Genomic DNA, 72,089 nt, shown 5'->3' with positions numbered 1-72,089 from the left:
GGCCGCAGAGCATGAGGTTGCAGTAGTCAAGGCGAGAGATGATGAGGGCATGGACTAGGGTTTTTGCAGATTCTTGGGTGAGGAATGAACGGATGCGTGAAATATTTTTGAGTTGAAGTCGGCAGGAAGTGGAAAGGGTTTGAATATGTGGTTTGAAGGAGAGATCAGCATCAAGGATTACTCCGAGGCAGCGAGCTTGTGGGACTGGGGAGAGTGGGCAGTCATTTACTGTAATTGATAGGTTCGTAGGGGGGGTCACGTGAGATGGGGGAAAGATGATGAATTCTGTTTTGTCCATGTTGAGTTTCAGATATCTAGTGGAGAAGAAGGATGAAATAGTGGACAGACATTGAGGGATTCTGGTTAGTAGGGAGGTGATATCTGGTCCGGAGATGTAGATCTGTGTGTCATCAGCATAAAGATGATACTGAAAGCCATGAGATTCTATGAGCTGTCCCAGGCCAAAGGTGTAAATAGAGAACAGCAGGGGCCCTAGGACTGAACCTTGTGGGACTCCGACAGATAGGGGGCGAGGTGAGGAGGTGGCGTGTGAGTGGGAGACGCTGAATGTCCGGTCTGTTAGGTATGATGAGATCCAGGAGAGGGCCAAGTCTGTGATGCCGAGGGATGAGAGGGTCTGTAATAATAGGGAATGGTCCACTGTGTCAAAGGCAGCCGACAGGTCCAGGAGGAGGAGGACAGAGTAGTGTCGCTTGCTCTTGGCAGTTAAGAGGTCATTGGTGACCTTAGTAAGGGCAGTTTCAGTGGAGTGGTGTGACCGGAAGCCAGATTGTAAGCGGTCGAAGAGGGAGCAAGAAGAGAGATGGGAGGACAGTTCAAGGTAGACGTGTTGTTCCAGTAGCTTGGAGGCGTATGGGAGAAGTGATATAGGGCGATAGCTAGATACAGAGGATGGGTCAAGAGAGGGCTTTTTGAGGATAGGTGTGATGGAGGCATGTTTAAAGCTTGAGGGGAAAACACCAGTTGTTAGTGATAGGTTGAAGAGATGGGTTAGGGTTGGGATGAAGACTGTGGTGAGGTTATTAGGCTGCCTTACAAGGCTCCCTGATATCTGCATTGCTGTGTGCACACTGGTGTTCAAACTGCTTTTTTCAAAGCAATCCAAATTTTATTGTTTTGTCCTGGTGAGTTACTGAGCGTTCATTTTTTCACACACCGTACAGCGGTGTACGCTCCTCACACAGTACCGTGTACCGGCTGGTATCACGGCCAAATTGAAGCCATCTGTGTGTGACTATGTAAGAAAAAGCCGAGGAGTTTGTCCGTTCTTACAGACCTACACCTTTGAGTTTTGTCCGTTTTTCAAACAGTTTCTTATATCTGCTGTTTGATTACATTGAAAACTAGACAGAGACAGCGTGTGTCAGTCCGTATACAAAAACACGGAGCTTGACAATTTTACATACACACACCGTACAGCGGTGTACGTGTACGTCCCTCACACACTACCGTGTACCAGCTGGTATCACGGCCAAATTGAAGCTGTGTGTGACTCTGTAAGAAAAAGCCGAGGAGTTTGTTCGTTCTTACAGACCTACACTCTAGGGAGATTCCAATTCTGCCCAATTCTATATACACCTTGTAGTTTGTCATACACTAGCCAATTTCTGTCTGTCACATTGCGGTGTAATCTCTCCTGGGCCAGAGACAATAGTTCAGTGTCCTCCAATCTACAGTGAGAGTCAAATTCTCATCAATACTCTATACACCGTCCACCTTGTCATACAGCATCCAATTTCAGCCTGTCACATTGCGGTGTAATCTCTCCTGGGCCTGAGACAATAGTTCAGCGTCCTCCAATCTACAGTGAGAGTCAAATTCTCAGCAATACTCTATACAGTGTCCACCTTGCCATACAGCATCCAATTTCAGCCTGTCACATTGCGGTGTGATCTCTCCTGAGCCTGAGACAAAAGTTCAGCATCCTCCAATCTAGAGTGAGAGTCAAATTCTCAGCAATACTCTATACACCGTCCACCTTGTCATACAGCATCCAATTTCAGCCTGTTACATTGTGGTGTAATCTCTCCTGGGCCTGAGACAATAGCAATACTCTATACACCCTCTACCTTGTTTTACAGTACCATATAGCTGTTGTTATTTTGGGTACTTTTTCACAAAAATGAGGAAGTATGGTGGAAGAGGCCGTGGAAGTGCGCGGCGGTTGCCAGCTGGTTCTGATGGTGGTGGTGCTTCTGCTGGTAGTGGCAAAAGCACAATATCACCTAAGGCAGGAGGCGGGGAGCCTGCATCATTGTCTGGCTCCACAAGGCCTCGTAGGCTCCCTTTTCTGGGAGAAGGTAAACCGCTTTTAAAGCCGGAGCTTCAGGAAGAAGTTTTGACTTACACTGCTGAACAGCCTCCAGGTCTATCGCCTCCTCTTCTGAAGTTTCAAAAAATAAAAGCACTGCGTCATCATTGGAGGCTCATGTTCATGAACCACACCTTTCCTTGTGTCCTTCACCCATACCAAAATTGAAGGATGCGGCAGGCCACACTACAGATTACTCCATGGAGCTGTTTTCACATACCATGCCTGGGTTATCAAGTCAAATCGTGAATTACCCAGGCCAAGATGAATCTGACATGGAGTGCACTGATGCACAGCCACTGCTAGATGATTCTGCTGGTACATTCACTCGGAGCACTACATTGTCCTCGCAGTGTACTGAGCCAGAATCTGACCCAGATGAAACTCAGGTGCTCCTTACAGCATACTATACCACCATACACGGTGACACAGAGGAAGGTGCACATGACATTGAAGAGGAGGTGATGGATGACCCAGTTGTTGACCCAGATTGGCATCCATTGGGGGAAGAGGGTGCCGCTGCCAATAGCTCAGAAGAGGAGGAGCATCCGCAGCAGGCATCGACATCGCAACAGCTCTTATCTGGCAGGTGCGGAGCAGTCCAAAAATGGGTTACAAAAACCAAAAGAGCAGGACAGCTTGGCCAGACGGTCAAATTAGCACAGCGTGCAAGGCCTGAAAATGTCTTCCCTAGTAGGAAGAGTGCAGTTTGGCACTTTTTTGAACAAAATCCTAATGATCAGGCAAAGGTTATCTGTAAGAAGTGCGCTAAGACCTTTAGCCGAGGGAAAAATCTGAGAAATTTGAATATCAGTTGCATGCTTAGACATTTAACCACCATGCACTTGCAAGCGTGGACGGACTACCAAGCCTCACGTACCACATGTGCAACTGCTCCCAATGAAGGTAGTTAGCAATGCTACATTGTTTACCCCACGTTAAGCCCACTGGTTAGCACACCACCAGCAGCAAATTTTGAGGTGTCGTCGCAAGGCCAAAGCAGTCAGGGAATCACAATGTTATTGCTATGAAAGACTGAATCTAGGCCATCAGAAAGAACACCAACTCCATCACCATCATCAACCCTCTCACAGTCCGCCATGTCCACCGCTAGTTCCACCATATGCAGCTCTCAAGTCCAACTCACCCTACCAGAGACTATGAGCAGGACAAAAAAGTACTCATCCTCTAATCTGCGCACACTGGGTTTGAACGCCCACATTGCCAAACTAATCTCGTTAGAGATGATGCCCTACCGGTTGGTTGAAAGTGCAGCTTTCCGAGAACTCATGGCCTATGCAGTACCACGCTATGACCTACCCAGTCAGCACTTCTTTTCTCGCAAAGCCATCCCAGCCCTCCACCTTCATGTGAAAGACCGCATTGTCCATGCACTCAAGCAATCAGTGATTGGAAAGGTGCACCTCACCACAGATGCATGGTCCAGTAGGCATGGCCAGGGCCGTTACGTGTCCATCACTGCGCACTGGTTTAATATGGTGGATGCAGGGTCCACAGGGGACAGCGGTGGTGGGACAGTGCTGCCTAGCCCACGGTGTAGGAAACAGTTGGCTATAGGCGTTCGACCCTCCTCCTCCAGAAGCGAAAGTTTGTCCACAGAGCGCAGTCGCACGAGCACTCCATCTGCAGCTGCCAGTATTGCACACGAGGTGTCCCACTATCGATCAGCTAGTGGAAAGCGTCAGCATGCTGTGTTGAAGATGATGTGTTTGGGCGACAGACACATCGTGGAGGTACTGGCCGACTACTTTAAGCGACAAACTGAGTCATGGCTGGGCAGTCTACATCTTGAGGCAGGCAAGGTAGTTAGTGATAACGGCCAGAACTTTGTAGCAGCCATAGCCCTTTCAAAACTCAGACACATACCTTGCTTGGCTCACACCTTGAACCTGGTGGTGCAGTGCTTCCTCAATAATTATCCGGAGTTGACAGGCCTGCTCCAGAAGGTTCGAAGACTGTGCTCGCATATCCGCCGGTCGCCCGTACACTCCAGTCGTATGTAGAAGTTGCAGCGATTGCTCCACCTTCCCAAGCACCGCCTAATTATCGACGTTGCAACAAGGTGGAACTCCACCCTGCACATGGTTGAGCGACTGTGCGAACAGAGGCAGGCTGTAATGCATTTGTGGGAGGATACACGGGCAGTCACTTTGAGGGCAGACATGGAGTTGTCAGGTGTGCAGTGGTCGAAGCTGAAAGACCGCTGTAAAGTCCTTCAGTGTTTTGAGGAATGCACACGGCTGGTAAGCGGAGACGACGCCATCCTATGCATGAGCATCCCACTTATGCGTCTGCTCATGCAAACTTTGACGCACATTAAGGAGCAGGCGTCTGCAGCCGAGGATGATGAGGAAGAGGAGGAGGGAAGCCTTGAAGACAGTCAGCCATTGTCTGCTCCGGGACCTCTCCTGGACGAGGTGGAGGAAGACGAGGAGGAGGAGGAGGATGATGGGGATGATTATTTAGGGGAGGAGGATGCTTCTCGTGGGGCAAGAGAAAATGTTGGCATGGCAAGGTCTGGTACAGGCTTTCTGCGTGACTGGAGGGATGTGGATTTGCCAGAAAGTGCTCCTCCACCCAGCAATCGCAATGCATCATTGACACCAGGAACATTGGCCCACATGTCAGATTATGCCTTGCAGATCCTAAAAAGGGACCCCCGCATTGCCAAAATGATGAACGATGACGACTACTGGTTGGCCAGCATCCTGGATCCACGCTATAAAGGCAAATTCCAAAACATCATGCCACAGGAGAACCTTGACCTAATATTGGCTAGCAAACAAGCAACTCTGGTAAACCGGTTGGTTGAAGCATTCCCAGCACACAGCAGCCGTGATGGTTGTCACACGAGCCGTAGGGGCCGGGGGCAACTTGGAAGAGGTGTTGGTGGTGCACACATCAGAAGTGGCGTTGGAGACAGGGGTTTCATGACCATGTTGTGGACAGACTTTTCAAGTCCCGCTCACATGACAGGTAATACTTCATCGATTGAAAGTGACAGGAGACAGCACTTGTCAACTTTGGTTACAAACTACTTTTCCTCCCATATCGATGTTCTCCCTCACAGGTCATTCCCCTTTGACTATTGGGCCGCTAAGCTGGACACCTGGCCTGAATTGGCACAATATGCCTTACAGGAGCTCGCTTGCCCTGCTGCACGTGTGCTATCGGAAAGAGTCTTCAGTGCTGCTGGATCAATCCTGACAGAAAAAAGGACCCGTCTGTCGACCCAAAATGTGGATGATCTAACCTTCATTAAGATGAACCATGCATGGGTTTCCAAGGATTTTGTCCCACCTTCCCCTGATGACACCTAGGTTGCCAGAAAAATGACTTGCTTTGGTCCTCCTCTTCCTCGCACTTGCCCAATTTCGCCTTTTGCAGCAGCTGAATGTCCAACATCAACATATGCCATTTTGTAAACCTCCCAAACTGGGCTGCCTCCCCCCCATGGCTGGGGTCACCACCTAGCGCACCCAACCGGGCGATTGCCGCTGCCCTGGACAGGTGGGTGTGCCGACTCTTGGGCGCAGGCACTGGCACAGGGTCCCTCATAGTGCAATCAAGTGTCTTTGACGGTGGGGGTGCACACCCGCCGTCAGACACACCACCATACTATGAGGGGCCCTGTGCTAGTGCCGTCGCCAACGAGTGGGCCCCCCCTGCTTGGTAAGGATCACAGCACTTACAAAGTTGAAATACTTACCTCTCCTTGCTCCTCTGCCGTGACTTCTTCCGTGTTTCCTGACAGTGACATTCTGGTCAAAGAGCGCAATGACATCACGTCTGTACACCCTCTGCCTAAACAGTCCAAGTGCAGAGAGAGGGAAGATGGGAACGACGAGGAGTCCAGACTAGTTCAGGGATTCCCTAGCGAGGAGACTTATTTAATTGTTTTAAAGGTTGGGAGCAATTTTTGGGGAGCACGATACTCTGGAGAATGATATCTGGGGCACCACATACACTGGAGCATTCCGAAGGTGGACATCAGTCACTGGAGTTGCATTTACAGGGCCCATAATACACTGGAGCATTAGATATGGGGCCCATTATATATGGAGCATTATTTAGGCCCATAAGACAGTGGCGCTTCATCCATGGGGACCAACATATACTGTAGCATTATGTGGAGCTCATCATATACTGTATCGAACATTATATGAGACCAATGATTCTGTATGGAGAAATATATGGGCCTCTTTACTCTGTACTATGCGGTGCCCATAATACTGTATGGAGGAATATACTGTCTGTTTTTGGAGCTATTGGAGAATTTAAAATGGATATCAGTCATGAGATGTAAGAAGTGAAGTATTTTTCATTGTACTATACCACTAATTCTCTGCCGTATCAGAGGATCATGAATTGTGGCATGTATTAAAAGAGCCCAGTGACACTCTTTGGCCCAGGGCCCACGAAAATCTGGAGCCAGACCTACCCCCTCCCACAACTTTAGCCAAATAACCCCCAGTTTTCAATGCCTAACTATTATTAGGAAGTAAATTAAGGTTTCCAAGCTTAAGTATTGATAATTGATGTTTTTGGCATTAAAATGGGCACTATAGGTGTGTTTCCTGTTCTCCTCTCACTGCCGACTTTTCTTCCCCATTGACTTACATTGGGTTTCGTGTTTCAGTCGGACCCCCGACATTTCCCTATAGTCGGCCGATTTCGTTCGACCCGGCTTTTGCGAAAGTCGTGTTTCGTGAAACCCGACTCGACCCGAAAAGAGGCAAAGTCGCTCATCTCTACTCAGCATCACTAGCAGTGCTGTCCTCTTATTCCTTTGGAAGTGTAGATAGAGATATATATATATATATATATATATATATATATATATATATATATACACACAAAAAAAAGCACAGCAGCACTGTGCATGAATCTAGGCCACGTGAAAACACAGAAAAACATTAACATTCAAATTAGATTATATTCCACAAAGATTTTTTTCAAACAATTTTTTTTAACTTACTGTAATAGATGAAAATGAAGGTTCTCAGCTCACAAATTGGCCAATTCATGTATGCCCATCAACCATGGCAAGGTTACTGCCCTCTGATGGGTCTGTGCTCTACTTTATATGCCTCTCTTGGGCTACCAGCCTACAATTATGTCACTCCCAGGCTAAGCCTTCAATTTATGGGCAGGTAGAGCTGATTACGGCCATGTGTAGGTCAATGGGAGGAGTGCAAAATCAGGTTGCATCCAATACTGTAAGTTAAAATTTTTAAAAAAAAAAATCTTTTTGAGGAGTATAATCTAAATTGAATGTTTTTAATGTTTTCCTTTGCGTTCACATGGCATAGATTCATGCACAGTGCTGCTGTGCGCTTTTTTTTGCCTATATAATGCAGTGTGGTAACTTGCACATGTTCATATTAGGAGGTGTGTGTGTGTGTGTGTGTGTGTGTGTATATGTGTGTGTATATATGTATATATATATATATATATATATATATATACACACATATACACACACACACACACACACACTTCACATACTTCACCTGGCCAGAAATTATTATATTTCATTCTATATGGACTTATCATATGTCTTAACCCCTTCCGACCAAAGCCAGTTTTGACCTTTCTGACCAGGCCAAATTTTTCAAATCTGACGTGTGTCACCTTATGTAGTAATGACTTTGGAATTCTTTTACAAATCGTGGTGGCACCACAGGTGTTTCACAGAATGTTATAACATTGGGTAGTGAAAAAAAAATACATTTTTAACACTAACATGTCTTAGCTCCAGACTTTACGCTCACAATGAGGGTAACGTGACATTTTGTTATCCAATTTCTTACAACTGCAGCAATATCCCATATGCGACTTAGAGCCCGATACGTTCAGCTTTTGCTTTTGAAGACATCTCTGCAACAATAATGCCAAACATGTGAATGCTAACGCTTAGGCACAATGTGAGTCTCAGAAGAAAGGGGGACGATTGGATGTGGCTGTCTAGATGTTGCTGGATTTTTTTTTTTTTGGAAGGGGAAACCAAGTTGCTTTTCCAGAGCCATTGAGCTACTAGTAACTTGAAAATCTCCTATATTTCTCTTGGCAGATAACAGACCTGAGTGTCGACATTTTTTTTTCATAATTTCTCCATTTTTTACTTAGTGGTCTTTTTTTTAATATTTTTACACATTTTTATTACAATTTTTACTTATTACTTGAACAGTTTTTAATCTTTTCTTCTACTAAAGTATTGCAGGGTATTAGACCTGTCAGTTTTGCAATGACATGAGGCCTGTTAGAAACCACTTATGGCAGGACAATAAAAGACCATTGTTTTTGACAGACCCAAAGTTCATTGTATGACTTTCCATTGCATGATACACATTGGCACAATGCGAATGCGATGCAGGAGGGGAGATGAGGGGAGAGAGGCGATTGGTGTCGAAAGCAACATGTTGCATTTTGTTGCGGTCGCCGCAGCGTCAAAACGACGCATGCGGACGCATCTGCATACATCCGCATGGCCTGCGTACCCAATGTTAAACATAGGTACGCAGGCCGCATGCAGACATAGGCGGAGTTGAACGGAGGAGGTGCAGCAGTGGGTGGAGCTTCATGAAGGAACTACGCTGCCGTCCGCAGCTCTGACATCCGCAAATGTGAACCTAGCCTTAATGATGCATTTCCAGCGCCATCACATTAAATGCCGCTTTCAGAGATTGACAGCACCATTTAACCCCTTTACTCCCGAGGGTGGTTTGCATGTTAATGCCCGGGCCAATTTTTACTATTCTGACCACTGTCCCTTTATGAGGTAATAACTCTGGAACGCTTCCATGGATCATGGTGATTCTGACATTGTTTTCTCGTGACATATTGTACTTCAAGTTAATGGTAAAATTTCATTCATATAATTTTGAATTTTTATGCTCTTAAATCACAGAGATACGGCACTCAAAAAACTTAATAAGTAACATTTCCCACATGTTTACTTTACATAAGCACAATTTGGGAACCAAAATTTTTTTTTTTGTTAGGAAGTTATAAGTGTTAAAAGTTGACCAGCGATTTCTAATTTTAACAACACCATTTTATTTTTACGGACCACATCACATTTGAAGTCACTTTGAGGGGTCTATATGATAGAAAATACCCAAAAGTGACACCATTTTAAAAACTGCACCCCTCAAGGTGCTCAAAACCACATTCAAGAAGTTTATTAACCCTTCAGGTGCTTCACAGGAATTTTTTGAATGTTTAAAAAAAAAATGAACATTTACCTTTTTTTCACAAAAAAATTAATTCAGGTTCAATTTTTTTTACCTTACCAAGGGTAACAGGAGAAATTGGACTGGAAAAGTTAGTGTGCAATTTGTCCTGAGTACGCTGATACCTGATATGTGGGGGGGAACCACTGTTTGGGTGCATGGCAGAGCTTGGAAGGGAAGGAGCGCCGTTTGACTTTCACTGCAAAATTGGCTGGAATTCAGATCGGACGCCTTGTCATGTTTGGACAGCCACTGATGTGCCTAAACAGTGGAAACTCCCCACAAGTGACCCCATTTTGGAAACTAGACCTCCAAAGGAACTTATCTAGATATGTGGTGAGCACTTTGAACCCCCAAGGGCTTCACAGAAGTTTATAACGTACAGCCATACAATTAAAAAATCATATTTTTTCCACAAAAATGATCTTTTCACTCACAATTATTATTTTCCCAAGAGTAACAGGACCCCAAAAGTGATTGTGCAATTTGTCCTGAGTACGCTGATACCCCATATATGGGGGTAAATCACTATTTCGGTGCATGGCAGAGCTCGGAAGGGAAGCAGCACCATTTTTTTGGCTGGAATTGAGATCGGACGCCATGTCGCGTTTGGAAAGCCCCTGATGTGCCAAAACAGTGGAAACCCCCAATTCTAACTCCATCCCTAACCCCATCACACCCCTAGCCCTAACCCTAGCCCTAACCCTAACCCTAGCCCTAATGGGAAAATGGAAATAAATACATTTTTTTTTATTTTATTATTTTTCCCTAACTAAGGGGGTGATAACGGGGGGTTTGATTTACTATTTATGGTGGGTTTTTATGTTTGGCGGCTGTCGCACGCTAAAAGACGCTTTTTATTGTAAAAATAGTTTACGCATCACCACATTTTGAGAGCTATCATTTTTCCGTATTTTGACCCACCGAGTCATGTGAGGTCTTATTTTTTGCAGGACGAGATGACGTTTTTATTGGTACCATTTTCGGGCACGTGACATTTTTTGATCGCTTTGTATTCCAATTTTGAGACGCAGAATGAGCAAAAACCAGAGTTTCATGAATTTCTTTTGAGGGGTGCGTTTACACCGTTCTGCGTGCGGTAAAATTGATAAAGCGGTTTTATTCTTCGGGTCAGTACAGTTACAGCGATACCTCATTTAGGTCGTTTTTATGTTTTGGCGCTTTTATGCAATGAAACAATTTTATATAAAAAATAATTATTTTTGCATCGCTTTATTCTGCGAGCTATAACTTTTTTATTTTTTCTCTGATGATGCTGTGTTGCAGCTCATTTTTTACGGGACAAGATGATGTTTTCAGCGGTACCATGGATATTTATATCCGTCTTTTTGATCGCGCGTTATTGCACTTTTTGTTCGGCGGTATGATGATAAAGCATTAATTTTTTGCTTCGTTTTTTATTTTTATTTTTTAAGGGGTTCAATAAAGGGGTTAACTAGTGGGACAGTTTTATAGGACGGGTCTTTACGGACGCGGCATTACCAAATATGTGTACTTTTATTGTTTTTGTTTTTTCAAAAAATGAATTTATTAGGGAATATTTTTTTTAAAATTTGTTTAGCGATTTTTTTATAAATTACTTTTACACTTTTTTTTAAACTTTATTACATTGTCCCAGGGGGGACATCACTGTCATGTGACAGATCGCTGATCTGTCACATCACAGATCGCTGTGACAGATCAGCGATCTGTCACAGGCAGTGCTGCATGAGGAAGCCGCCTCCCTGCAGGCCCCCGTCGCCATTTTGGATTCGGGGACCTGCAGAGAAGGAGACCCCAGCAGCAGCGCTGCACATCGTGCTGCTGTGGGGGTCTCAGGGAAGCACGGAGGGGGCCCCCTCCCTGCCGATGCTTCCCTGAACCCCCGGTACACTGCAATTGTGTTTGATCGCAGTGTGCCAAGGGTTAACGTATCAGGGCGGTCCGTGACCGCCCCTGACACATAGTGCCGGGCGTCAGCTGTGATAATCAGCTGACACCCGGCCGCGATAAGCTGCGCTCCCCCCGTGAGTGCAGCAGATCGCGCTAGACGTACTATTCCATCCTTGGGACTTAGGTCCCAGGTCACATGGACGGACTAGTACATCTAATGTAGGAAAGGGGTTAACAGGTTAATAGTCATGGGAGGATTGCGATTCCACCCTCAGCTGTTAGAGACATACGTCAGCTATTTAAAACAGCGTACATGTGATAGAAAAGATGTGGGCTCATCGCCGGAACCCACATGAAAGGGAGAGACACGACATGTGCCGTACATGTACGGCACATGTCGTAAAGGCATTAAAACTACTAATATTGTTGCACAAAAATGTTATGACTCGTCAAAGTGTGTTATGCCTGAATTGAAATGTAAACACCTTAATGAATCGACCTCATAATATTTTTCCTGTGCCATGGTACTGAAACCACAACTTAAACTTATATTCAACTAATTTTTGGCATCCTGATTGAGATGAAGTTCAACTAATCCGAGTTTCTCGCCTATGTGATCCCAGTCTTAGGCCGGGGTCAGACTTGCGAGAAACTTGCTCCTTAATACCCAGCACTGCCGCCGCCACACAGGACCGGAGCACTCAGGTGCATAGAAATACATGAAGCTGCACACTCCGGTCCTGAGTGCCTGCGGCAGTGCCGGGTATTAAGATGCGAGAGTCGTGCGAGTTCCTAGCAGGCTGACCCTGGCCTTACTGGGATTTGAACCCAGGACCTCTGTGCTGCAAGGCTAATGGGACATATACAATCTATAAATGTCACTGTGTATTTGTGTTCAAAAATTCAATGTTCTGGCTTCTGCCGAGTGGTAGGCATATTGAGTAATGATTCAGCACCACCTTCTCTGGTCTTGTTTTGTTTATATTTTTGGTTTTATTTGGTATCTGAATTACGGAAAAGATGATTTTTATATTATTGACTTGATTGATAATTATTACATAATTATCTATATGCATATTTGTCTATCTTACATATCCAGAACATAGGAGAGGGACATGTGGCTCAGAACGGTGGCACGGCACACCTCAAACAGGTAAGGAAGTATCCACTTTTTTATTCAGCACTGTGGGGCCATTCATAATGTGTTGCCCAGTACTGAGCAAACCCTTGAATGTGTTTGCTATTAAATTAACAAATCAGTATGTTTTTGGCATGTAGTAGACACCCAGAGAACTGAGACTCTAGAGAAAATCCAATGTAAAGGGAGAACATACAAACATCACGTGAATATCTTCCTACAGTCAAACTGTTACATTTATAGAACACACTTCTGCAGAATTTGGTAATAGTTAAAAGTGCAGATTGATTTACGACAAGGGTTAGAATTTTATATCCATATATTTTTGAACTGCTACTGGTATTAATATAGAATGGTGGACCTGTCTGATGTCCATTTGGGGTCAAGAAGGAATTTTTTATACTTTATGACAAATTCGTTCTATGTTTTTATAAAGGCTGATTTTATGTTCTCTGAATCAACAGGGATTTTATCTCTCATTTTTGTTTGAAATAAATGCTAATTAAAGAATCCCTCCCATGTAGATTTAACAAATAAATAAATGTGTGTATACGTGTTTGGTGTGTAGTGTGTGTGTGTGTGTGTTAATATACTAACCTACCACCACCATCTCCGGTATCGAGGGCTATTCTACTCCTTTTCTCAGTGACATTACCACTCTTTACACTCTCGGGCCCACTCTGTGATCTAAGTATGAGCCATAAATCTCTTTTACAATGATAGGCTATGGTGACTCTTTCTGACACCTGTAGTGCAGCGGGTTGGTGCAGTGTGCCAAATAGGCAGGGACCACAGGAAAGTTCACAGCAAACATGTTTAATGTCGAAACAACTCACGCAGTGCACAGCACATGATATCCGGAAACAAGACAGTCCGTAAATGTGGACGGTTACCGAAGGCGACTACACCTACACTACACTGGATAATGCTGTGGGGTGCCAGTAGTTCACTCTACTTGTTGCTGTGTTCCTTCACACAGGCTGGACACTGCAGAGCCACCTGCTCTGCTACTTGCAAGCAAACACTGACATATTCAAACCCCATACTGCAGGGTTTTTAACTGGAATCTGTGGCCATGGCCCACATGTAAGACCCGACTCGGAGGAAGAGGACCGCCCACACTACTATCCTACAGTCCGCTTCAAAATAAAAGCCCTTACCGGGTTGTCATGAAGATTGCCTTGGCCAAATAGCTTGACCAGGTACACAGTTACTTTTACTTTGCCTTGTGACTCACAGGCATCCTGCTATGAATACAAGGCACTCCATCGAGTCTAATATGACTCCGTCTGCATCCTGGGGGATACATATTGACCCATGCATATGATCCCCCTCACTGCCTCACACACCCTATAGGTTTACATTGCAAAAGCTATTTCCGAGTCTGAAGGTGGTGATGTCACTCACAAGAGGAACGGAACGGTACTGGATCCCGGAGAAAGTGGTTGCAGGTGAATATATCAACACATATACACTTCACTCTATGAGCCCAGATGTAGTCAAAGAAAATCTTCTTGGGAGGGCTTTTTTAAATCTGTAAAAGTATGATTTCTGTCCATGCTACATTTTATGCCAAAGTGTAAGCTTCCATAATTTTTTTTCTCCTGTAGTGAAGCTTTCTTAACCTCTCACCTCCATGTCCACTGGGAGCAGGATGGGTCAATCATCTTGAGTAAAGTTCTGCATTCCTTTTTCTCTCCAGGGAACATGAGAGTACACAGAGCACTGGATCACTTGCACAGCCTACAGAAGAAGCACACATGATATCATACTTCCATTACGTTTCTTTCTTCTCATCTACTTTATTTTGGCTAAAACAATATAGAAGAGATTATTACTTTCATTCTGTTTCAATATTTTAACTTAAATTTGCTGATTTGGGAAAACATTTGAGAAAGGATGATTTCTAACTTCTGAACGAAAACCTGTACAAAGGAAAATTTTGTAATCTAGCAAGACAACTGCAGTTCACATGAGTATGCTATAAAAGACATAATATTATAGAAAAGCGTATCTGAGTCCATCGAATTTTTGGGATAAATGTATCCTGACTTGCTTTAATAAAGAACTGGAATATTGTAGCCTCTTTCCTCAGAAATCTGAGCTATGCCGTTCCAATGGAATTCCTTCTAGAATTTTCTGAATAAATTGACAACCAGTAATTACAATTCCCCTGGTCAAAAAAGGTGTATAACTACATGGACAACACTGATTGGAGATTGTCAGGGTTTGTAGGTACACACCCTCACTAGTGATTCCAAGGTGTCAACGTGTTCAATTAATTTCTAGGTTTGAACAGAAACAACGCAACAGGAAAGGAATACAAGTAGAAATGTGGGTATTTTTTAATTGAACAATTCAAGACCTACAAAAAAAGCAAACAGCAGAAACAAAAATGAGAAAAAATTTGCTCACATGAATCGTCATGCAGCCTGTAATGTACAGTTGTGGCCAAAAGTATTGACACCCCTGCAATTCTGTCAGATAATACTCAGTTTCTTCCTGAAAATGATTGCAAACACAAATTCTTTGGTATTATTATCTTCATTTAATTTGTCTTAAATGAAAAATCACAAAAAGAAATGTCCTAAAGCCAAATTAGATATAATTCCACACCAAACATAAAAAAGAGGGTGGACAAAAGTATTGGCACTGTTCAAAAAATCATGTGATGCTTCTCTAATTTGTGTAATTAACAGCACCTGTAACTTACCTGTGGCACCTAACAGGTGTTGGCAATAACTAAATCACACTTGCAGCCAGTTGACATGGATTAAATTTGACTCAAGCTCTGTCCTGTGTCCTCGTGTGTACCACATTGAGAATGGAGAAAAGAAAGAAGACCAAAGAACTGTCTGAGGACTTGAGAAACCAAATTGTGAGGAAGCATGAGCAATCTCAAGGCTACAAGTCCATCTCCAAAGACCTGAATGTTCCTGTGTCTACCGTGCACAGTGTCATCAAGAAGTTTAAAGCCCATGGCACTGTGGCTAACCTCCCTAGATGTGGACAGAAAAGAAAAATTGACAAGAGATTTCAACGCAAGATTGTGCGGATGTTGGATAAAGAACCTCGACTAACATCCAAACAAGTTCAAGCTGCCCTGCAGTCCGAGGGTACTTCAGTGTCAACCCGTACTATCTGTCAGCATCTGAATGAAAAGGAACTGTATGGTAGGAGACCCAGGAAGACCCCACTTCTTACCCTGAGACATAAAAAAAGCCAGGCTGGAGTTTGCCAAAACTTACCTGAAAAAGCCAAAAATGTTTTGGAAGAATGTTCTCTGGTCAGATGAGACAAAAGTAGAGCTTTTTGGGCAAAGGCATCAACATAGAGTTTACAGGAGAAAAAAAGAGGCATTCAAAGAAAAGAACACTGTCCCTACAGTCAAACATGGCGGAGGTTCCCTGATGTTTTGGGGTTGCTTTGCTGCCTCTGGCACTGAACTGCTTGACCGTGTGCATGGCATTATGAAGTCAGAAGACTACCAACAAATTTTGCAGCATAATGTAGGGCCCAGTGTGAGAAAGCTGGGTCTCCCTCAGAGGTCATGGGTCTTCCAGCAGGACAATGTCCCAAAACACACTTCATAAAGCAGTAAAAAATGGTTTGAGAGAAAGCACTGGAGACTTCTAAGGTGGCCAGCAATGAGTCCAGACCTGAATCCCATAGAACACCTGTTCTGTCTGGCCCATTTTTGGAGTTTTGTGTGAAATGATCAATGTTGTGCTTTTTGCTTCATTCTCTTTTGTGTTTTTTCATTTAAGACAAATTAAATGAAGATAATAATACCAAAGAATTTGTGTCTGCAATCATTTTCAGGATGAAACTGAGTATTATCTGACAGAATTGCAGGGGTGTCAATACTTTTGGCCACAACTGTAACTGTTAGAAAAGGGCCAAATTTTACCTGTCATACAAACAACTCTACCGATGATGAGCTGTACTTTCCATAAAGTGACCGCCAGTAAAAAAAATTATGCCAGACGCCATATGACATTTTTTTAACAAAGAACTCCAATAAATAATTGATGTCATTAACCCCTTACCTACAATGGACGTAATATTCCGTCCATGTGACCCTGGACCTAATTCCCATGGACGGAATATTACGTCATAGCGATCAGCGGCGCCCACGTGGTGAGCGCCGCTGATCGCGGCCGGGTGTCAGCTGATTATCACAGCTGACACCTGACACAATGTGTCAGGGGCAGTCACAGACCGCCCCGACACGTTAACCCCTTGCACACCGCGATCAAACACGATCGCAGTGTACCGGGGGTTAAAGGGAAGCATCGGCAGGGAGGGGGCTCCCTCCGTGCTTCCCTGAGCCCCTCACAGCAGTGCAATGTGCAGCGCTGCTGTGGTGGGGGTCTCTTCCCTACAGGTCCCCGGATCCAAGATGGCGACAGGGGCCTGTAGGGAGCTGACTTCCTCAGTGCCTGCAAAGCGCAGGCATGAGGAAGTCTGCAGCACTGCCTGTGACAGATTGCTGATCTGTCACAGTGATCTGTGATGTGACAGATCAGCGATCTGTCACAGGACAGTGATGTCCCCCCTGGGACAACCTAATAAAGTTAAAAAAAAAAAAAAAAGTGTAAAATTAATTTTAAAAAAATTGCTAAATAAATTAGAAAAAAAAATATTCCCAAATAAATTCATTTTTTGGAAATAAAAAAAAAACAATAAAAGTACACATATTTGGTATCGCCGCGTCCGTAACGACCTGCCCTGTAAAACTGTCCCATTAGTTAACCCCTTTAGCAAACCCCTTAAAAATGAAAAATAAAAAGCGAAGCAAAAAATAATGATTTATTATCATACCGCCGAACAAAAAGTGCAATAACGCGAGATCAGAAAGACGCATATAAATATCCATGGATCTGCTGAAAACGTCATCTTGTCCCGCAAAAAATGAGCCACCATACAGCATCATCAGCGAAAAAATTAAAAAGTTATAGCTCGCAGAATAAAGCGATGCAAAAATAATTATTTTTTATATAAAATAGTTTTCATTGCATAAAACCGCCAAAACATAAAAAAATGACATAAATGAGGTATCGCTGTAACCGTACTGACCCGAAGAATAAAACTGCTTTATCAATTTTACCGCATGCGGAACGGTGTAAACGCACCACCCAAAAGAAATTCATGAAACGCTGGTTTTCGTTCACTCTGCGTCCCAAAAATCGGAATAAAAAGCGATCAAAAAATGTCACGTGCCCGAAAATGGTATCAATAAAAACATCAACTCGTCCAGCAAAAAATAAGATCTCACATGACTCAGTGGGTCAAAATATGGAAAAATTATAGCTCTCAATATGTGGTGATGCAAAAACTATTTTTACAATAAAAAGCGTCTTTTAGCCTATGACAGCTGCCAAATATAAAAACCACCATAAATAGTAAATCAAACCCCCAGTTATCACCCCCTTAGTTAGCGAAAAATAATAACATTAAAAGAAAATGTATTTATTTCCATTTTCCCATTAGGGTTAGGGCTAGGGTTAGGGCTGAGATTAGAGTTAGGGGTGTGTTGGAGTTAGAATTGGGGGTTTCCACTGTTTGGGCACATCAGGTGCTCTCCAAATGCAACATGGCGTCGGATCTCAATTCCGGCCAATTCTGCGTTTAAAAAGTCAAATGGTGCTCCTTTCCTTCCAAGCTCTGCCATGCGCCCAAACAGTGTTTTACCCCACATATAGGGTATCAGCCTACTCAGGACAAATTGCAAAACAACTTTTGGGGTCCAATTTCTCATGTTACCCTTTAGGAAAATAAAAAATTGGGGGCAAAAACATCATTTTTGTGGAAAAAAATGATTTTTTTATATTCACGCCCGGGCGTCATAAACTTCTGTGAATCACTTGGGGGTTCAAAGTGCTCACCACACATCTAGATAAGTTCCGTGGGGGGTCTAGTTTCCAAAAAGGGGTCACTTGTGAGGAGTTTCAATAGTTTAGGTACATTAGGGGCTCTCCAAATGCACATGACACCCGCAGACCATTCCATCAAAGTCTGCATTCCAAAACGTCACTACTTCCCTTCCGAGCCCCGACGTGTGCCCATACAGTAGTTTTCTCTCACATATGAGGTATCAGCATACTCAGGACAAATTGGACAACAACTTTTGGCATCCATTTTCTCCTGGTACCCTTGGTAAAATAAAAAATTGGGGACTAATTGATCATGTTTGTGGAAAAAATACAATTTTTTTATTTTCATGCCTGGGCATTATAAACTTCTGTGAAGCCCTTGGGGGTTCAAAGTGCTCACCACACATCTAGATAAGTTCCTTAGGGGGTCTAGTTTCCAAAATGGGGTCACTTGTGGGGGGTTTCCACTGTTTAGGTACATCAGGGGCTCTCCAAAAGCAACATGACACCCGCAGACCATTCCATCAAAGTCTGCGTTCCAAAACGTCACTACTTCCCTTCCGAGCCCCGACGTGCGCCCATACAGTAGTTTTCTCCCACATATGAGGTATCAGCGTACTCAGGACAAATTGGACAACAACTTTTGGGGTCCAATTTCTCCTGGTACCCTTGGGAAAATAAAAAAATTGGTGACTAAAAGATCATGTTTGTGGAAAAAATACGATTTTTTTATTTTCACGCCCAGGCATTATAAACTTCTGTGAAGCACTGGGGGGTTCAAAGCTCTCACCACACATCTAGATAAGTTCCTTGGGGGGTCTAGTTTCCAAAATGGTGTCATTTGTGGGGGGTTTCCACTGTTTTGGTACATCAGGGGCTTTCCAAATGTGACATGGTGTCCGATCTCAATTCCAGCCAAAAACGTCAAATGGCGCTGTTTCCCTTTCGAGCTCTGCCATGCGCCCAAATAGTGGTTTACCCCCACATGTGGGGTATCAGCGTACTCAGGACAAATTGCACAATAACTTTTAGGGTCCTGTTGCCCTTGGGAAAATAAAAATTGGGGGTGAAAAGATCATTTTGTGGAAAAATATGATTTTTTATTTGTACCGCTGTACGTTATAAACTTCTGTGAAGCCCTTGGGGGTTCAAAGTTCTCACCACATATCTAGATAAGTTCCTTGGGGGGTCTAGTTTCCAAAATGGGGTCACTTGTGAGGGGTTTCCACTGTTTAGGTACATCAGGGGCTCTCCAAACGCGACATGGCGTCCGATCTGAATTCCAGCCAATTTTGCATTGAAAAAGTCAAGCGGCGCTCCTTCCCTTCTGAGCTCTGCCATGCGCCGAAACAGTGGTTCCCCCCCACATATCAGCATACTCAGGACAAATTGCACAATAACTTTTGCATTCCAATTTCTCCTGTTACCCTTGGTAAAATAAAAAAAATTGAACCTGAAGTATTTTTTTGGGGGAAAAAAAGTTAAATGTTCATTTTTTTTTTAAATATTCAAAAAATTCCTGTGGCGCACCTAAAGGGTTAATAAACTTCTTGAATGTGGTTTTGAGCACCTTAAGGGGTGCAGTTTTTAGAATGGTGTCACTTTTGGGTATTTTCTATCATATAGACCCTGCAAAGTGGCTTCAAATGTGATGTGGTCCGTAAAAATAAAATGGTGTTGCAAAAATGAGAAATCGCTTGTCAATTTTTAACCCTTATAACTTCCTAACAAAAAAAAATTTGGGTTCCAAAATTGTGCTGATGGAAAGTAAACATGTGGGAAATGCTACTTATCAAGTTTTGTGTGTGCTGTATCTCTGTGCTGTAATTTTCCGCCAAATTTCCATTTTTTTCACAAATAAACGCAAGTTCTTTGAATGAAATTTTACCACTAACATGAAGTACAATATGTCATGAGAAAACAGTGTCAGAATCACCAGGATCCATGAAAGCGTTTCAGAGTTATTGCCTCATAAAGGGACAGTGGTCAGAATTGTAAAAATTGGCCCGGGAGTTAACGTGCAAACCACCCTTGGTAGTGAAGGGGTTAAGTAGCATACATCACAGGCCTTTCACAGTGAAGGTGATGAACAGGACACAAACTATGTGAAAAAAGACTAATTTTTATGTTTCTACTTATTTACCTGAGATTCTCAAATTAATTAAGATATATCTTGTAAGTAAGTTTACTGAATTTGCAGGTCTGGAAATTCATTTTAGGAACAAAAAATGTTTCTACTGTACTCTCAAAAGCAAATATTCAAGCCTCATTAAATGAAATGTGTCAAAAGGTTTTGCTGTGAAATCTGAGAGCAGCATGATATAGGTGAACAGCCTGATTTGAGTGATGTATTATGTATTGGACTGCTTGGTGAAGTTTTGATAAAATCCCTTTTTTTCTATATGTAGCAGTGGTCCGAATGCTGAACTATGTATAACCCCGCCTACATCTCTGATTGGCAGCTTCCTGGGTACACTGTATATTGTCAGCAACTTGCCAATCAGTGGTGGGGGCGGGGTTACACAGATTAGCGGATCTAGCTTGCACTGCATTGAAACTGCAGCACACAGCCTAATAAGAAACACATTTCTGAAAATAGGCTCTCAGATTACATATGGAAAAACATGCTGACAGATTCCCTTTAAGTATCTATTATTAGCTATTAATTAATGGTTGCCACAATATGTATTATTTTTATTTTTTTAAACAGATAAATCTTTCTCTTTGAATCAGTACAGAGTACAATGACCTGAATGTACAGTTTTGCTCAAAAGTTTACATACACCGGCAGAATTTTTGCTTTCTTGGCCTTTTTTCAGAGAATATGAGTGATAACACCAAAACTTTATCTCCACACATGGTTAGTAGTTCATAGAATCATAGAATGGTAGAGTTGGAATGGACCTCCTGGGCCATCTGGTCCAACCCCCTGCTCAAAGCAGGATTCACTAAATCATCCCAGACAGATGTCTGTCCACCCTCTGTTTGAAGACTTCTATTGAAAGAGAACTCACCACTTGTGACAGCCTGTTCCACTCAATGATCACCCTAACTGTCAAAAAGTTTTTTCTAGTATCTAATCTGTCTCTCGTCCCATTCAGTTTCATCCCATTACTTCTAGTCTTTCCTTGTGCAAATGAGAATAAAGTTGATCCGTCTACAATGTGACAGCCCTTGAGATATTTGTAGACAGCTATTAAGTCTCCTCTCAGTCTTCTCTTTTGCAAGCTAAACATTCCCAAATACTGCAACCGTTCCTCATAGGACATGGCTTCCAGACCCGTCAACATTGTGGTTGCTCTTCTCTGAACTTGCTCTAGTTTGTTGATGTCTGTGGTGCCCAAAACTGGACTCTATATTCCAGATGAGGTCTGACCAAAGAGGAGTAGAGTATAATAATGACTTCACATGATCCCACACTACCCTGTTTCTATATTTTGCCCCCTCACACTTTTCCTCACCAATATTGTCCCCTTACACTCCTCCTTATACTGTCCCCTTTCACTTTCCACCCATACTGCCACCTCACAAGTCATCTTCAACCCGCATATGAAACTCTTCTGTATCTTCAGCTCCAATTTGAGCGCTCACCTCATTACTCGTGCAGGAGGAGCTCTTACTTGTTTGCGATGCAGGTGATGTCAGTAGTGTGATCAGATTACCTGATCACGCGGCTGACATCAAAGGACCTCGGAAGACACGAGTAGAAATGAGTGCATGGTGCATGTTTCATATTCTCCGCTCCAGCTGTCAGTTTAACAGCCAATGTTGAGAATTGCCGAATCTTAATTTTGGAGGCGACAAAATACCACTGCCTGGGAGACACCTTAGAGTGCTACATTCGGTACCCCAATGGGGCCCCCTGCTGACTGCGCCTGGAGTAAATGCTCCACTAGCTCCTCACTCTAGATATAATGCTTTCTTGGCATAGGCAATGATGAAGAACTGATGCTTTTTACCATAAGGTTAGCAACTTGATTTGAGAGAAATAAGAACATCTGGAGCTGACAATTGTACATAGACTGTCTACCCTTAACATATAAAGGAATAGATGAGCACCATGGATTAGTTTGCTCATTTAAATCAATGTATAAAATCATTTTCCAATCTCAGTATGTGAGGAATTACCTTAGCCTCACACATGTCTTCGGTAGAAGTGTATTTATTGCACTTTATGATTGTTCGCCATTTTTACATTAAAAAATATATACTGTATATAAACTTTGTTTTGTGAATAATTTCACATTTAAATGTGTTTTACCATTTCAGAAATCTTCCTTTCCCCAGGTTGTCTATTTTAAAAAGGTACAGAAAAAAATCACGTCACTCCAGAGATGTGTCTAAATAGGGTCCCACCACTTACCAAGTAATAAACAGAACTTGTTACTGAAAAATATCTGAATTGATAATTTATTATTTCAATCCACACTATTCATAATGTTTCAGTCAAAATTGACATTTATCAGATAAATGAATTGCTGACTATATAACGAGGAATATTGTACATAGATGAGATAGGGAATCAGCAATAATGATGCTTTCACACTGAGTTCAGGCACCTGTTCAGTGGCCCCATTGAGGCTTGTGTCCGAACCTTCCGCAAAATCCCAAAATGGGATTCAGGCGTATGTGTTAATGAGGCCACAACATTTAATTTTGCTGGCAGAACGATTGTTTGTTCTGACAAGTATCATATATGGACATGTATACCTACTACGCCCGAGTGTCCACCTACAGTAGGTGTACACACCTGAAAATGATACATGTCCAAGAACGCGTTCAATCTGCCGGCCCGTTATATACTATTGTCCTGTCGGTGCATATTCCCAAATCCTGTTTTGCAGGGGGTTTGGACATAAGCCCCAATGGGGCCACTGAACTGGCGCCTGAACGCAGTGTGAAAGCACCCTAACCCACTCAATATTTAGTGCAGTGACAAGTGACACTATGCTCCACCCTGAGCGGGTTACTGCTGATATCCTAGTGCAGCGGTGGGGTACCTCCGGCCCATGAGCTGTTTAAGGCCCATGACATTGTTTTCTCCAGCCCCGGGTAGATTCCCAGGCACTGCAGTGCTGGCACAGATGGCTGGAAAAATGCCAGCCACCTGCCCTTTAATTGATGCGGACACTGTGTGCACGCAACTTTCACTACTGAACACAGCGACACGTGGAATAAAGGATTACGTCCTCAGGACATAATTTGCGGGCAGAGTCAGCGCACTCTGTGCTCTAGTTCAGCCCCACCGACAACAACAGCAGCAATGGCATCCTTTGCCCCTCCTGTGATGTATATTACCCCCATCCCCTCCTGTGATGTATATGTTCCCAGGCCCCTCCTATGATGTATGTGCCACTGACATCAACACATCATCATTACCACCTAACACGGAGAAACAGCTCCATCCATCACATTAAATATTGCAGGATAAATTTTAAATTGACAATTTTGTATGACCCCCAAGTGATTGTCTAAAGATCCAAATGGCCCCTGTAAAAAAAAAAGGTTCACCACCCTTGCCCTTGTGCATCTAGGTGCAATATCCCTCTTTTCTAGGCCTCATTCAGATATCTGTTTTACACGTACATGTTCTATCCCTACTTTTATGGATAAAACACATACCCATTATAAGCTATGTTGCTATTCACATGTCTGTGTTTTTTCTGCTTGGAGGGCTATGTGGGGGTCATTATACTGTTTGGAGGGCTATATGTGAAACATTTTGCTGTTTGAAGGGCTATGCGGGGCAATTATGCTGTTTGGAGGCTATGTGGAGGCTCATACTGTATATAGGAGGCTATGTGGGGGTTTATACTGTTTTTAGAGGCTATGTGGGAGCTCATGCTATACATAGGAGGCTATGTGGAGGCTAATGCTGTACATAAGAGGCTATGTGAGGTCTCATACTGTTTATAGCAGGCTCCCACTAAATATAGAGGTCTCTGTGAGGGCTCATGCTATACATTCGAGGCTATATGGAGCTTATACTTTATTTAGGAGGCTATGTGGGGGTTCAAGCTGTATATGCTTGGCTAGAGGAGGCTCACACTGTATGTAGAAGGCTATGTGGGGGCTCACACTGTATATAGGAGGCTATGTGGGATCTCATACTGTATATAGCGTGCATGTGGGGCTCATGCTGTATACAGGAAATCTGTGGGGGCTCATGCTATATATAGGGAAGCTATGTGGGGGATCATTCTGTATATAGTGAGGCTGTGTGGGGGTTCATGCTGTATACAGGGAGGCTATATAAGGGCTCATGCTGTATACAGGGCGGCTATATAAGGGCTCATGCTGTATATAGGGGATGTTAGCATACACACGTGGTCAAAATTGTTGGTACTGCTCGTTTAATGACAGAAAAATCCACAATGGTCACAGAAATAACTTGAATTTGACAAAAGTAGTAATAAATAAAGAATCTATGAAAATGAACAAATGAAAGTCAGACAGTGCTTTTTGACCATGCTTCCACAGAATTTAAAAAAAACAAAACAAAACTCATGAAATAGGCCTGGACAGAAATGATGGTATCCCTGAAAATAATGTGACAAAATGGGCATGTTAAATCAAAGCGTGTCAACTAATTAGCATCACAGGTGTCTGCAATCTTGGAATCAGTGAGTGGGCCTGTATAGAGGGCTACAGATACTCACTGTGCTGTTTGATGACATGGTGTGTATCACACTCAACATGGACCAGAGGAAGCAAAGGAAAGAGTTGTCTCAGGAGTAGTGTTGAGCATTCCGATACCGCAAGTATCGGGTATCGGCCGATACTTGCTGTATCGGAATTCCGATACCGACTTCCGATATTTTTTCAATATCGGAATTCGGCATCGGAATCGGAAGTTCAGTTGATTGACGGCCTGACGTCATCATGATGCGCGGTGTGTGCGCATCATGATGCGCCGTCATTTCGGGCCTTCCGGGGGTCTCTGCCGGCCTGCCGGGGGGCTGTGCCGGCCTGCCGGGGGGCTGTGTGGACTGCCCGGGGTCTGTACCGGCCTGCCGGGGGGCTGTGCCGGCCTGCCGGTGGTCTGTGCACCCTGTGGGGGTCTGTACCGGCCTGCCGGGGGGCTGTGCCGGCCTGCCGGGGGGCTGTGCTGATGTCCGGGGGTCTGTGCAAGCATCGTCCGATGGGACTACAAGTCCCATCGGGCGATGCCTGCTACCATGACAGTGATTGACACATTAGCCAATGATGGGACAGTAGTAGTCCCATCATCCGGCTAATGTGTTAAATGTTAAAAAAAAAAAAAAAATACTACATACATACTACATGCATGCTACATACATACTACATGCTACATACATACTACATATATACTACATACATACTACATACATGCTACATACATACTACATATATACTACATACATACTACATACATACTGCATGCTACATACATACTACATACATACTACATACATACTACATGCATGCTACATACATACTGCATGCTACATACATACCACATACATACTACATACATACTACATACATACTACATGCTACATACATACTACATGCTACATACATACTACATATATACTACATGCATGCTACATACATACTACATGCTACATACATACCACATACATACTACATATATACTACATGCATGCTACATACATACTACATGCTACATACATACCACATATATACTACATACATACTACATATATACTGCATGCTACATACATACTACATATATACTACATGCATGCTACATACATACTACATACCACATACATACCACATACATACTACATACATACTACATACATACTACATGCTACATACATACTACATGCTACATACATACTACATATATACTACATGCATGCTACATACATACTACATATATACTACATGCATGCTACATACATACTACATGCTACATGCATGCTACATACATACTACATACATACTACATACATACTACATACATACTACATGCTACATACATACCACATATATACTACATACATACAATACATTCATACAATACATACATAGACATACAGTACATATAACATAGAGTAACATACTTACCAATACTTGTCACATTGTTCCCCGAAGCCATTGTCGTCTACGGAATAAATATTAACATAACAAACCACAAAAATACTCACCCACGATCCGAAGCAGTCCACGAGTGTGTCCCACGACGATCTTGGGTAGAGAACTGCAGCATCAGATGATGCTGCCGTTCTCTACGGGCTGCAGGAATCCAATGACGGAAGGTAGGTATCCTTCCGCACTGTATTCCTCCGCCACTTAAAAAAAAAAAAGTCCCTAGTCTCACTTTATGCCATTGCTGCGTGGGAAATTCCCACACAGCAATGGCATAAAGTGAGACTAGGGACTTTTTTTTTTTAAGTGGCGGAGGAATACAGTGCGGAAGGATACCTACCTTCCGTCATTGGATTCCTGCAGCCCGTAGAGAACGGCAGCATCATCTGATGCTGCAGTTCTCTACCCAAGATCGTCGTGGGACACACTCGTGGACTGCTTCGGATCGTGGGTGAGTATTTTTGTGGTTTGTTATGTTAATATTTATTCCGTAGACGACAATGGCTTCGGGGAACAATGTGACAAGTATTGGTAAGTATGTTACTCTGTTATATGTACTGTATGTCTATGTATGTATTGTATGAATGTATTGTATGTATGTAGTATATATGTGGTATGTATGTAGCATGTAGTATGTATGTAGTATGTATGTAGTATGTATGTAGTATGTATGTAGTATGTATGTAGTATGTATGTAGCATGCATGTAGCATGTAGTATGTATGTAGCATGCATGTAGTATATATGTAGTATGTATGTAGCATGCATGTAGTATATATGTAGTATGTATGTAGCATGTAGTATGTATGTAGTATGTATGTAGTATGTATGTGGTATGTATGTGGTATGTAGTATGTATGTAGCATGCATGTAGTATATATGTAGTATGTATGTAGCATGCAGTATATATGTAGTATGTATGTAGTATATATGTGGTATGTATGTAGCATGTAGTATGTATGTAGCATGCATGTAGTATATATGTAGTATGTATGTGGTATGTATGTAGCATGTAGTATGTATGTAGCATGCATGTAGTATATATGTAGTATGTATGTAGCATGTAGTATGTATGTAGCATGTAGTATGTATGTAGTATGTATGTAGTATGTATGTGGTATGTATGTGGTATGTAGTATGTATGTAGCATGCATGTAGTATATATGTAGTATGTATGTAGCATGCAGTATATATGTAGTATGTATGTAGTATATATGTGGTATGTATGTAGCATGTAGTATGTATGTAGCATGCATGTAGTATATATGTAGTATGTATGTGGTATGTATGTAGCATGTAGTATGTATGTAGCATGCATGTAGTATATATGTAGTATGTATGTGGTATGTATGTAGCATGCAGTATGTATGTAGCATGCATGTAGTATGTATGTAGCATGTATGTAGCATGTATGTAGTATGTAGTATGAATGTAGCATGTATGTAGTATGCATGTTGTATGTATGTAGCATGTAATTTTTTTTTTTTTTTTTTTTTTTTACATTTAACACATTAGCCGGATGATGGGACTACTACTGTCCCATCATTGGCTAATGTGTCAATCACTGTCATGGTAGCAGGCATCGCCCGATGGGACTTGTAGTCCCATCGGACGATGCCTGCACAGACCCCCGGAGCCTGCACAGCCCCCCGGCAGGCCGGCACAGCCCCCCGGAGCCTGCACAGCCCCCCTGGCAGGCCGGCACAGCCCCCCGGCAGGCCGGCACAGCCCCCCGGCAGGCCGGCACAGCCCCCCGGAGCCTGCACAGACCACCGGCAGGCCGGCACAGCCCCCCGGCAGGCCGGCACAGCCCCCCGGAGCCTGCACAGACCACCGGCAGGCCGGCACAGACCACCGGAGCCTGCACAGACCACCGGCAGGCCGGCACAGCCCCCCGGCAGGCCGGCACAGACCACCGGAGCCTGCACAGACCCCCTGGCAGGCCGGCACAGCCCCCCGAAAGGCCCGTACAGACCCCAGAGAGGCTGTACAAGGGCAGGAAAGGGTTTTTCTTATTCCGATACCGGAAGTCCCATAGACTTGAATGGGACTTCCGGTATCGGAATCGGCGATACCGATACTTTTTTTAAAGATCGGCCGATACCATCTGATACGATACTTTGAAGTATCGGACGGTATCGCTCAACTCTACTCAGGAGATTAGAAAGAAAATTATAGACAAACATGTTAAAGGTAAAAGTTATAAGACCATCTCCTGTGACTACAGCTGCACATATTATTCAGAAATTTAAACTCCATGGTACTGTAGCCAACCTCCTTGGACATGGCCTCAGGAAGAAAATTGATGACAAATCAAAAAGGCGGATAATACAAATGGTATCAAAAGAGCCCAGAAAAACTTCTAAGCAGATTAAAGGTGAACTTAAAGCTCAAGGAACATCAGTGTCAGATCGCACCATCTGTCGTTGTATGAGACAAAGTAGACTTCATGGGAGGTGATGAAATGGGACACCATTGTTGAAAAAAAATAATAAAAAAGCCAGACTGGAATTTGCCAAACTACATGTTGACAAGCCACAAAGCTCCTGGGAGAATGTCCTATAGACAGATGAGACAAAAATGGAACTTTTTGGCAAGACACATCAGCTTTATGTTCACAGATGGAAAAATGAAGCATATCAAGAAAAGAACACTGTCCCTACTGTGAAACATGGAGGAGGCTCTATTATGGTCTGGGGCTGCTTTGCTGCATCTGGCACAGGGTGTCTAGAATCTGTGCAGGGTACAATGACATCTCAAGACAATCAAGGGATTTTAGAGAGAAATGTGATGCCCAGTGTCAGAAAGCTTGGTCTCAGTTGCAGGTCATGGGACTTGCAACAGGATAATGACCCAAAACATGCAGCTAAAAACACCCAAAAATGGCTAAGAGGAAAAGATTTGACCATTCTGAAGTGGCCTTCTATGAGCTCTAACCTAAATCCTATTGAGCATCTTTGGAAAGAGCTGAAACATGCCGTCTGGAAAAGGCAACCTTCAAACACATGAGAACTGGAACAGTTTGCTCTTGAGGAGTGGGCCAAAATACCTGTCGAGAGGTGCAGAAGTCTCAGTGACAGTTACAGGAATCGTTTGATTGCAGTATGCCTCTAAAGGTTGTGCAACAAAATATTATGCTAAGGGTACCATCATTTCTGTCCAGGCCTATTTCATGAGTTTTATTTTTATTTTAAATTCTGTAGCAACATGGTTGAAAAGCAATGTCTGACTTTAATTTGTTCATTTTCATAGATTTTTGATTTATTATTACGTTTGTCAGATTCAAGTTATTTCTGTGACCATTGTGGGTTTTTCTGTCATTAAAAGAGGGGTACCAGCAATTTTGACCATGTGTGTACTTGATTCTGCTCAATATTAAGTGACAATATAAATATAAAATCATATTTATAATATCACAAAAATGTTAATGTTAATATTGAGCATAATTAATTACAGCCTATTAGTTCAGCCCTCCACAACAGTCACGATCTCTCTTGTGGCCCCTCAGAAAAATTAATTGTCCACCCCTGCTATAGAGCAAGAGACATTCTTAAATGGGGTACTTACTTAATTTAACTCAGAATATATAATAATGAGTTATTGTGACTTTACAACACCTTTGCAGTAGTATACAGCCATATATTCATTTAATGTTTCAATTCAGACATGTTAGATGTTCACGGAAGAAGGTCAGTAACACTGAGAAAATACTAAAATCTTTTACTGCACTGAACGGTCTAGGCAAGCACCAATTCTTTTTGAGGTGGAGCATGAGCACAGCAACTGCCAGCCCAGGCAGTAGTTAAGGCTTGAGGAATAAAGTTATTGTATAGAAAATACAGAAAAAGTAAACATAAAAATGTAATTGTAAAATGTGAAAAAAAAAATTAACAATGTATAACTTTATTTTTAAAAATTAATGTTAAATTTCATAAAAAAGCAGAAAAAAACTAATATAATTGTATCACTATTTCATTAAAATACTATACATGTACTTGTCTTGCTCAAGGCTCTGTCAATGCTCACCATGTTGCTGGTCGTGATGATATTATAGATGTCTGTGAGATGTTATTTCCATCACTATTGTAGGGTGGAATGTGTTAGGTTTTTGCTGATCTGCATTCATTGTGCACTAATAGGGTCACTGTCACCGCTAGGCTGTGAACACTAAAAATTATAGAATTAAAAATTCTAAACTCTTCAAATATGTAGTGTTGTTTCTCGGTTTGTTGATACTCTTTTATATGTTGTTTTTACATATTTTGAGTAATTTTTAAGCAGTGTGAAAAAAATAGGGTTGGGGTCAATGTATGGGGAATTTTCTCATTTTTGCTATCAGATCTTATAATTTCTGAAAAGGCCACTGTTTCCAATTTCTCACAAAAGTTAAGTTTTTATTTTCCATATTCTGACGATCTGTAGACAAAACAAGATCCAAGAATAGATGACAACAACCTGATTTCCCTTGATGGAGCTTTTGACTGAGAGAAAAGTCTTTCGAGGAAAGAAGGTAAAGGATTGCCAATCCAGTTTTGATGCCAATTTTGATACTGTTGGTTTATTATTTCTTCTTTATAGATGTAACTTCACTGCAGCAGATATACTTCATTGGAGCCTTATTTCTGAGTTTAAATGGAAAAATATTTAGATCTCTCTGTTTAGTTTTTATCAATACTGAAAAAATTATCTTAGATAGTAACAAGGGATTTCAAAGTAACTCTTTTAAAACTTTCTGAAACAGATTATATTCTTAAAAACTTTGCTCTTTGCTTTGCATGTTTAGCACCACATCACATTAAAACTGTGTTTGAAGTTTCTAGGATTTGCTAAAAATGTGATAATAGCTAAGCAGATAAGAGATTATACTTTCTATGTATATACTCTGAAGATTTGTCCTAGCTGGGATGTAGTGTATTAATTGGCCACCTACAAAGAGAACTGTTTAACATTTACAACTACGTTTAACTTTTATCCCTGCAGAACGTGAAGCTAAATATGCAGCATTTCTGGAACACATTTAAACAATATGTTCTGCTTCACTCACTTTGCATTACATTTACTGTACTTCCTAAGTATGGCAACATGCATTTGTAATAAATTATCCCATAGGAAAAATATTAGTATTTGGGACCAGGATGAAGGATAAGAGGGTAGGCGACTGCCTAGGGCGCTACCTCATACCAAATTGAAAAAAATATACATATATTACTATTACCTAAACTGTGTCTCCAGCTTTCTTCAACTTTCAGCATAGTGATGGCACAGGCACGCATAGTGAGTCATTGACACAGTTCACCACTCCGCCTGTGCCCTGGCCATTGTTCCCTGCATTTAATTGACTTTGCATCTATAAGATGTGAATTCAATTGAAGATACGAACGCCAGACCTGCAGAGACAGAGGAGGTCTTGTCAGCGGTGTGATGAGGTCACATGAATGATTATTCTGCTGACAACATCGCAGTGCCGCAGAGATGGCAACGATGGTGTAGAAGGTAAGCACTCCATAATGGAGCCAAAGATTCAAAGAGCTTTTACTGTATACAAGATGGGATGGTTTACACTACATAGAGGGAGAGATAATGTGACTGAACGGGAAAAATTTTGCAGAGGAGTGGAATTTGTGGGCAAAATGTTGAGAAGCAGCATAGAAGGGAGAGTGCAAAGGAAGGACACGGTGTGAAGAGGGGGCACAGTATGGATAAAGAGAGGGGCTGGTGAAGTGGCTGCATAATGTGGAGAAGGGACAACATGGATGGAGGACACGACAACCTTGTCCGTTTTCAGAAAACTTTTGCCTGCCAGCTTAGTCTATTGTAAACAAAAATCAAACCATAGTTGACAGCCTCCAGAGCTGCCATGGTCTCTATTGTTTGACTGCAATGGTGATGACATTTCAACAGCGCTGCAGCCAATCACTGAGCTCAGCAGCTTGTGACATCTAAACTGATGCGTGACATCACCACTGCAGCTTGTACACAATCACAGAAGCAGCACTGGAAACCCAGTGCTCAACCTGGGGAGGACAAGTAAAGTCTGTTTTGTTATTTTAATAAAAACCGACAACCCCTTTAAACTCCAGGTGTATATGTAAGAAGATAGATCGGACCTCCGGTACCTGCATGCCGGTCCAGAGCTAGAAGGGCTGCATCCTCTGTTCCCCAGAGGAAGCCTGAGTGGGGCGGACCTCCCTCTGCTGCATGAGAGAAGCCTGAGAGAGACAGAGTTTCCTGCTGACAAGAAGGAGCGGGGAGAGCCAGAAAAGGGCGCGCAGCAGTCGGCAGATAAAAGGAGAAAGGGTTCCAAAAGAGTGAGTCTGGCGCTGGCACAGAACAGTGCAGAGCGCTGAGCGGTGAGCAGCGTGCTCTGCTTCCCCCATCAGAGTGTCCCGGTGTGGTGGCGGGCCATATAGATGGAACCCCCGTCGCCTGCAGAGCAGAGCCGTGACAGCAGAACAGAGCTGTGTCAGTAGGGAGAGCCGTGTCAGTGGAGCAAAGCCTTGCCAGCAGTGAGAGCCGTGCAGAGCCATGCACCCAGAGTGGAGCTGAGCCAGGTGTCACAGCAGACCAAGAGAGGAGTGCTCTGGCCGGGAGTAACCGTGCCAGGCAGACCAGCGTCCCCGCTGCCAACAGCGAGGACCAGGGAGAGCGGGACATGCGGTGTGTGTATCCAGTGACAGCCAGAGAGTACCATGTGCCGTACACGACATGACCGTGAGTACCGCACACGCGCTGCCTAAGAGAAACCACACAGGACTGACACTTGCACCCTTGTGAATATAAAGTTGGCACACACATGTGGATTCCAATGCAAAAATGGTTTTTTAATAGAATACAGTACACACAGTGACGTTTCGGTCTACATGACCTTCATCAATGTACTGAAAATAAAATAATTACAATTTTGTAAAAATAAATAAAGTATATACATATCATGTTCATGTACAAAAGATAAGCTAGGTGCAGAATGTATAGTTCACAGATAAAGCATGCCAAGTAACATCAAACACCAAATAGCCAGAGGGCATATTATATATATTGCTGAGGAGAACAATACTAAAGATCAGGAAACAAGTAGTATAAGATGCACATACCCCTGTACTGTACTGAGAACTTTATATGTGGGCAATAAAGCCTGTGACGAAAAGAGGCAAGGTCATGAGGTTTGTACCGCTATATAGTGCTGGTATATTGAAGCATGAAAGATCTACATACCAATAGTGGTAAGGCAGACTGCTTGTGGCCATTTTTCTAAAATAAGAAATAGTGCTGCCGTTAGATCTATATGCCCCATTTTAGGCTGGATGTGTTAAGGAATGTCCATAGGAACTTACCGGTCTATGGTGCGCAGTGCGTATGCCAGCAATGACACGGCTTCCTCCGCTTGTCCCAGGTGCTGGGCTTAGCGTGGCCGGCGGTGTATTTATGTAAGAAGAACATGGCGGCCGGGCGGAAGTGTGGAGCCGGAAATGATCCTGCGTGCGTTTCACCGCCGCCATCTTGCATTCCACCAGCCGGAGAGCATTGTGGGAGGGGGAGCGGCCTGCGCCACGCATCTCAATAGAGAGATACTGTGAGGGGTGTGTATAAACTATGCCTCTGAACATGCAGTCTATTTGGTAATGGTGGAGAAAGATCACGGGTGCTAATAAGGTAGTCAGTTGGTGCCATACAAGGAAGTAGTGACATCTTGTGCTCGAGTGGTAGAAATCTCACTGAATTCATATTTGTGAATTCTGCAATAGAGAATGCATAAGATTAATACCATATATAAATAAATCATAACGTAGTAGAGCTCGACCTAAAGGGGTAAGGCACAACTTAAAACATCATAAATGATTGAATATCATAATCCTTATTTAACCCCTTAGGTGCCAGAGTATTGAGCTCATGTATCCAATATACCTCTCTCTTTTTGAGGAGGTGAATACGGTTACCTCCCTTGCGTGGAAGATGGACCTGCTCTATGACTTGGAATTTTAGTTGGGCAATAATATGTCCTGCGTTGATAAAATGAAAAGGGATTGGAAGCAATAGGTTTTTACACCTGATGGTAGATTTGTGCTTCGAAATCCGGTCACGTATGGGTTGTGTGGTTTCTCCCACGTAAAGTAACCCACAGGGGCATTTGATCAACTATATAACGAAGGCTGTATTGCAAGTATAATATTCTTTGATATTATACTTCTTCCCTGTGTAAGGATGGCAGAAAGAATTGCCCTTTTGGACATTATTGCACTGTACGCACTGCAGGCAGGGGAAGGTGCCGTATTTTGGGTTCATAAGGAAACGTTGTGGTATGGATGGACGGGAGGAACCCACGTCTGCTCTCACCAATAAATTTCTTATGTTTCGTATTCTCCTGAAACAAAGGAGGAACGGTTCCTTAAATTCGTCAATGTTAGGATAGGCTGTCTGCAGAATATGCCAATATCGGCGTATGGTAGTGTGTAATCGATATGCCAGAGGATGATAATCATGAACAAAAGGAATGCGGTTTTTAATTTTAGGTTTTGACGTGGCGGTTAAATCAAATGAGTTCAGTATATTGGGAGGGTAGCCCCTCTCCATAAATTTAGAATGCATTTCTTCCATGCGTTTGCCCTGGATCTCTATGTCTGAGACTATTCTTTCAACTCTTTTCATTTGAGATTTCGGTATAGAGTTTTTCATCCTTGTGGGGTGAAAGCTCTCGTAATGTAGCAGGCTGTTGTGGTCTGTTGTTTTGTGTAGATATCTGTGGTGTGATAGCCTTCATCATCTTTGATGACTAGGGTATCTAGAAAATTAATCTGTCATGTGTCAGATGTCATGGTGAAATCTAGGCTGGGCCAGGAGGATTTCAGAAAGGAGAAGAACGTGTCCAATGCATCTGGTGGTCCCCCCCAGATACAAAAGATATCGTCGATGTACCTCTTCCACAGGAGGACATGTGTGCGGAAGAGGTCATCAAGATAAATTAGACTTTCTTCAAAATGGGCTACATAGCAATTCGCATATGGAGGTGCAGCGTTTGAACCCATAGCGGTCCCTTTGATTTGTAGGTAGTACTTGTCCTCAAACAAAAAGAAATATTTCGTTAAGATAATCGAGAACAAGTCACAACAGAGGTTGACCTGTTCTGGATTGTAGTCAGATAGTTCTAACAATCTGCGTACTGAACTTTTGCCTTCCTGGTGGGGTATTGAGGTGTATAAATCCTTGACGTCGAACGTCATGAGGATGGCATCTGTTGGAATATTGCCAAAATTATGTATGATATCTAGAAAGGCCCCAGTATCCAATAAAACAGATGATGTATGCTTGATGAGAGGTGTTAGTATTTTTTCTAAATATTTGGAGATAGGTGAGAAGACAGATTCGGTGGAGGCTACGATAGGTCTGCCAGGAGGGTTATCTAGGCTTTTATGTACTTTAGGGAGTACATAAAAAACAGGTGTTATGGGGAACTGTTTGGTTAGGTATTCAGACGTTTTGGTGTCAATGACCCCACAATGTTCATACTTGGTCAATGTTTCATGAATTAGTTGTTTGACCTCCTGAGTTGGATCACCTTGGAGTGGTTGGTAAATCAGTGTATTGCCCAATTGGCGATAGATCTCATTTAGGTATGTTGATTTGTCCAGGATCACAATCGCTCCACCCTTATCCGCTGATTTGATAATTATATTTTTATCATTTTGTAAGTTGTTCAAAGCTTGTTGATCAAGCGGAGATAGGTTGTAGGGAAAGTGTACCCTTCCTTTATTGATATCATTTCTCAGAGTCTGGAATGTATTATCAACAAATGAGATGAAAGTTTCTAGGGCATGGGATCCTGCAGGTGGTCTTAACTTTTATTTCTAAGGCCTATAGGCTATCAGAAGATCTGACAGAAGATGGTGGTGGAGCAATATCATTCTTACAATCAATTTTGTTGGAGAAATGCACTTTTAATCTGAGGGACCTATAAAATCTTTGTAGGTCCATGTCTAGACCAAATGTGTTGTATTTATAGCTCGGGCAAAAGGATAGACCTCTTTGTAGAACTTGGTGTTCTATTAATCACAAGGGGGTTGTTACCTGTGAGCGGGTTATGCGATGGAAGTCCATGTTTCTGCGAGTGTCTCTTTCCCCGGCGGGTCCTCTTCTTCTTGAAGATCTGCATCTCTGGCCTAAAAAATGGTTGCTCGGGGGTTGTCTTTTGTAGTCTGATCCTGAGGTTGAGATGTCTGTAGAAGATCTGTAATTTGGTCGTGTGGAGAAGTTCCTGGAGTTGTAGGATTCTCGCCATTTGTATACCCTGTTCTGTTCGTAGTCTTTAGTGTCCCTTGCGAATTTGTTCCTTTTCCTTGTTTCAGTGTCCCGTCGGTGTTGACTTATTACGTTGTTAATCCTGGTCTTTAGGTTGTTGAATTCCTCGGTGGTAGTGGAGGACGCCAGCTGGTTCTCAATGATGGTAATTTCTTCCTTACACTTCGCGATTCCCCGTGCAGATGCTCTAACGTGAGGGTTATAAGGTCAAAAGAACATTTATTAGTAATTTGTTCAAAACGTAAGCAGAAATCATGTCACTGAACAGAGTTAGACGCAAGGGTACACGCAGGCCCCTAGGTATTCTCTGAACTTTTAAATATTCTGTGAGGGTGACGCAATGTAGTTCTTAGTTAGTGCAGCGTCTTAATTCCCTCTCCCAATCAAGTCCCCTGGTCTCTTTTGGAGGGACTCTAAGGAAATCACTTGGTAAGGTGGATTGTGCTATGATGCTTGATGTTTCTTCTGCATTATATGAAAAAGAGAGTGATGACATTGCCCAGAAGAGTGTGCTCAGCGTAAGGGATATTGATAGTTATAAACACTTTTGGCACAACTCAATAAAGGTGGTGCACAAGTAGGGTCCCAATCCGTGAACTTGTGAATATAAACTTGGCACACACATGTGGATTCCAATGCAAAAATGGTGTTCTAATAGAATGCAGTACATACAGTCAGTGACGTTTCGGTCTATATGACCTTCATCAATGTACTGAAAATAAAATAATTACAATTTTGTAAAAATAAATAAAGTATATACAGTTGTGGCCAAAAGTATTGACACCCCTGCAATTCTGTCAGATAATACTCAGTTTCTTCCTGAAAATGATTGTAAACACAAATTCTTTGGTATTATCTTCATTTACTTTGTCTTAAATGAAAAAACTCAAAAGAGAATGAAGCAAAAAGCAAAACATTGATCATTTCACACAAAACTCCAAAAATGGGCCAGACAAAAGTATTGGCACCCTCAGCCTAATACTTGGTTGCACAACCTTTAGCCAAAATAACTGTGACCAACCGCTTCCGGTAACCATCAATGAGTTTCTTACAATGCTCTGCTGAAATTTTAGACCATTCTTCTTTGGCAAACTGCTCCAGGTCCCTGATATTTGAAGGGTGCCTTCTCCAAACTGCCATTTTTAGATCTCTCCACAGGTGTTCTATGGGATTCAGGTCTGGACTCATTGCTGGCCACCTTAGAAGTCTCCAGTGCTTTCTTTCAAACCATTTTCTAGTGCTTTTTGAAGTGTGTTTTGGGTCATTGTCCTGCTGGAAGACCCATGACCTCTGAGGGAGACCCAGCTTTCTCACACTGGGCCCTACATTATGCTGCAAAATTTGTTGATAGTCTTCAGACTTCATAATGCCATGCACATGGTCAAGCAGTCCAGTGCCAAAGGCAGCAAAGCAACCCCAAAACATCAGGGAACCTCCGCCATGTTTGACTGTAGGGACCGTGTTCTTTTCTTTGAATGCCTCTTTTTCTCTCCTGTAAACTCTATGTTGATGCCTTTGCCCAAAAAGCTCTACTTTTGTCTCATCTGACCAGAGAACATTCTTCCAAAATGTTTTAGGCTTTTTCAGGTAAGTTTTGGCAAACTCCAGCCTGGCTTTTTTATGTCTCGGGTTATGAAGTTGGGTCTTCCTGGGTCTCCTACCATACAGTCCCTTTTCATTCAGATGCCGATGGATAGTACGGGTTGACACTGTTGTACCCTCGGACTGCAGGGCAGCTTGAACTTGTTTGGATGTTAGTCGAGGTTCTTTATCCAACATCCGCACAATCTTGCGTTGAAATCTCTTGTCAATTTTTCTTTTCCGTCCACATCTAGTGAGGTTAGCCACAGTGCCATGGGCTTTAAACTTCTTGATGACACTGCGCACGGTAGACACAGTAACATTCAGGTCTTTGGAGATGGACTTGTAGCCTTGAGATTGCTCATGCTTCCTCACATTTTGGTTTCTCAAGTCCTCAGACAGTTCTTAGGTCTTCTTTCTTTTCTCCATGCTCAATGTGGTACACACAAGGACACAGGACAGAGGTTGAGTCAACTTTAATCCATGTCAACTGGCTGCAAGTGTGATTTAGTTATTGCCAACACCTGTTAGTTGCCACAGGTAAGTTACAGGTGCTGTTAGTTACACAAATTAGAGAAGCATCACATGATTTTTCGAACAGTGCTAATACTTTTGTCCACCCTCTTTTTTATGTTTGATGTGGAATTATATCCAATTTGGCTTTAGGACAATTCTTTTTGTGTTTTTTCATTTAAGACAAATTAAATGAAGATAATAATACCAAAGAATTTATGTTTGCAATCATTTTCAGGAAGAAACTGAGTATTATCTAACAGAATTGCAGGGGTGTCAATACTTTTGGCCACAACTGTACATATCATGTACAAAAGATAAGCTGGGCGCAGAATGTATAGTTCACAAATAATACATGCCAAGTAACATCAAACACCAAATAGCCAGAGGGCATATTATATATATTGTGGAGGAGAACAATACTAAAGGTCAGGTAACAAGTAGTAGAAGATGCACATACCCCTGTACTGTACTGAGAACTTTATATGTGGGCAAAAAAAGCCTGTGAGGAAAAGAGGCAAGGTCATGAGGTTTGTACCGCAATATACTGCTAGTATATAGAAGCGTGAAAGATCTACAAACCAATAGTGGTAACCGGGTGCCGGCAGATTAATTCATTCCAGCTACATTTTGATCACTGTGATAGACCCTATCACAGTGATCAAAATAAAAAAACAGTAAATAAACCCTCCCTTTATCACCCCCATAGGTAGGGAAAAATAATGAAATAAAGAAAATATATTAATTTTTATTTTTCCATTAGGGTTAGGGTTAAGGTTAGGGTTAGAATTAGGGTTAGGGTTGGAATTAGGGTTAGGGTTGGGGTTGGAAATAGGGTTAGGGTTGAAATTAGGGTTAGGGTTGAAACTAGGGTTAGGGTTGGAATTAGGGTTAGGGTTGGGATTAGGGTTAAGATTAGGGTTAGGGGTGTGCTGGGGTTAGGGTTGGGATTAGGGTTAGGCTTGTGGTTAGGGTTATGTTAGGGTTTCGATTAGGGTTACGAGTGTGTTGGGGTTAGGGTTGTGGTTAGGGGTGTGTTGGGGTTAGGGTTGGAGTTAGAATTGAGGGGTGTCCACTGTTTAGACATATCAGGGGCTCTCCAAACAGGACGTGGTGCCACCATTGATTCCAGCCAATTTTGCCTTCAAACGGTGGTCCCTCCCTTCCGACCCCCGACGTGTGCCCAAAGAGTGGTTTACCCCAACATATGGGGCATCAGCGTACTCAGGAAAAATTGCACAACAACTTTGGGGTCTAAATTCTCCTGTTACCCTTGGGAAAATAAAAAATTGGGGGCTAAAAAAGTATTTTTGTAAAAAAATGATTTTTTATTTTCACGGCTCTGCTTTATAAACTTCTGTGAAGCACTTGGGGGTTCAAAATGCTCACCATACATCTTGATAAGTTCCTTGGGGGTCTAGTTTCCAAAATTGGGTCACTTGTGGGGGGTTTCTACTGTTTAGGCACATCAGGGGCTCTGCAAACATAACATGACGCCCTTAGACCATTCCATAAAAGTCTGCATTTCAAAATGTCACTACTTCCCTTCCAAGCCCCGACGTGTGCCCAAACAGTGGTTCCCTCCCCACATATGGGACACAAGTGTATTCAGGACAAACTGGACAACAACTTTTGGGGTCCAATTTATCCTGTTACCCTTGTGAACATAAAAAATTGCGGGCTACAAAATTATTTTTTGAGGAAAAAAATCTCTCCATAAGCGACATGGTGTCAGCTAACGATTGGAGCTAATTTTCCATTCAAAAAGTCAAATGGCGCTCCTTCCCTTTTGAGCCCTGCTGTGCGCCCAAACAGCGGTTTTCCCCCCAAATATGGGGTTTCAGCATACTCAGGACAAATTGGACAACAACTTTTGGGGTCCACTTTCTCCTTTTACCCTTTGGAAAATAAAAAAAATGTTGCTAAAAGATCATTTTTGTGACTAAAGAGTTAAATGTTCATTTTTTCCTTCCATGTTACTTCTGCTGCTGTGAAACACCTAAAGGGTTAATATACTTCTTGAATGCGGTTTTGATCAGCTTGAGGGGTGCAGTTTTTAGAATGGTGTCATTTTTGGGTATTTTCAGCCATATAGACCCCTCAAACTGACTTCAAATGTGAGGTAGTCCCTAAAAAAACCGGTTTTGTAAATTTTGTTGTAAAACTGAGAAATCGCTGGTCAACTTTTAAACCTTATAACTTCCTAACAAAAATAAATTTTGGTTCCAAAATTGTGCTGATGTAAAGTAGACATGTGGAAAATGTTATTTAATAAAAATTCAAAATTTGAAAATTGCGAAATTTTTGCCAAATTTCTGATTTTTTCACAAATAAACGCAAAAATTATTGACCTAAATTTACCACTAACATGAAGCCCAATATGTCACGAAAAAACAATCTCAGAATCGCTAGGGTCTGTTGAATCGTTCCTGAGTTATTACCTCATAAAGGGACAGGGGTCAGAATTGGAAAAAATAGCCATGTCATTAAGGTCAAAATAGGCTAGGTCATGAAGGGGTCAATAGCCACAGCAGTATATGGACAAGGGGCAGTGGAAGTTACTGGAGACCAACCACTGTTACCAGAAGACGGGGTAATATCGTCTACCTGACTCCACTAGAGAGGACACCGCGCCAGCCGTTGCGGCGCAATTGGGTTCGCAGCAAGAGCTGCAATATAAGGGCTGCCTTACATCTATGCTAACGAACTGCCATCATCTGAATCGTTGCTATATCCTTTGCCTTTAATGTACCATTTGTCTCCCCTGACTAACCCTTTATCTTCTGACTGTTTAACTATTTACCTCCCTGCGTGGAGTATTCCCCTGTAAATAAACCTGTTAACCCTTGCTCTGCCTGCGTCTCGTCACTGCATCCCATGTCCCTGCTCGTACTCTTACATATACAGAACACAAACAGTGTAAAAAATGTATGGGTTATTATGTGAAAGTTTGAGATAGTTAATATTGGTTATCTAGGATCACCAAAGCATGACTTGATAGTCCCAAGTCATATTTATACAAAACAGAAAAATATAACAGGGAAAAATAGTAACAAAATTTTCATTGGGGTCTGTTACAAACCCCCAAATGTAACAGAAATCATGGAAAGTCTTCTACTAAGGCCTGTTTCACAGATCAGTTTTTCACCATCAGTCAAAATCCGCCAAAAATTTGAAAATGGCGGATCCGCTTTTCTTGTGGCGGATTTGCCATTTTCCCCATGGAGATACATTAGTGGTGGATTTTGGCGGATGGTCGTCCGTTACGTCCGCTATTCCGCGGATCCGCCAGATTCCTGGCAGATTCTGTCTGAGGTGAACGGACTTTGCAACGTTTTTGGCACCGTCAAAATGGTGGGAGACGGAGGATCCGCCGTTGTCCGCCATGCGGTAGAATGGGCGCCTATGGGCGGTGGATCCACCGGGAACCGCTATTTTGCGGAATCCGCCGGCGGAATCCGCTAAATCGCACTGAGTATGCTCAGAAAAAAAGATACTTTTCCAGACAGTCCAAAAACTATATAAGGGGGGCTAATTAATCATTGGGCCCAGACATCCGGCACCAGCCGCAAGACCCCCAGCTGAGGAGAGACAGAGCCTGATAGCCAGCTATAAAACCTGCCATAACCTGCCCAGCAGCAAGACCCCCAGCTGCAAGACTCCTGGAGCAAGAGGCCTGACATCACCTGCCCAGCTTCCAAGCACCGAGCCAGGACAGAGAGACCTGCTACCAAAGCCACCAAATCCTGCAATTGTGTGAGTATTAAACTATTTGTGTGGGGCATGTCTGTGTGTCTGTGGCTTGTCTGCCTGTGTGTGTGTGGCCTGTGTGTGTGTGTGGCCTGCGTGTTTGTGTGTGTGTGGTCTGCCTTCCTGCATGTATGTTTGTGGCCTTCCAGTGTTGCATGTCTGTGTGTGTGTATTTCTATTATGCCTTTTTTTCATACTTTAATTGTTTTTCTGTTGCATGTGTACTGAATTTTATTTTCATAGTACTGTAATTTTATTTCCATACTTGCAATTGTGCTGTGATTGTGTTGTGTATTTTATGTGGTGTAATTGTGGTGTTGTATGTGGTGTAACTGTAGTATGTTTTCTGGATTTTTTTATTTTTTATTTATTGTGATATTTAAAATAAAGAGCAGAGTAGCTCCTACTTGTGAAAAAAAAATGAATAAAAACTGTCCATAGTATTATTTTAAAACCAGGTAAAATTAAGTATGGGTATACGTGCAAAAAGGGTACATTAAGTGTTGGTTTTTGGTAAACAAGTGTGGTTATACTCTCAGGTGAGAGATTGGAATTTACACATGCAAACACTTGAGTATACTCTCAGTGAGAGCTTCAGGGAATTACACACATGCAATCACAGTGTGGTTACACTCTCAGTGAGAGTGTTAGGGAATTTACACACATTCAAACACTTGGGTATACTCTCAGTGAGAGTTTCAGGGAATTACACACATTAATACCATAGAATCATAGAATCGTAGAGTTGGAAGGGACCTCCTGGGCCATCTGGTCCAACCCCCTGCTCAAAGCAGGATTCGCTAAATCATCCCAGTCAGATGTCTGTCCAGCCTCTGTTTGAAGACATCCATTGAAGGAGAACTCACCACTTCTCGTGGCAGCTTGTTCCACTCATTGATCACTCTGTCAAAAAGTTTTTTCTAATATCTAATCTGTGTCTCCTCCCATTCAGTTTCATCCCATTGCTTCTAGCCTTTCCTTGTGCAAATGAGAATAAAGTTGATCCTTTGACCAATGAAGATTTTTATTTTTCTGTTATTAAAATTCTCTTTATACTTGCAGATCCGTTCAGGAAGTACCCACTAGGGCGCAGCAGAGAGCCACCAGCCAGACTGCAGCAGATAGGCAACCAGTTCTATTTTCCCTGTAAGTATATTGGCCTGAAAGCTTTTTCTGATCCTTTGTATAGAAGCTTTACAAGTGTCTTTACACTTGCAGATCTGATCAGGATGCACCGCCAGCCAGGCCGCAGCAGAGAGCAGCCAGACCGCAGCAGATAGGCAACCAGCAACCAGTTCTATTTTCCCTGTAAGTATATTGGCCTGAAAGCTTTTTCTGATCCTTTGTATAGTAGCTTTACAAGTGTCTTTATACTTGCAGATCTGATCAGGAAGCACCGCCAGCCAGGCCGCAGCAGAGACCCGCAAACCAGGCGGCAGCAATGTCTTCTGAGAGTTCCCCCTCACATCATCAGCGAACTGAGGTAAAAAAAAATGTTTTTTTAACCCTATATGCATGTATTATGTTTTCACAGGAAGCTGAATCTGAGGAGCTTCCAGGAGGAGACATGCAGGGTGGAGAAATGCAAGGAGGGGGCGCGCAGAGTGTAAGTTTAGCAGATACAAAAACTCATACATACATACATAATGCTACACCCAACACAAACATTCACCACAGCACACACAATAACTACGCATCCATACAACCCTAAAATTTTTTTTTTACAGTCTTCAGAATCCGGTGCCCGCACTAGAGCGACTCCCAGGACATCCCAGCATCGTCGAGGTGCTGCATCTGGTGGTCGGCGAGCGGTAAGTAAACCTTTATTTGGGTGATTGATTAATGAACCTCATGTGTTTGAATGTAATCATTTTTTGTTTGTTTATTTTTTTTTTTTCTTCACAGGTTTCACAGCATGCTCCCCACAGACAAGTGGAAGAGGCTCTTCTGATTGATGTTGACCTCCTCATTGAGGTTGTGCAACCACGGGAGTTACTGTGGAACATGGCAAACCGTTTACATGCCGACCAACCACCCGACGGCTATGGGATGAGGTGTGTTCGGAGGTTGTAGAGAACTGGGAGGAGCTCGATGCGAGGGCCAGGGATTTTGTGCGTAAGTATTGCAATTTCAGTAACTTATATTACAGCATGTGAAGTGTTGAATACTAACCACTTTTTTTTTTTTTTCCTTCACAGGGGACAGGGTTATCATACGGTGGCGGTCACTCAGGGATCGCTTCAAGAGGGACTTCAACAAGGTGATGCAGGCCCCGAGTGGATCGGGAGGACGCAGGAGCACCCCGTATAAACATTACAGAGCCCTGTCGTTCCTCCGGTCAACGATGGTGAGCAGAAGGTAAATATTCCACACACCATTTCTGTAGTGTAAATGTTTACATGTTTAACCAATTTTTTTTTAGCAATGTTAAATGAAATATAAATATATTAATACAGTTGTGGCCAAAAGTATTGACACCCCTGCAATTCTGTCAGATAATACTCAGTTTCTTCCTGAAAATGATTGCAAACACAAATTCTTTGGTATTATTATCTTCATTTAATTTGTCTTAAATGAAAAAACACAAAAGAGAATGAAGCAAAAAGAAAACATTGATCATTTCACACAAAACTCCAAAAATGGGCCAGACAAAAGTATTGGCACCCTCAGAGTAATACTTGGTTGCACAACCTTTAGCCAAAATAACTGCGACCAACCGTTTCCGGTAACCATCAATGAGTTTCTTACAATGCTCTGCTGGAATTTTAGACCATTCTTCTTTGGCAAACTGCTCCAGGTCCTTGATATTTGAAGTGTGCCTTCTCCAAACTGCCATTTTTAGATCTCTCCACAGGTGTTCTATGGGATTCAGGTCTGGACTCATTGCTGGCCACCTTAGAAGTCTCCATTGCTTTCTCTCAAACCATTTTCTAGTGCTTTTTGAAGTGTGTTTTGGGAAATTGTCCTGCTGGAAGACCCATGACCTCTGAGGGAGACCCAGCTTTCTCACACTGGGCCCTACATTATGCTGCAAAATTTGTTGGTAGTCTTCAGACTTCATAATACCATGCACATGGTCAAGCAGTCCAGTGCCAGGGGCAGCAAAGCAACCCCAAAACATCAGGGAACCTCCACCATGTTTGACTGTAGGGACCGTGTTCTTTTCTTTGAATACCACTTTTTTCCTCCTGTAAACTCTATGTTGATGCCTTTGCCCAAAAAGCTCTACTTTTGTCTCATCTGACCAGAGAACATTCTTCCAAAATGATTTAGACTTTTTCAGGTAAGTTTTGGCAAACTCCAGCCTGGCTTTTTTATGTCTCGGGGTAAGAAGTGGGGTCTTCCTGGGTCTCCTACCATACAGTCCCTTTTCATTCAGATGCCGATGGATAGTATGGGATGACACTGTTGTACCCTCGGACTGCAGGGCAGCTTGAACTTGTTTGGATGTTAGTCGAGGTTCTTTATCCAACATCCGCACAATCTTGCATTGAAATCTCTTGTCAATTTTTCTTTTCCGTCCACATCTAGGGAGGTTAGCCACAGTGCCATGGGCTTTAAACTTCTTGATGACATTGCGCACGGTAGGCACAGGAACATTCAGGTCTTTGGAGATGGACTTGTAGCCTTGAGATTGCTCATGCTTCCTCACAATTTGGTTTCTCAAGTCCTCAGACAGTTCTTTGGTCTTCTTTCTTTTCTCCATGCTCAATGTGGTACACACAAGGACACAGGACAGAGGTTGAGTCAACTTTAATCCATGTCAACTTGCTGCAAGTGTGATTTAGTTATTGCCAACACCTGTTAGGTGCCACAGGTAAGTTACAGGTGCTGTTAATTACACAAATTAGAGAAGCATCACATGATTCTTTGAACAGTGCCAATACTTTTGTCCACCCTCTTTTTTATGTTTGGTGTGGAATTATATCCAATTTGGCTTTAGGACAAATCTTTTTGTGTTTTTTCATTTAAGACACATTAAATGAAGATAATAATACCAAAGAATGTGTTTGCAATCATTTTCAGGAAGAAACTGAGTATTATCTGACAGAATTGCAGGGGTGTCAATACTTTTGGCCACAACTGTATATATTTTTTTCTCTTTTTTTAGCACCGTCTGCAGCACTCGGGAGCATGCTTCTGAGTTGCCTCCCTCTGGAGGGATCCCTTCGGAGACCGCCACCGGTGACCACATTGAGGTATCCGACCCCTCTCTACCTTCCCTCTTGTCTCATCCCTCTATCCCCTCCACCAGCACTGGAGCAGCAGGGCAGACTTCATCACATGAAGCTGCTGGTGACCACTTACAGTACCCTTTACCCCACCCCTCTGACGCTGCCGCAACATCTCGACCAACTTTTGGTTCTGGCCGGCAGCGTCTGAGATGTCAGGAAAGGATGACCTTGTCTGACTGTTTGAGTCTGAACTCATCCGTCCAGAATGGTTTCCACATTTATGGACAACAGTTAGCTTCTGGGTTGAACATGATAAATCAAAGTATGGTGGAACTCAGAAGCTACATGGAACAGATGAATGCAGAGTCAAACCAGACACCGAGACATATTTTTTTTCAGTCAGTTGTCCGGCAAATGGAAGGTTTAAGTACTCACCAGCAGATGCATGTGATGCAAGCCTGTCACAATGCACTAGTGGCTGTACTCTCCGAAGCATCCCATTCTACCCATGCACCTATTCCATTACATCCTCCCTCTGTCCATCCTCCCTCTGTCCATCCTTCCCCGTCCATCCTTCCACCATCCATCCTTCCACCACCATCTATCATTCTACCACCATCCATCCTCCTACCACTCCCTCTCCTTTCTCTAGTTCCCCATTCCATTCTTCCCAGTACCTTCCTTCCCCATTGCATTATACCCCAATGCCCTCACCATACCCACCCCCACACACACACCTTCAATGTTCCCACAAACCTCCTCTGTCCATCAATTCCCGTCCCCAACCTCATGTTTTCAACCCCCCCTTCCACTTCTGATCCTCACCAACTCCCTTCCCAGTCCTCTGCCCCCCCCTCGATGTGGTCAACCCTTTTAACCCCTCCGATGATATCTCCACCCAACAATATCGGCATCTGTAATCTTCTCAGAAAAAAATATATATGTAATTTTATAAAAAAAATTAAAACAGTTTTCTCAAAAAAAAAATTAAGTTTTCTCAAAATTAATAAAACAGTCTATAATTTTGAAAAAAAACTGAAAAATAAACATGTTTCTGTTTCAAAAGAATTTTATTGTGTATTTTCCTTTTTTTCTTAGGTTCTTGGTAAAAGGTTGAAAGTACACCAGTGGTGTACAGATAAAAATACACAACACATGGTAACATTTCAAAGTACACCGGTGGTGTTAAGGTACAAAAAACACAACACTTGGTAAATTACACTGGTGGTGTACAGGTAATAAAACACAACACTGTTATTACCCACAATCTGTGTAAAGGTATCAAAACTAAAAAAGGAAAAATTACTAAAGTTTTTCTTATCCAAAAAAGGAACCTTGGCAAAAAAAAATAAAATTATACCTTGACATCTTGCCAGTCGACTCTTCCTTCTGGTGACAGAAAATAATCCGCAAATGTGTTCCTCATTCTTGACACTGACACAGTACTCCGAACAGTTGGCTGCTGATAATCCCACAAGGTGGTTTCACAAACATTTTCTTCCATGGAAACAGGTTCCTTTGAAAGTACAAAGTTGTGCAGAATGACATATACCTTCACCACCTCATCCACAGTGTCAGTTTTCATTTTTATGGCCATCAACAGCACTCTCCATTTTGCAGTTAAAATCCCAAAAGCGCACTCCACCACTCTTCGCGCTCTGGTCAATCGATAGCTAAATATTTTTTTCCCGCGCGTCAATCCATGACTACCATATGGCTTGAGAAGATGTTTGAACAGCTGAAATGCGTCATCACCAACACACACAAATGGCATTAGTGGGCCTGTTGTTCCAGGGAGTGGTCTTGTAGGTGGGAAATCAAAATTGTCTCCATACAAACGATGGCCCATTGCTGACATCTTGAAGACCTGAGAATCATTTGAACGACCATACGCACCAATGTCCAGGCAATAAATTTGCATTTTGCGTCTGCAATGGCCATAAGTACAATTGAAAATAATTTCTTGTAGTTGAAAAATTCTGATCCAGATCCAATGGGTTTCACAATCCTAATATGCTTCCCATCCACGGCACCAATGCAATTTGGAGACTGGCAGTTTTGTTCAAAGTTGTCCGCAATCTCCAGCCACCTCTCCTGTGTTGGCTGTGGGATGTATTCCTTGTGTAGACAATCCCACAACGCCCGGCAGGTCTGTTGGACAATTCCAGATATTGTTGGAATCCCAAGCCGGAACTGGTAATGGAGGGAGGTGAAGGATTCTCCAGTTGCCTGGAATCTGGTAAAAAAAGGGAAAAAAGTAAAATTAATACAAACTACAAGCCATAACATAACAATAAAAGTCTGCAGAATCTGAAACATATTAAAAAATAGATAACTTACCGAAGGGTCACCATCAAACGCTCCGCCGGTGAAATAGAAAAGCGCATATAGGTATCCCTTCTCCAGATTTGCACTCCAACACATTCCACCAAAAATCTCGAACAGGTCCTGTCTCATGCGCACATAGTTGAAGAACTTGTCCGGGTTATCCCTCAGTTCAAGATACAGTGTAGAAAACATGCCAAGGGTAAACCTCTGTGCATTTATCGGATGAATCCACTGCCGTCGTCTCTTCCTTCTCAAACGCAGGATTTGCAGTCTTCTTTTCTCCCTCCGGAGAGCAATAATTGCCAGCCGATTGCAGTGAAGATCAAATTCCACACAGAAGCTGTTAATACTCGCAATAACTCCTTCCATCGCTGCCACTAGCTCTACAACCTTTCAAAGATATCGTTTTACAACACCATAGATATAGTTTTCCCTAGTTTCCAGGATCCAATCATATTTGGGAGCATCCCATTTTGAAGGTGTGGAAAAACGGATCCATCAGAAAACGGATCTAACGGATGGCAAAAACGGATGCCAGCGGATGGAACGGATCTGTTTTTTGACGGATCCGTAAAAAATCCATATAGCTGATCCGTCAAAAAACGGATTTTGACGGATTTTGACTGATCTGGAAAAACTGATGTGTGAAACAGGCCTAAGGCAGATAGATGAAGCTGAAACCCATAATGAGGTCCTTGTTATGGGGGACTTTAACTACCCGGTTATTAACTTGGAAACAGAGACCTGCGAAACCCATAAAGGCAACAGGTTTCTGCTAATAGCCAAGAATAATTATCTTTCACAATTGGTGAAGAATCCAACCAGAGGAGCAGCACTTTTAGACCTAATACTATCTAACAGACCTGAAAGAATAACAAATCTGCAGGTCGTTGGGAATCTAGGAAATAGCGACCACAATATTGTACAGTTTTACTTCTCTTTCATAAGGGGGACTTGTCAGGGAGTCACAAAAACACTGAACTTTAGGAAGGCAAAGTTTGACCAGCTTAGAGATGCCCTTAATCTGGTTGACTGGGACAATGTCCTCAGAAATAAGAATACAGAAAATAAATGGGAAATGTTTAAGAACATCCTAAATAGGCACTGTAAGCGGTTTATACCTTGTGGGAATACTCGTAAAAGGACAAGAAATAGGAAAAACCCAATGTAGCTAAGCAAAGAAGAGGGGCAATTAACAGTAAAAAGAAAGCATTTAAACTACTAAAGCACGATGGCACAGTAGAAGCTCTGAAAAAACATAGGGAGAAAAATAATTTATTAAAAAAAAGGAAAAAGAGAAGCACATTGCTAAGGAGAGTAAAACTAAACCCAAACTGTTCTTCAACTATATCAATAGTAAAATAATCAATGGTGAAAATGTAGGCCCCTTAAAAAATTGTTAGGAATGAATGATTGTAGATGACAAGGAAAAAGCTAATATATTAAACACCTTCTTCTCCACGGTATTCACGATGGAAAATGAAATGCTTGCTGAAATGCCGAAAGACAAAGAAAACCCTATATTAAAGGTCACAAATCTAACCCAAAAAGAGGTGCGAAACGGGATAAATAAGATTAAAATAGATAAATCTCTGGGTCTGGATGATGTACACCCACGAGTACTAAGACAACTAAGTAATGTAATAGACAAACCATTATTTCTTATATTTAATAATAATAATAATAATAAATTTTATTTTTATAGCGCCGACATATTCCGCAGCACTTTACATTTCAGAGGGGAATTTGTACAGACAATAGACATTACAGCATAACAATAATCACATACAGTAGATTATAACAAATACCAAGAGGAGTGAGGGCCCTGCTCGCAAGCTTACAGTCTATGAGGAAAGAGGTAGACACGAAAGGTGGGTGGTAACAGTTGCCCTGATTGTATGGACCAGCCATAATGTTAAGTGTGTAACAGTACAGACACAGAGGGCTAATGGATGCATAAAGCATGTGGGAACATGATGCGGGGAACCTGGTTATGGTAAAACTTTTGGCTCTGCCACACAGGGATAGATTAGGTTAATGTGTTGAGGCGATAGGCCAGTCTGAATAAATGCGTTTTCAGGACACGCTTAAAATTGTGGGGACTGGGGACTAATCGTATTGACCTGGGAAGTGCATTCCAAAGAATTGGCGCGGCACGTGTAAAGTCTTGGAGACGGGAGTGGGAGGTTCTGACTATTGAGGATACTAACCTCAGGTCATCAGCAGAACGGAGGGCGCGGGTAGGGTGGTATACTGAAACAAGGGAGGAGATGTAGGGTGGTGCTGAGCCATGGAGGGCTTTGTGGGTGAGGGTAATAAGTTTATACTGAATTCTGGAGTGGATGGGTAGCCAGTGTAATGACTGGCACAAGGTAGAGGCATCGGTGTAACGATTGGTGAGGAATATGATCCTGGCTGCATTTAGGGACTCTATAGCAATGGGGTGTGTTCCACAGGACTGGTGCATAGCAAATGTGGTACCAACATTCAAAAAGGGCTCTAAATGTGAACTTGGAAATTATAGGCCAGTAATTCTAACCTCTATTGTTGGTAAAATATTTGAAGGGTTTCTGAGGGATGTTATTCTGGATTATCTCAATGAGAATAACTGTTTAACTCCATATCAGCATGGGTTTATGAGGAATCACTCCTGTCAAACCGATCTAATCAGTTTTCATGAAGAGGCAAGCTATAGACTGGACCAAGGTGAGTCATTGGATGTGGTATATCTTGATTTTTCCAAAGAGTTTGATACCGTGCCACACAAGAGATTGGTACACAAAATGAAAATGCTGGGTCTGGGGGAGATTGTGTGTAAATGGGTAAGTAACTGGCTTAGGCTGGCTTCACACTAGCGCTTTGCAGCGCTGCAGATGGCAGCCTACTTCCTTCTTTCATCCTCCATTAAGCCCCTCCCACTGCCGCACCTCTTCCTTCATCTCCTTTCGTTCTCTGTTTTGACGCCCCGCCGAGCTGCATAGAAACCAACAAGTGGCATTTTGTTGCGGTCGCTGGACGCGTCAAAACGACGCATGCCGATGCGTCAGCATACATCCGCATGGCCTGTATACCCAATGTTAAAGATAGGGTATGCAGGACGCATGCAAACATAGGCGGAGCTGAAGGAAGAGGTGTGGCAGTCGGCGGGGCTTAACAGAGGACAAAAGAAGGAAGTAGGCTGCCATCCGCAGCCCTGCCGAACGCTAGTGTGAAACTAGCCTTAGTGATAGAAAGCAGAGGGTGGTTATAAATGGTATACTCTTTAACTTGGTCACTGTGACCAGTGGGGTACCGCAGGGGTCGGTGATGGAACCTATTCTCTTCAACATATTTATTAATGATCTGGTAGAAGGTTTACAGAGTAAAATATAGATATTTGCAGATGATACAAAACTATGTAAAGCAGTCAATTCAAGAGATGATAGTTTTCTGCTACAGATGGATCTGGATAGATTGGAAACCTGGGCCGAAAGGTGGCAGATGCGGTTTAACAATGATAAATGTAGGGTTATACACATGGGAAGAAGGAATCAATATCACCATTACACACTTAATGGGAAACCACTGGGTAAATCTGACATGGAGAAAGACTTGGGGATCCTAGTTAATGATAAACTTACCTGAAGCAGCCAGTGCCAAGGCAAATAGGGTCATGGGGTGCAGTAAAAAGGTCTGGATACACTTGATAAGAGCATTATACTGCCTCTGTACAAATCAATGGTTAGACCGCACATGGAGTTTTGGGCACCAGTGCTCACGAAGGATATAATGGAACTAGAGCGAGTATAAAGGAGGGCAACGAAATTATTAAAGGGGATGGAGGAACTACAATACCCAGAAAGATTAGCTAAATTAGGATTATTTAGTCTAGAAAAAAAGACGATTGAGGGGCGATCTCATAACCATGTATAAATAAATAAGGGGGCAATACAAATATCTCTCCAAGGATCTGTTTATACCAAGGAAGGTGATGGTCACAAGGGGGCATTCTCTGCATCTGGAGGAGAGAAGGTTTTTCCACCAACATAGAAGAGGATTCTTTACTGTTAGGCCAGTGAGAATCTGGAACTCCTTGCCTGAGGAGGTGGTGATGGCGAACTCGTCAAAGGGTTCAAGAGAGGCCTGGATGTCTTCCTGTAGAGTAACAATATTGTATCTTACAGTTATTAGGTTCTTTAGACGGACGTAGATCTGGGGATTTATTCTGACGCAATATAGGCTGAACTGGATGGACAAATGTCTTTTTTAGGCCTTGCTTACTTTGTCATGTTATGCTATTTGTGACCCTTTTACATAGTGCCCACTCTACAGGAGAGAAAATACCCCACTGATCATAAAAGTTTACTGGTGAAAGAGAGGACCCCACTGACATAAGAGCTTACAATTTACAGGCAAGAGAGAGTACCCCTCTGAGGATAAGAGCTTACACTCTACAAAAGCGAGATCAATGACCCAGCTTATCAGAAGAGAGTACACTCTACAGAATAGAGAACCCCACTGATCATATGAGCTTACACTCTACAGAAGTGAAAAAGAGAGAGGACCTTGTTAATCAGAAGAGCTTGCACTCTAAAAGAAGAAAGAGACTTACCCAGTGAATCGTGCTAACTATGTTACTATGTTACATTGTCAGGAGTGATGAGTCAGCCTGAATACATGTGGGGATTGCCTGTTTGTTAGGAAATCCCCACATGTATTCAGGCTGTCTAGCAGCTGTAAATCATGCAGCTACGGCGACAGAAGCTAAATCTCCGAGCACATCCAAATACTCAGAGATCACCTGAGCATGCTCGGTAAATCTCGAGTAATGAGTATAATGAGTATACTCGCTCATCACTAATTGTCAGTCATTGTCAGATGGTGATGACACATTTAGCTAACTTAAATGAATTCAAATCTCCGGGTCCAGTTGAATTACAACCTAAGGTACTGAAAGAGTTAGCAGAGGAAATTGCAGAACCACTGGCCAAAATCTTTTGAAAATCCTAGAGAACAGGAGAAGTCCCAGAAGATTGGAAAAAGGGCAAATGTTGTCCTTATCTTCAAAAAACTAAATAAGATGGAGCCAGGAAATTGCTGATAAGTGAGCCTTACTTCTATACCAGGAAAGATCTTTGAATAAATTATTAAACAACATTTAAGAACTTAGATAAGAATACAGCAATTAACCACAGCCAGCATAGGTTTGTAGCAAATCAGTCATGTTAGACTAATCTAATTTCCTTCTATGATGGAATCACTGACTGGGTGAATCAGAGAAATGTGGTAGATATAGTATATCTTGACTTCAGCAAAGCATTTGATAAAATATCTCATACGATCCTTTTTGAAAAAATGACCAAGTATGGGTTTAAAAAGGCTACGGTTAGGTGGATTCATAACTGGTTCAGTGATCGTACTCAAAGAGTGGTGGTAAATGGTTGCACATCCAATTAGAAGAGTGGCCCCGGTGTTTTTCAACATTTTTCCAAATGATCTAGATAAGGGAACTAAGTAAAATAGATAAGTTTGAACAATGGGCAGCAACTAATAGAATGGTATTTAACAGGGAGAAATGCAAGATTCTACATCTAGGCAAGAAATATCTTAAAATTAGATCTGCAGAATAGGAGAAATAAAACTAATCAACAGCACATGTGAAGAAGACTTGGATATACTAATAGATCACAAACTGCACATTAATCAACAGTGTAATGCAGCAGCAAAAAAAGCAAATACAGTTCTACAATGTATTAATAGAAGCCTACAGTCTATATCATGTGTTGTAATTATCCCCTCTACTTCTCCTTGGTCAGACCTCATCTGGAATACTGTGTCCAGTTCTGGGCACCACATTTTAAAAAAGACATTGAAAAACTGGAGCAAGTTCAGAGAAGAGCTACCAGGATGGTGAGCGGAGTGCAAAGTATGTCCCAGGAGGAGCGTTTAAATTATCTGGGAATGTTTAGCTTGCAAAAAAGAAGGCTAAGGCTAGTTTCACACTAGCATTTTTTTGCGCTGCGCACCATGCGCAGCGCAAACGCACATAAAAAACGCATCATGCGTTTGTGTGCTTTTTTTGTAGGTTTTGGTGCGTTTTTTAAAAAAAAAGCATGCTTTTTTTGCGCATACGTGCACATTACTATGCGCACGTATGCGCACCCATAGACTATAATGGGAGTTTGGCTGTATGCATGCGTTTTTTGGGGGCAAGTCGGACGCACAAAAAATGCAACAGGATGCATTTTGTGCGCCCGAGCGCACACTACAAAAAAACACATGCGCATACAAACGCGTACAAACGCATGTGCATGCGCACCTATGCGCACCCATGTAAAAAACAGCGCAAAAAAACGCAAGTGTGAAACCAGCTTAAGAGGAGACTTAATAGCTGTCTACAAATATCTTAAGGCATGTCACAGCATAGAGGGATCATCCTTAGTGACTCCTATATTGAACGGGGGGGATGGACATGATGACCCTGGAGGTCCCTTCTATCTTCAACATTATATGGTCCTATGATCCATCACCATGTATTGCTTCCTAGACTGTTACCCTGTAAAGTACTATAGGTAATACTGCTTTTCTCTAATCTAATGTAGAGTGACCATGACTAGCAAGACCCATGGTATATAGAGACTTAACCATAACACTATCATTGCATTTATAATTTATAAAACAACAAGATAAATGCTAAATATATCAGAAAGAAGCTTAAAGAAACATTTCAGTCGACCTGGACCTTGAACACATCAGTATTCTGTACGAATTAAAAAGTAAATGTCTCAAAACTTAATCATAAAATAGAAAATGATTATCACTAAACAGTATAAAGATAGAGACTGGGGATATAATGATACAAAAAAAAATTCTAACATATTTATACATGAAAAGACAAATATAGAAAAAAATATAGAGATAAACTGAATCATCCACGGAAATAAAGGAAATAATATTACATTGCAAATTATCGTTTTCATATATTTTATGTTCAAAGGTGCTACTTATCTATGGACTATGCATGCAAAGTAGTATTGCTAGCTTTGCAGCCAGTCATCAGCTCAGGCTTCATTGGCATGCTTACAATAGCATTTTTATACTTTGGTAGGTCTTTTTTGCTGCTTTCTCAAACTAAACAAGAGTCAACCATGCACATCCTTATTGAATGACATTTTCTGCTATACTGTTTTCTCAAAATACTCAGACATACTGTACCTTCAAGAGACGATTATAGTCACTTGATCTTTGAATTGAACTGTGCTCCTTATTTCCTTTCCCCGCCATGGATCTGTCTTGGGATGACTTCATACATATACAAAGTCATATTTTTCAGGCCACGTTCAGCTATGTATTGCATGACAAGACATTTTGAAAATCAGCAACGGTTTCTAAATGTAGACTGACGGTAACATCATTATTGTGACTTTAAATCCAGAAATGTCTCATGCCATCATTTTATAAATAATTACAGTTCTGTTGACTCTCTTGTATAAAGTTTACATGGGAGGTTCAGTGCACCCTTGCTCTTGTTTAGAACATTCATAACCACCAGGGAGATGTTGACATATGGCTGCACTGTTTTAGAGCATCAGATATCTACTACATGGGAACATAATAAACATCAGAATAAAGACAGGACTGTACAAGCAATTTGAATTGACCTCTTTGGCAGCTGGCATCCATCATGGTTCCATGGCGCTGATGTAGTCAGTTGCTATCATTGCCACATTTTTTGTGATATCTATAGATATACAACACCTTGATGATTATGTGTGTATACGATATAACTAACCTTCTCATCTGTAAAAAATAATTTACAGATTTACCACTCTCATTGTCACAAACATTATCTTTATCACAGGTGGTACAAGCTGAGCAGGTGGTAGGGACTGAAATATAAAATAGAAGGGCCACCAAAGACTTCAAAGTATTTTTCTGGTCCAAACATAGATGCAACCAAAATATACTCTGTGTGCTCAATTATTAAGCAATTTGTATCTTTGCTGATTAATTTTATTACTTAACAACTATAATGCCGCTGGACAATCCAAAAGCTTAATACATTTGAAACCTATTTAAGAAAGTAAAAGTGAGGTTTTGTCTTTCTTAAGTGAATATTTATATCGGCAGAATTATTGGGCAACTATTAGTGTGTGGAATTATTATGTAGCTAAAGTGAAAAATGTACATTTTCCCATCTCAATTGATCATTTTCAACCGTTCAAGTGAAAATAATAATCAAACAATTGAAAATGTAAAAAAAAAGATATCAGTAACCAATCTAGCCACCCTTCTTTTCAATATCAGTCATAAGCCGTCCATCCATGGAGTCTTGTCAGTTGCTTAATCTGTTGGTCATCAACTTTTTGGGCAACACCAACCACAGCCTCCCAGACTCTGATCAGTGTACTGTTTTCCTTCACTGTAAATTTTGCATTTAAGAAGGGCTCACAAGTTCTCAGTAGGGTTTAGGCCAGGTGAGGAAGGGGCCATGTAATTATTCGTTCATCTGTAAGGCCTTTGCTGGCAACTAAGTAGTGAAGTACTTTGATGCATGCCATGGAGCTCTGTCCGGGGTTACTGGTCGCTTCACTTTTGATTGTTCTCAAATCTTTTTGCAGTTAATGTACATCTTTTTTTTCTCAACAAGTTTTTGTGCCCCTGTTAACTATTTGCAACAAAACTTTTGCTGGTTCTATGATTGCGCCCCAATATCTTACAAATTTCAAGAGTGCTGCATCCCTCTGTGAGACTAAGTTAAATCTCTTTATTTGGCCCATTTTGCCTGAGCAAAACAAGCTGCCTAATAATCCTGCACACCTTGATAAAGGGTGTTTTATCCTTGGGCCATACCTTCCCCACTACACAAATACACATCACCTGATCTGCTTCATCAAATAAGCATTTAAGTTTATACAACTTGGAGTTGAAAAATCTGCATAAAATGATGATATGATCAAAATACTCATGTTCCTAATAATGCTCCACACATTGGGCCCGGTTTCAAGTTTTTATGCCAGAATTTTTGTGTAGACGTCTTCAAGCCAGTTTCTCCGAGCTCCACCAAAAAAGGTGGAGTGAAGCGGTACATCAGGGCTAATTCCCGACAAGCTGTGGCCTTGCACGTGCCAAAAATCTCGCTACAATCCCTGTGTATGCCATTCGTTAGATGCTCTTGATTAATAAAGAGGGATCTATATGAATCAGGAGTGTCTGACTCCAGTAATCCCCCTCATCAAGAGCGCCATGAACAAATCAGGTGTGGATAAATCAGGCCTAGCGTATACAACTGCTGGCCAGACAAATGTCTGAATAATACTATGATCTATTTCAAAGTTTAACTATTGCTGGCAGACATCTAAATGTCACTGTGTGCTGCAGAAAATGGAATCTCAATGGACAGCAAGATAGAACACGTACTTGAAACATAGACATCCAAATGAGGCTTAAAAGAGTATCTGATCATTTTCCCTGATGTCCTTTAAAATATAGATGAGGTAAAAATCCAGACAATTAGTAAACTGTATTACAGTATAATTTGTGTCTATACCTTTAAATTCAATATAGAAAGCTTTCTTATATATATTTACCGTGGGTACATAAAGTATTGAAACCCCTTTAAATTTTTCACTCTTTGCTTCATTGCAGCTATTTGGTAAATTCTAAAAAGTTCATTTTTTTCTCATTAATGTATAATTCCACAGCAATTAGTGATGAGCTGGCGATTCCTATGACGCTGCACAGTAGGAAAGAAGCGGAGGGATTTGAGAGAGAGCCACAGAGAACTACTGTGCATGCCCAAGATCCCAAGATTCCCAGCCCCGCAGTGTGAATAAATCAGAAGAGACTGTGAGGTGGGACCTTGGGCCGCGTATCCACGCAGGCGTGATAATGAAGACATCATGTGATGTCAGTGGACGGGCAGCGCTAACTGCGCCTGCCCAAGAAAAAAGATTACAGCGCTGGCACCAGGAAAATAAATGAACGCTGAGGAGGCAGCGCCAAGAGGAAAGGAGGAAATGACTGATGGATGTGAGGCGTCTGTGTCGAGGGGGAAAGACCTGCCCCCCGGACAAACTACAGGTATGATGGACAAATTATAAAAACGTTTCTTTCGGGGGTGGAAAGGACTCCAAATAGAAGAGCCACCTTGACAGAATGCAGCATCAGTGCTGCACAAGGTGGCACTTTTAGTTAAAAATGCCTAGGGGGGTGACAGGTTCCCTTTAAGACTGTGTGGGCACCTACCAGTTATAGGATGTATCATGTCACATGTCGAGTGATGATGCTGGTGGTGTGTCGTGTGATAGATCACTTGATGAACCCACAGTTTATAGTTGAGCAGTGCTATTCTTAACAAGATAGGGCACTAAGTATTATGAATGGTGTTATATAATATAGGGCTCTATGTAAGCCAGGGCAGAAAGCTACTTGACAAGGTCACTTTGCAATAAAAGATGAGGATATAAATAAAAGAAAAATACACTATATAATGATGGTGCTATACAAAATAAGGGAGGACAATATGTAATAAGAGAAGGTACTATATACATTAAGACAGTACACTATGTAATAAGTAATGGCTCTATTTAAAACATGAGGGGACGCCCTGTAATAACAAGGATGCACTATAATGTACAGTATACAACACGAGACAACACTATGTAATAAGGGACAGAGCTATACAAAATAAGAGAGGATACTATGTAATAAGTAGAGTTGAGCGAAACGGGTCGAAAAAATTCAAAAGTCGCCGACTTTTAGCAAAGTCGGGTTTCATGAAACGAAACCCGACCCTAGGATGAGGTCGGCCACGAGGTCGGCGACTTACGCGCCAAAGTCGCGTTTCAAAAGTTTGTTTTGCGCTCTTTTTCAGCCAATCAGGATCCACGGACACTGTGGGCAACGTGATGACATAGGCACGGGTCACCACCATCTTTCAGAAGGGCATGCAAGTGGTTGGCTTGCTTTGGTGGGCGTCACAGGGGGTATAAAAGGGCGTGCACGCCGACCGCCATCTTACTTCTGCCGATCTTAGTATAGGGAGAGGTTGCTGCTGATTCTGTAGGGAGAGCGTTAGGCAGGGAAGAAGACAAAAAAACTGCTTCTGCTGCTAGCAATTTGGCCTGCACAACACACCAGTCACTGTGTGTGCAGTGCAAGGGGAGGCTATATAGTGGTGTATCAGTGGTGTTGGTTGTTGGGCTGCCTTCTAAGGCTTCCTGACAGGCTGGCATTGCTGTTTACCCACTGCTCCGCAAACTGCTTTTTTAAAAGCAATCCCAATTTTTTTTTTTGTCCTGCTGAGAAGAAAAAAAAACTGCTTCTGCTGCTAGCAATTTGGCCTGCACAACACACCAGTCACTGTGTGTGCAGTGCAAGGGGAGGCTATATAGTGGTGTATCAGTGGTGTTGGTTGTTGGGCTGCCTTCTAAGGCTTCCTGACAGGCTGGCATTGCTGTTTACCCACTGCTCCGCAAACTGCTTTTTTAAAAGCAATCCAATCTCCCTTATCCTCTAGTCACTTTTGTCACAGCTGTGCCATCGAGCCTGTCACATAGCGCTCAGATATTCATTGTGCCTCACACAATCCAAAAGTGTCCAGTGTCCAAAAGTGTGTGCAGAGATTCAAAATCTCCCTTATCCTCTAGTCACTTTTGTCACAGCTGTGCCATCGAGCCTGTCACATAGCGCTCAGATATCAGTGGGACTCACACAATCCAAAAGTGTCCACTGTCCACAAGTGTGTGCAGAAATTCAAAATCTCCCTTATCCTCTAGTCACTTTTGTCACAGCTGTGCCATCGAGCCTGTCACATAGCGCTCAGATATCAGTGGGCCTCACACAATCCAAAAGTGTCCACTGTCCACAAGTGTGTGCAGAAATTCAAAATCTCCCTTATCCTCTAGTCACTTTTGTCACAGCAGTGATATCGAGCCTGTCACATAGAGCTCAGATATCAGTGGGCCTCACACAATCCAAAAGTGTCCACTGTCCACAAGTGTGTGCAGAAATTCAAAATCTCCCTTATCCTCTAGTCACTTTTGTCACAGCTGTGCCATCGAGCCTGTCACATAGCGCTCAGATATCAGTGGGCCTCACACAATCCAAAAGTGTCCAGTGTCCAAAAGTGTGTGCAGATATTCAAAATCTCCCTTATCCTCTAGTCACTTTTGTCACAGCAGTGCCATCGAGCCTGTCACATAGCGCTCAGATATCAGTGGGCCTCACACAATCCAAAAGTGTCCACTGTCCAAAAGTGTGTGCAGATATTCAAAATCTCCCTTATCCTCTAGTCACTTTTGTCACAGCAGTGTCATCGAGCCTGTCACATAGCGCTCAGATATCAGTGGGCCTCACACAATCCAAAAGTGTTCACTGTCCACAAGTGTGTGCAGAAATTCAAAATCTCCCTTATCCTCTAGTCACTTTTGTCACAGCTGTGCCATTGAGCCTGTCACATAGCGCTCAGATATCAGTGGGCCTCACACAATCCAAAAGTGTCCAGTGTCCAAAAGTGTGTGCAGATATTCAAAATCTCCCTTATCCTCTAGTCACTTTTGTCACAGCAGTGCCATTGAGCCTGTCACATAGCGCTCAGATATCAGTGGGCCTCACACAATCCAAAAGTGTCCAGTGTCCAAAAGTGTGTGCAGATATTCAAAATCTCCCTTATCCTCTAGTCACTTTTGTCACAGCAGTGCCATCGAGCCTGTCACATAGCGCTCAGATATCAGTGGGCCTCACACAATCCAAAAGTGTCCAGTGTCCAAAAGTGTGTGTAGATATTCAAAATCTCCCTTATCCTCTAGTCACTTTTGTCACAGCAGTGCCATCGAGCCTGTCACATAGCGCTCAGATATCAGTGGGCCTCACACAATCCAAAAGTGTCCACTGTCCACAAGTGTGTGCAGAAATTCAAAATCTCCCCTGTCCTATAGACACCTTGTACCTTGTTTTACATTACTATATAGTTTGTTGGATTTTGTCTACATTTCTACCAAAAATGAGGAAGGCTGGTGGAAGAGGCCGTGGAATTGGGCGGGGGTTGGCAGCTGGTAATGATGGTGTTGGTGGTGGATCTGATGGTAGTGGCAAGAGCAAAATAGGACCGAATGCAGGAGGTGCTGACCCTGCGTCATCGTCTGGCTACATAAGGCCTCGAACGCTTAGTTTTCTAGGAGTTGGCAAACCGCTTTTAAAGCCAGAGCATCAGGAAAAAGTTTTGTCTTACATTGCTGACTCAGCCTCCAGTTCTATCGCCTCCTCTTCTTCAGTTGTAAAAAGTAAAAGCACTGAGCCGTCATTGGAGGCTCATGTTCATGAACCACACCTTTCCTTGTGTCCTTCACCCCAACCAAGATTGAAGGATGACGCAGGCCATACTACTGATTACTCCATGGAGCTGTTTTCACATACCATGCCTGGATTATCAAGTGAAATGGTGAATTACCCAGGCCAAGATGAATCTGACATGGAGTGCACTGATGCACAGCCGCTGATGGATGATTCTGCTGGTACATTCACTCAGAGCACTACATTGTCCTCGCAGTGTACAGAGCCAGATTCTGACCCTGATGAGACTCAGGTGCCCCTTCCCGCACACTATACCACCATACACGGTGACACAGAGGAAGGTGCACATGACATAGAAGAGGAGGTGATGGATGACCCAGTTGTTGACCCAGATTGGCATCCATTGGGGGAAGAGGGTGCTGCTTCCAATAGCTCAGATGAGGAGCATCCACAGCAGACATCGACATCGCAACAGCTGTTATCTGGCAGGCCCGGAGCACTCCAAAGACAGGTTCCAAACATCAAAAGAGTTGCTGGACAGCTTGTCCAGAGGGTCAAAAGATCACAGCGTGCTAGGCCGCAAAATGTCTGCCAAAGTAGGAAGAGTGCAGTGTGGCACTTTTTTGAACAAAATCCTCATGATCAGGCCAAGGTTATCTGTAAGAAGTGCGCAAAGACCTTTAGCCGAGGGAAAAATCTGAAAAATTTGAATACCAGTTGCATGCTTAGACATTTAACCAGCATGCACTTGCAAGCGTGGACACAACACCAAACCTCAAGTGCCACATGTGCAACTGATCACAACGAAGGTAGTCAGCAACGCTACATTGTTTCCCCCACTGTAAGCCCACCGGTTAGCACAGCAGCAAATGTTGAGGTGTCGTTGCAAGACCACAGCAGTCAGGGAATCCCACTGTTATATCAACGAAATACTGATTCTAGGCCATCAGAAAGAACACCAACTCCATCACCATCATCAACCCTCTCTCAGTCCGCCCTGTCCACCGCTACTTCCACCATATGCAGCTCTCAAGTCCAGCTCACCCTCCCAGACACTATGAGTAGGTCAAGAAAGTACTCAGTCTCTCATCCGCGTACACTTGGTTTGAACGCCCTCATTGCCAAACTAATCTCATTTGAGATGATGCCCTTTCGGTTGGTGGAAAGCACAGCTTTCCGCGAACTCATGGCCTATGCAGTACCACGCTATGACCTACCCAGTCGCCACGTCTTCTCTCGCAAAGCCATCCCAGCCCTCCACCATCATGTGAAAGACCGCATTGTCCATGCACTCAAGCAGTCAGTGAGCGGAAAGGTGCACCTCACAACTGATGCATGGTCCAGTCGGCATGGCCAGGGCCGTTACGTGTCCATCACTGCGCACTGGGTTAATGTGGTGGATGCAGGGTCCACAGGGGACAGCGGTGGTGGGACAGTGCTGCCTAGCCCACGGTGTAGGAAACAGTTGGCTGTAGGCGTTCGACCCTCCTCCTCCACCTCCTCCAGAAGCGAAAGCTCGTCCACAGAGCGCAGTCGTACAAGCACTCCATCTGCAGCTGCCACTGTTGCACACGAGGTGTCCCCCTATCGAGCAGCTAGTGGAAAGCGTCAGCAGGCTGTGTTGCAGATGATGTGTTTGGGCGACAGACACACCGCCGAGGTGCTGGCCGAGTACTTGAAGCGACAAACTGAGTCATGGCTGGGCAGTGTACATCTTGAGGCAGGCAAGGTAGTTAGTGATAACGGCCGTAATTTTGTGGCAGCCATAGCCCTTTCAAAACTCAGCCACATACCTTGCTTGGCTCACACCTTGAACCTGGTGGTGCAGTGCTTCCTCAAAAATTATCCGGAGTTAACAGCCCTGCTCCAGAAGGTGCGAAAACTGTGCGCGCACATCCGCCGGTCGCCTGTACACTCCTTTCGTATGCAGAAGCTGCAGCGATTGCTCCACCTTCCCAACCACCGCCTCATTATCGACATTGCAACAAGGTGGAACTCCACCCTGCACATGGTGGAGCGGCTGTGTGAGCAGAGGCAGGCCATAATGCATTTGTGGGAGGATACACGGCCAGGCACTTTGAGAGCAGACATGGAGTTGACAGGCGTGCAGTGGTCGAAGCTGAAAGACCTTTGTAAAGTCCTTCAGTGTTTTGAGGAATGCACACGGCTGGTAAGCGCAGACGACGCCATCCTAAGCATGAGCATCCCACTTATGCGTCTGCTCATGCAAACTTTGACGCACCTTAAGGAGCAGGCGTCTGCAGCCAATGTTGATGAGGAGGAAGAGGAGGAGGGAATCCTTGATGACATTCAGCCATTGTCTGCTCAGGGACCTCTCCTGGACGAGGTGGAGGAAGAAGAGGAGGAGGAGGAGGATGATGGGGATGATTACTTAGGGGAGGAGGATGCATCTCGTGGGGCAAGTGAAAATGTTGGCGTGGCAAGGTCTGGTACAGGGTTTGTGCGTGACTGGAGGGATGTGGATTTGCCAGAAAGTGCTCCTCCACCCAGCACTCGCAGTGCATCATTGACACTAGGAACATTGGCCCACATGTCAGATTATGTCTTGCGGATCCTAAAAAGGGACCCCCGCATTGCCAAAATGATGAACGATGACTACTACTGGTTGGCCAGCATCCTGGATCCACGCTATAAAGGCAAATTACAAAACATCATGCCACAGGAGAACCTTGACCTAATATTGGCTAATAAACAAGCAACTCTGGTAAATCGGTTGCTTGAGGCATTCCCAGCACACAGCAGCGGTGATGGTTCTCACAGGAGCCGTACGGGCCGGGGGCAGCTTGGCAGAGGTGTTCGTGGTGCACACAGCAGAAGTGGCGTTGGAGACATGGGTTTCATGACAATGTTGTGGACTGATTTTTCAAATACCGCTCACACAACTGGTAATACTGCATCGATGGAAAGTGACAGGAGACAGCAGTTGTCAACTATGGTAACAAACTACTTTTCCTCCCATATCGATGTTCTCCCACACAGGTCATTCCCCTTTGACTATTGGGCTGCTAAACTGGACACCTGGCCTGAATTGGCCCAATATGCCTTACAGGAGCTCGCTTGCCCAGCTGCAAGTGTGCTATCGGAAAGAGTCTTCAGTGCAGCTGGATCAATCCTGACAGAAAAAAGGACCCGTCTGTCAACCCAAAATGTGGATGATCTAACCTTCATTAAAATGAACCACGCATGGGTTTCCAAGGATTTTGTCCCACCTTCCCCTGATGACACATAGGGTGACAGAAAAATGGCTTGCTTTGGTCCACCTCTTCCTGGTACTTCACCTATTTCGCCTTTTGCATCAGCTGAATGTCCAACATCAACATATGCCACTTTCTAAAACTCCCTAACTGTGCTGCCTCCCCCCCATGGCCGGGGTCACCACCTACCGCACGACACCGTGCGAGTGCCGTTGCCCTGGACAGGTGGGTAGGCCGACTCTTGGGCGCGGGCACTGGCACAGGGTCCCTCATAGTGCAATCAAGTGTCTCTGACGGTGGTGGTGCACACCCGCCGTCAGACACACCGCTGTACTATGAGGGGCCCAGTGCCAGTACCGACGCCCACGAGTGGGCCCCCCTTGCTTGGGCAGGGCCCCAGCATTTGCAATCTTTACCTCTCCCTGCTCCTCCGCTGTGTAATCTGGGCCGTCAAATCCATACTGTGCCTGACACCGTCTGAGCCTGCCTCCTGAGACATATATTTTGAATGTGTACGCTATCCATACATGTTATCCAGGGATACGGTACCCTTTCTAACCTTTGTGCAATCACGTGCAATCCATACTGGGCCTAACACCATCTGAGCCTGCCTCCTGAGACATATATTTTGAATGTGTACGCTATCCATACATGTTATCCGGGGACACGGTACCCTTTCTAACCTTTGTGCAATCACGTGCAATCCATACTGGGCCTAACACCGTCTGAGCCTGCCTCCTGAGACATATATTTTGAATGTGTACGCTATCCATACATGTTATCCAGGGATACGGTACCCTTTCTAACCTTTGTGCAATCACGTGCAATCCATACTGGGCCTAACACCGTCTGAGCCTGCCTCATGCTGTATAGACATATATTTTGAATGTGTACGCTATCTATACATGTTATCCAGGGATACGGTACCCTTTCTAACCTTTGTGCAATCACGTGCAATCCATACTGGGCCTAACACCGTCTGAGCCTGCCTCATGCTGTATAGACATATATTTTGAATGTGTACGCTATCCATACATGTTATCCAGGGATACGGTACCCTTTCTAACCTTTGTGCAATCACGTGCAATCCATACTGGGCCTAACACCGTCTGAGCCTGCCTCATGCTGTATAGACATATATTTTGAATGTGTACGCTATCCATACATGTTATCCGGGGATACGGTACCCTTTCTAACCTTTGTGCAATCACGTGCAATCCATACTGGGCCTAACACCGTCTGAGCCTGCCTCATGCTGTATAGACATATATTTTGAATGTGTACGCTATCCATACATGTTATCCGGGGATACGGTACCCTTTCTAACCTTTGTGCAATCACGTGCAATCCATACTGGGCCTAACACCGTCTGAGCCTGCCTCCTGAGACATATATTTTGAATGTGTATGCTATCCATACATGTTATCTGGGGATACGGTACCCTTTCTCACCTTTGTGCAATCACGTGTAATCCATACTGGGCGTGAGAACGGCTGGCGAGCTGTTAAGCAAGCTACAGCACCTGTCCAGACAAGTACAGGGATTCCCTAGCGAGGAGACTTATTTGATTGTTTTCAATGTTGGGACAGCAATTTTTGGGGCGCACTATACTCTGGAGAATGATAGATGGGGCCCACCATACACTGGAACATTCCAAAGGTGGACATCAGACACTGGAGCAGCATTTACAGGGCCCATTATACACTAGAGCATTAGAAATGGGGCCCATTATGTTTGGAGCATTATTTGGGCCCATAAGACAGTGGAGCTTCATCCATGGGGACCAACATATACTGTAGCATTATGTGGAGCTCATCATATACTGTTTCAAACATTATATGGGACCAATGATTCTGTATGGAGAAATAGATGGGCCTCGTCATGAGATGTAAAAAGTGAGGTATTTTTCATTGTACTATACCGCTATTTCTCTGCCGTATCGGAGCATGATGAGTTGTGGTATGTGTTAAAGGGGCGCTCTTTCGCCCAGGGCACATGAAAACCTGGAGCCAGCCCTCCCCCCCCCCACAGTTTGTAGCCAAATAACCCCCATTTTTCAGTGCATAACTTGTATTATGAAGTTAATTAAGGTTGACAAGCTTAAGTAAGAAGAATTGATGCTTTTGGCATTCAAATGGGCACTGTAGGTGTGTTTCCTGTCCTCCTCTCACTGCCGACTTTTATTCCCCATTGACTTACATTGGGTTTCGTGTTTCGGGATGACCCCGACTTTTCCCTATAATCGGACGATCTTGCTCGACCCGACTTTTGGAAAAGTCGGGTTTCACGAAACGAAACGCGACCCTAAAAAACCAAAAGTCGCTCAACTCTAGTAATAAGGGATGTGCTATACATATCTAGAGAAGACTCTGTAAAAAGAGACAATGTCTTACAAAATAAGATAGGACAATATATAAGAAGGTATGGCTCTATACATTATAAGAGCACATTATGTAATGGGACAGTACTACATATAATGTAGTAAAGCCCCCGTCTCACATAGCGAGATCGCTGTTGCGTCACCGATTTTGTGGCGCAACAGCGATCTCGCCTGCGATCTCGCTACGTGTGACACATAGCAGCGGTCGGGCCCCTGCTGTGATGTCGCTGATCGTGCTGGAATGTCCTGGGCCATTTTTTGATCGCTGGTGTCCTGCTGGCCAGCATGCATCGCTGTGTTTGACAAGGACAACGACGAACGACCTCAATACTACAGGTCTGAGAGACAGGGTCTCAACGACCATTGTATCGTTCCATATCATTGCTGCGTCGCTGTTGAGATCTGACTGTTTGCCATCTCACCAGCGACCTCGTAGCGACGCACCAGTAATCCCTACCAGGTGGCATCGTTGTCGGGATTGCTGGTGCGTCGCCAAGTGTGACAGTACCCTTAGAGAGTATGCTATGTAATTAGAGATGACAGAATGCTGAATAAAAAAGGAAATTGCAATAACAGGATGTTGGTATAAATACAAAGAGAGCACTCTATGTAAAACGAGACAATGCCTTCCATAATAAGATAGGACACTATGTAATAAGGTATGGCGATATTCATAATAAGAGTACACTATGTAATAATGGAACAGTGCTATGCATAATAAGAAAGAGCTCTATGTAATAAGAGATTGCACTGTACATATTAAGAAAAAAACACTATGTAATAAAAGCCCTATACAGTATATATAAAGTGAAATAGTTTGACAAATGAGTACTACTCTCATCATCTCTTTGCAAGGCATACAGAATAAATATTTACATCCAGTAACTCATGGGTGATATTTCATCTGATTAGAGTCATTTTCTTTAATCTTCTCTTCATCTGGTCAGATCGTCATGTCTACATCTTCCAACCATTAGTAGATTCATATGCACCCTTGCCCAAACTTGTGCATAGCTCGGCAAAGCCTCCCACCAAGTCCAAAGACAGCATAGAAAATTCAGAGAAGCCAAGGCAACAGCAAATTTGTAAATATGCAAATATGTTAATAGTGAATATAGAGTGGCTTGTGAAAGTATTCACCCCTTGGCATTTTTCATGTTCTGCTACCTCACAACCTGGAATTATACTTTTTTTGAGGGTTTGCTTCACTTCATGTAAAGAACATGCCTGCAACTGTGAACATTTGTTTGGTTTTTATTGTGAAGCAAACAACAAATAGAACAAAATAACTGAAAACTAGAGTTGAGCGACTTTTGGTTTTTTATGGTCGAGTTTCGTTTCTACAAACCCGACTCGAAAAGTCGGGTCGAGCAAGATCGGCCGATTATAGGGAAAAGTCGGGGTCGTCCCGAAACACGAAACCCAATGTAAGTCAATGGGGAATAAAAGTCGGCAGTGAGAGGAGGACAGGAAACACACCTACAGTGCTCATTTGAATGCCAAAAGCATCAATTCTTCTTACTTAAGCTGGTCAACGTTAATTAACTTCATAATACAAGTTACGCACTGAAAAATGGGGGTTATTTGGCTAAAGTTGTGGGGGGGTAGGGCTGGCTCCAGGTTTTCATGTGCCCTGGGCGAAAGAGCGCCCCTTTAACACATAATACCACAACTCATCATGCTCCGATACGGCAGAGAAATAGCGGTATAGTACAATGAAAAATACTTCACTTTTTACATCTCATGACGAGGCCCATCTATTTCTCCATACAGAATCATTGGTCCCATATAATGTTTGAAACAGTATATGATGAGCTCCACATAATGCTACAGTATATGTTGGTCCCCATGGATGAAGCTCCACTGTCTTATGGGCCCAAATAATGCTCCAAACATAATGGGCCCCATTTCTAATGCTCTAGTGTATAATGGGCCCTGTAAATGCTGCTCCAGTGTCTGATGTCCACCTTTGGAATGTTCCAGTGTATGGTGGGCCCCATCTATCATTCTCCAGAGTATAGTGCTCCCCAAAAATTGCTGTCCCAACATTGAAAACAATCAAATAAGTCTCCTCGCTAGGGAATCCCTGTACTAGTCTGGACTCCTCGTCGTCCCCATCTTCCATCTCACTGCACAGTATTTCAACCTTGCAAGTGCTGTGATCCTGAGCAAGCAGGGGGGGCCCACTCGTTGGCGACGGCACTGGCACAGGGCCCCTGATAGTACGGTGGTGTGTCTGATGGCGGGTGGGCCGAACCTGCACTTTCATCTGCAGCTTCCTCTTTGTCACCGTGTAAGATGGAACTGTATATGGGAAGGGTAACCTGAGTTTCATCAGGGTCAGATTCAGGCCGGGTAGCGTGCGAGGGGAATGTAGTGGTCTGGGTCAATGTACCAGCAGATTCATCGAGCAGTGGCTGGGCATCAGTGCACTTGTGTCGCCCCCAGGAGTACGGTCGCCACAGTGGCATTACCTTCCTCCTAGGGAGTGTGATGTCATGCTTGGGAGCAACAAAGGATCTCTCTAGCAGGTTAACTGATTGGGCGGCGTTATTCCCACGAGTCATGACCCTCCAAACAGCGTTCATGAAGGCAAAGTGTTTGTTTTACGTGGGCAGTATGGTTGCAAAGCTGAAACTTAAAGGAATGTCCAGAAGGGCACCACCAGGAGTGGAGCCTACGGCGTAATTTGACTCAACACGGGCAACCTCAACCATGCCAGCTACAGAACAGATGCACACATTGCAAGCTTAATTCCGTTAACGAACGAGACTCCGTCATGCCCCGCGGTCCGAGTCCGGCTTACTAGAGGGACACGTGAGGCTCTGGCACATGAGATTGCCCAATAACTGGTGTGTCATGCCCTTACATGTCCGTGGCTGCATGTGCACTACACTGAAAAGGCCAGCGTTTGTCGCTTACAGGTGCAGATAACCCGCTGAACAACGTTAGTGATGGGGATCACTGATTACAATTATTACTCGCGAACGATGATTTCCCAGTAAGTGCAGGTCAACCGCAGTTCCGGAATTAGGCCTAACCGTCATTCCTGAAAAAAATGAAAAACTTACATGTGCAAACCACAGGTGCTGTAGCTTGCTTAACAGCTCGCCAGCCGTTCTCACGCCCAGTATGGGTTACATGTGATTGCACAAAGGTGAGAAAGGGTACCGTATCCCCGGATAACATGTATGGATAGCGTACACATTCAAAAGATATGTCTATACATCAGGAGGCAGGCTCAGACGGTGTCAGGCACAGTATGGATTTGACAGCCCAGATTACACAGCGGAGGAGCAGGGAGAGGTAAAGATTACAAATGCTGGGGCCCTGCCCAAGCAAGGGGGACCCACTCGTGGGCGTCGGTACTGGCACTGGGCCCCTCATAGTACAGCGGTGTGTCTGACGGCGGGTGTGCACCACCACCGTCAGAGACACTTGATTGCACTATGAGGGACCCTGTGCCAGTGCCCGCACCCAAGAGTCGGCCTACCCACCTGTCCAGGGCAACGGCACTCGCACGGTGTCGTGAGCTAGGTGGTGACCCCGGCCATGGGGGGGGGAGGCAGCACAGTTAGGGAGTTTTAGAAAGTGGCATATGTTGATGTTGGACATTCAGCTGATGCAAAAGGCGAAATAGGTCAAGTCCCAGGAAGAGGTGGACCAAAGCAAGCCATTTTTCTGTCACCCTATGTGTCATCAGGGGAAGGTGGGACAAAATCCTTGGAAACCCATGCATGGTTCATTTTAATGAAGGTTAGATCATCCACATTTTGGGTTGACAGACGGGTCCTTTTTTCTGTCAGGATTGATCCAGCTGCACTGAAGACTCTTTCCGATAGCACACTTGCAGCTGGGCAAGCGAGCTCCTGTAAGGCATATTGTGCCAATTCAGGCCAGGTGTCCAGTTTAGCAGCCCAATAGTCAAAGGGGAATGACCTGTGTGGGAGAACATCAATATGGGAGGAAAAGTAGTTTGTAACCATAGTTGACAACTGCTGTCTCC

The 72,089-nt window shown here is 43.2% G+C and overlaps 1 long non-coding RNA gene across 1 annotated transcript; it reads right to left on the bottom strand.

Annotated features, from left to right (window-relative positions):
- Nucleotides 1–33,570: 33,570 nt before the first annotated feature.
- On the bottom strand, nt 33,571–56,559 carry LOC141052503 (uncharacterized). Its single transcript, XR_012220825.1, has 3 exons — nt 56,408–56,559; nt 36,636–37,053; nt 33,571–34,309 (listed from the first exon to the last, which is right to left on the bottom strand). It is a non-coding gene; the product is annotated as an uncharacterized lncRNA (long non-coding RNA).
- Between the last annotated feature and the right edge of the window lie 15,530 nt (nt 56,560–72,089).

The sequence above is a fragment of the Dendrobates tinctorius genome, unplaced genomic scaffold (genome assembly GCF_039654945.1).
Source record: "Dendrobates tinctorius isolate UK_male_01 unplaced genomic scaffold, ASM3965494v1 ptg000161l, whole genome shotgun sequence".
NCBI classification, from domain to species: domain Eukaryota; kingdom Metazoa; phylum Chordata; class Amphibia; order Anura; family Dendrobatidae; genus Dendrobates; species Dendrobates tinctorius.
This window is presented reverse-complemented; position numbering and strand designations above follow the sequence as displayed.